Source organism: Cupressus sempervirens, chromosome 1 (assembly GCF_028749045.1).
Source record: "Cupressus sempervirens isolate cs-2001-9-10 chromosome 1, ASM2874904v1, whole genome shotgun sequence".
Taxonomy (NCBI): domain Eukaryota; kingdom Viridiplantae; phylum Streptophyta; class Pinopsida; order Cupressales; family Cupressaceae; genus Cupressus; species Cupressus sempervirens.
The window spans coordinates 656,639,154-656,711,242 of record NC_143118.1 but is presented as its reverse complement, the minus strand read 5'-3'; positions in this window follow the sequence as shown (position 1 = coordinate 656,711,242).

The following is a 72,089-nucleotide window of genomic DNA, read 5'->3' as shown; positions in this document are numbered from 1 at the left end:
TAAGGGATAGAATAGCCAAAGATTATGACTATCATGACATAGAGTACAAGAAGCACTAAAGGACAAGAACAAGAGAACTGAGAGACAAGACTAATTGAAGTGTGGATCACAAGTCATTAGCTAAGCAGGATGACATTGTTTTAGACTGTTTGCAAGCAGAAAAGAGGTAAACCATTGTAGGAAATAGACCAAACTTTAGACAGATAGTTTGACTATTTTAAAGCAAGATTTTACATGAAGATTCATAGAGGACCACGTGAGAAAGTGTAAACAAGCTAGGTGAAGATCTAAAATAGCAATTTTGGACTAGAGTTCTCACATGAAGACTTGTATAGGACTACACAAGGAAGTGCTAAACTGACAAGATAACTGGATTCTAACAAAAAAAGGACAAGTTGGCAAGTTTTGGTGTGAAAACTTGTAGAGGACCGTGTGAAGACTTGTATAGAGCTATGTGAAGAAGTGTGAAACAAAAAGGTACTCATTCAAAATTTTGAAAAATTGGGCACAAAAATAAAGACCAAATTAACAACGGAAACTAGATTTTGAAGAGACTTTGAAGGTTTTAGGCTATTCTAGATAGATTGTTCATTGATTTCGTAGATTTTAGATAGATAGAAAAGGTTGTTTTCAAATTGTTAAACAACATTTGGTTTTAGAAAAGAAAATTTGGTTTTTAGAAAGACATAGGAATCAAGTAGTATTCGAATACAATCCAACTGAGGACAAAGCAACTCAAAAGGATAGGGGAGTCTTGACTTTCAGTTTGTTTAGACAGGTTTGGACATGTTTAAAACTTGATAACAAACACACTTTCTCCCTAAAACCAAGAATGGTAGAGAAGGCAAAACCTTTGTCCAACAACTTATGCACATTCGTGCAACTCACACAGTCGTGCCACCCCTAAAGGGCGCTTGTGTTTTTGGTCTATTCAAAGGGCTCAATAACATATACGCTAGACAAAAACCCTTATGGTAGGGTCCAAGCACGTAAATCACCTTCCAACACCCAATATCATGCCTATGGTGAGTTCTACAAGAGAGATTCTTCCCCCTCCTTAGACAAAGATTATACTCCCTTTCAGAGGTAAACCGAGTAGCAACTAACTAAAGGTTTTTACTTGGCTTTTGTTCATATTAATCCCCAATGGCTTTGTAAGAGGATTTGAGACTAGAAACCCACACTAGCATCTAAGAGTACACACACTTGACTAGCAAGACTGGGGCCGACACCGACCAATGTAACAGATAAAGCCTCTGCTTGATATGCAATATTAGGAATGAAGAAGAGGAAATTAATATGACTTTGGAGTCTTTCACTCTACAAAGCTTCTTTATTATAGTGAGTTGGAATCTCTGACAAAAGGAGTGTGCTCACTTGGTTCATTCTCGAAGGTTGGATTGCTTTGGTAGGCCCTCTAAGGGTTGACTCATACTGGTGGTTTAGACCTAAGGGTCCAAGTTTCTAATTTCCCTCAAGGGGAAAGAGCATACTCCTCTACCTTATTACCTCACCCAAACACAAAAAACACATTAATCACTGAATTAGCTTAATCGATCTAGAATTATCCTTTCTCAAGATTTTGATTCCCTAAAAGGAAATAATCATCCCTTCATAGAAAATGGCTCATACTAGAGAATCACTAAATTTCTTGCCTCCCTTAGATGTTGTCTTTCAGAGGCTTTTAGGTTTCTGATTTACCCTTGGTCATGACCTTCAAGTGGTAAAGAGCATACTCCCCTATTCCCCTATCTTGCACCCTATAAAGTTCACAAGCCCTAATTGTACTATGTGTAGAAAGTAGGAAAAAGACACATTATTTTATGTGAGTTTGAAAATTGATCTTTGACATTCATATCTTTGACAGCATCGTACAAAACACACAGTTAGTTCGTGTTTGAGATATTTGTATACAAGAAGGCTTTGTTAATCATCCTGCAAACCACAATTATGCTATAGAAAAATAAAAAATTTGAAAGAAACTACTACAGAGAAAACACATTAATCAAATGAAACAATAAGCTGAATTTTGAAAATCTACATTTTTATACATGTTGTTGCAAAATTTCATGCAAAATCTTGCATAGGCCCATGCAAGAAAATGAGGTGTCATGCATGAAACCACATAATTGGGTACATTTTCACATTAGGAAGTGTGAAGAAAGGGGCAAAATCCTCAAATCTTTGTGCAAAAATGATATTTTTTGCATGAAAATCTAGAAATTTGTATGTACAAGCACGATAGAATGATTAAAAAAATAGGAAATCAAGTATATGAGGCTAGAAAAATTAATTTTCTTGGCCCCATGATGGGCGCCAAAAATGTATATGTGAAATGTGGGGGCCTCGAATCCTCACATACACTTCAACATAGTCCTTACCTGCAAGATCATCCTAGAATGAACATTGAGTTGTCCATCTAAGAGGTCTAATAGAATGACCTGTTGCCTTCTAACTAGAGTGATTTTGCCTATTTTCTCTCAGACTGAGAAGCAGCTAACTAGACTGTTTAATGCGAAGGATTTTATGTAATAATATGAAAGCGCATTTAGACTAAATGATGTGCAGTTCAATCTAATAATAGGTAAAAGAAAATTAAACTAGATGGATGCATTTTCTAATCTAATATGATAGTAATGCTGAATAGTTCAAAAGGCTATGACAAGAGTGAGTAATTGAGTATGAAATTCAGCAGTATTTCGATGTAATTCAAATTCCAACCTCTATAATAAGGAATTAGAAGTCTCTTAAATAAAATTCCTAAAATCAATAAATGGTTGAGATCAACTCAAATCGATGGTCAAGATTGAAGTAGAGATCTAGTCAGGATGTAAAATTCCCAATGCAGGAGAGGTTAACTAACTCAAATCTTGAGTGTAATGAAAATTTAACTGAAATTCACCTCAGTGTGAGAATAAGTGGATTAAGCCAATTCCAATTTGAGAGATGGACCACTTGGAATTCCCATTCTTGAACTGAAGAGATGAAATTGGAAGGTTATTTAATTTAATAAAAATGAGCCTCATAAATGCATATTTCAATTAATTGAATAATCACAATCAATAATTAAAATGACAGCATTATTAAATTAAATAGATTTAATTCCTTAGCACATTATCCTTAGGAGATAATTTAATCTAATTAAAGTATAAACACTTTAAATTAAACTAAATCTAATCAATAGGTTTAATATAGCTAATCCAAGTCAATACCTTAGGAATTAAATAAATAGCATGATTAATGTAGATTAGGGTTTTCTGCATCTGACAATTAAGTCAAGTAGCGAGAATTAGAATAATAATTGCCTAGTGAAATAGGACTTTAGGTTTGATCAAAATGGACTAGAATTGGTTAACATGGCAATGAGCCAATTTTGGGGTATTACAAGCATAACATCAAAATACAAATACTACATCACATTCATGAGAAGGTAGTTATAAAAATTATGCTCATGGGAAAGAGATCATAATGGCTACAATAAGTTTAGCTAAAATATCATAACTAACAACTAAAGACATCATCAATAAATCTAAATAGATGATTTAAGTTTTCCATATCCTAAATTCCAAAAATTAGAATTTGCCTAGGGTAGCATTTACACAACGTAGGTTAGTCCACATATACCACTTAGGGCACAAATAGTTATACCATATCACCATAATGAAAAATATTAGTTAGGGTATCAACTACCATTGTATCACAAGGACCAATATCATTTAGGACATCAAATACTACTGTAACATCATTTATTTTCATTGCCAATTATGATAATTAAGAGTAAATAAAACAAACATTTATGTTTATATTCACATGAATGGAGGATGGTTACAACAACCATCAAGTAAGTCTATCTCATTTAGGAAGTTACATTCCATGATCAATTTGTAAAATCAACTGACTTCACTAATTGCTTAATACATTTAAAAGAAAAATGATTTCTAAGCATTGTAAGGAATAACTGATTAAACAATATTAATCATCTAGCATTTCATCAACTTGAGATTTTAAATATCATAAAAGTAAATACTCATTACCAAAGGATATTGACGGTAGATCATGTCTCTATCTTGTGCAAGCCTTGATATCTGATGGAAAGGAGAAGCATTATTAGGGGCTTAACCTCCCAACCGTGGACCCTTAATTATCCCCACACAATTTCATTTGAGAAAGGCCCTCCCTTAGGTCTAACCATTGAGTATCCCAGTATTTAGAGTATCAATCCACTGCTCAACTAGTAAACAAGATCTAACATTGGACCTCCATGAGTTGACTCAATACATGTAGTTTTCATTATTCACTTACTCTCATTTACTAACATTCAATTATTCTTCAAGATCCAATAGCTTGAGGTACCATGATGTGTAATAGGTAAGAATAAAGTATCTTTACAAGGAGTTGTAGTAATGGGGTAATTCCTTGCTAGTTAAAACTCAGAGAAATCAAGTGCAAATAGAAAAGAGTGAGCACCTTTATTTGACAATAAGAAGTGTAAAATAAACCTCCTGCCTACTCCATCATTTAAAATAAAGGTGTAACATGCATGGTCATTTATCCTTCACAAGAAACTCTTTAAATATTTTTAAAACTTAAAAGGAATAATGTTGATAAGGTAGCAATCACTCATTGATACAAAGCCAAAATTAAAAACATAAAGATTATACTTACTCATGGTTTATGTGTCAAATATATTGACATCTTGTTATATTATATATATACTATGTGTGAGTGTAATTTTAATCATGAGACTCTTTTTATCAATGTATTAATTTGTGAACACACGTGTATGTATGTATGTACACTCACACACACACGCGCGTGCATGCACGAACACACACACACACACACACACAGGTGCTATTATGAGATTACAATGTACACTCTTTCCTATCTAGCCAATTTCCCTTAGCCATAGTCATTCACAACTTGTTTCTATTTGCCTAGTGATGGTGATGCCCTGCACGCCCAATTCCTTTCTAACAATGCTTCCTCCCCTTTGATGTGCTCCTACAAGGAAATGAAATTTTCCATGATTATATCATATTCCTCAATACGTTATTATTCATAAACCATCATAATGACTAAATTACATTTCACTTCCCATGATGAATAACCAACTATCAGGGATTTCAATATAATAATAACATCATAATGACTAACTAACATATCTTCTTCATATGAAATTACAATGATTAACCGTCATACATGATCATAATGGATTTACTTGTCAACTCACTTCACATGAAACCTTAATGGCTATATGAACATTTTTAAAATTGAGTAAAAAAATGAGTTGTTACACTTCTCTTTATTCCTCTCCCCCCATATTTACCTACCGCTCTCTTGCTCCCTCTCCTACTCTCCCTCTCCCTCTCCCTCCCCCTCCCTACATCTCTCCCTCTCCCTCTCCCTCCCCACCTCACCCTAAACCCCTCTCCCCCTTCCCTTTATTCCTCTCCCTTGCTTCCTCTCTACCCATCTATCCATTTTCATTCCTCTCCTCTCACTTCCTCTCCCTATCTCTCCCTCTACATTATCCCCCTCTCTCCTCTATCCCCCCCTTCCTCCCTCCCCCCTCTATATTTTTTTCCCATTATTTTAGTTATCCTATATTTTTCAAACTTATAGGATTAGGGTTGAATCAATGTGATGGTATGTTTGTGTCTAGATTGCCTTTAAGGAACTTCTCCTCTCATCTATCCCTTTGTGAATACTTGGGTGGGCATTCAAAAGAAATCTAATGCATTCATTCATATTAAGTTATTAGGAAAAGGAGGATAAGTCTATGCATTTCCTAGATGAGAGGGAAGTTGTTTTAAAATCCTAATTCTTTGATCAAGTGTTCATGGTGAAGACATGATGCATTCAAAAAGAAGATCACACTTATATATTCAGAGAAAAAGGCAATAGAGAACATTGAGATCAAGGCTAGAGGATATGATCTTGATCTTGGAAAAAGGTTAGAAGGAAGAGCATTCAAATCCAATGAAGAGGAAGAGTTAAAATATCTAGTAATGGCTGAAAAACTTGGTCAAAGGTGGCAAAAGACCATGTTGAAATGTAATTGATGGTGTAGATTAAATTTGAAAGTCCATATTTACAAGTGGAAAAGTAGAATGCTCTAGAGGACATGTCACAACCATTAGATGGGGATCAAATTGATGGATGGCATTTTAAGATCGAATTATAAGTTCCCTTAAGTATTTTAAGTTGTGAATAAGTGAGAGCTAACCACAATAGTTAAGGTCTGAGAAATTGCACCATCACAAGGAGTTAAGGTTGACTTATGGTTAAAGTGGTGAAGTAGTGAAAGTCCTACATCGCATCATCACTGGTAGCTAGGAGTAACCTTAGGTTAAGGTAGCGAAGTAGAAAAAGTTCTTCATCACATGATAATTGATAGTTAAGTGTAACGTAAGGTTAAGGTTGTGAAGGAGTGAAAGCATGTATTTGTTGCTTTGTAGGGTTAAATGATTAGTTAGATGTTTAAGTTGTGAGCTTGCAAACAAGGTAATAGTTAGACTCAAAATGGTCATTGCAACATCGTGGATGTTAAAGCTAACTTTCAAATATGGATTGTGAAGTAGAAAAAGTTAAAGATTGCATGATCACAACTTAGTTTTGGCTTAAATAAATTTAAGTTGTGATGGTGGAGATAAAGAGCCAAAACAACAAAAGTTAACAGATTGCACTGTCACACAATTAAGCCACGAACAAAGATTCTAAGTTGTGAAACTATGAAGAGTATTTGATAGTTAAATAAATAAGGTATCGCACCATTGAAAATCTATGAAATAAAATAATATTTAGTCATCAAAACATCACATAGGTTAAAATTATTGTATGATGCACTATTGTGAAGAGGCAACAAGGATTAAGATGAAGTTTTCACAAGTTTGCAAGGTTAAAGTCATGGTTAGTCTGGAGGGTTAGAATGTTGTGAAAGTAATTGATCATGAATTTGAAATAGTTTTCTCACAGTTAAGTTTTGAGGCAGAGAACTAAAGATGAAAGGGTTTCCATGTTTAAATCATGATCATTGATAGGAGATCAATGACAAAGATTTAAACTTGCTATGACTATTAGGATACAAAATACAAGTTTTGGCACCAACATAGGATCTTCACAAGAACACGAAGGGAATTGACGTTTTTCATTGATTTGTTTCAGTAACAAAAATCCAAGCATCTACCAGATGTCTACAAGATCATCATAGGACCAAGGCTTAATGTCAGGAAAGATATTAATAGATTAATCTACCTACAAATTTGGGATTTTATTCCTAAATTTCTTAAATTAAATATTTGTAATAATATGACTATTGTATTGCTACTAATGAATGTTTTTAATAACAAAACTATAAATGTAATTTCTAATGATAATGAAAGGATTGACAATTCTATCCAACTTTTCCCCTTGCATTTCCAAATGTTGAGTGAGAATCAAAGAGTTAGATGGAATGAAGGATTTGTATGATGTTTGTAGTTAGTTAATGTGATGTTCTAATTTCATTTAGGACTAGCATGCCTAGGTTCCTTTCATTGTATCCTTCAACTGAGCTAACCTTGCATCTTAGATTAGTTTCCATTGGATTGTAGGACAGATGCATTTGGAGCAGTTAATTCCTTGCTAGATTCTATTTTGATAAAGGTTTATTAGTTAAGGTGGATTCCATTTCATCTTTCATGTGCATCTCTGCTCTCTCCCTAGATTACATTTTAGTAAGGCTAATATGCATTTGGGTTGGAGTAGGAGTAGTATTAGAAGGGCTTTAAGGTAGCTTGTGATATCCATTCCACTAGGTGTTATATGTTGCCCAAATCTATTTCTGCTTGGGGTGTTTGTAGTTATGAGCATCTTGGTGTTCCTCTATTGCTCTTAGGTTAACAGCATTCCCCCTTTTTTATGTACTAAAAATACAACTCACTACATATCTTTGTAGAGGGGAGTTGCATCCTTAAAATTTAGGGATTAGTGACATGTTAGGTGCACTAATCCAATCTATTGTAGGAAGATTGTTTCCTCATATTTTGGGAATTTAGAGTCAAGGTAAAGCCAAGTTAGCTAGAGGGAAAAACTATTTACCAATAGTTTTTGGAAACTCTATTTGGGATGGTCTATAAGAGTTTTTGGTTTCCATTATAGATCAGTGTTGTTTTTTTTCCCTAGTTGTTTCAAAAAGTTATTTATTTCTTATATCAATAGGTTCCTCCCCTAGGATGAAGGATGGTGACTCTATATAAAGGACCTGCTTTTTTTGGTCTGAGAAGGTCCAGTGTAACTCATGACCATGCCTAATGGTAAGGAGATGGGTAGGTCTAGGCCTGACCCTACCCTTGAAGACCTATACAAATGGGGTGAATCTTTGCTCCATAAGCTTTATAAAAAGTATCAGCAGGGTATCTTCTACATGGACAATCAAAGGCTTTGACATTAAGTTTGTGCAAGATATCATCAACTACAAGATTGGGTTGAGCATAGGTTGGAAGAACTGACATAAGAAATGAAGGAGATAAGAAGAGAAATGGAGAAAAGAGCCCATGCTTACCAACTCGTGTTCACTTGTACTCCTAAAGAGAAGGTAAAGCCTACACCCCTTTGTGAGAAATATGACATATGCCTCAACATGTACTTTAAAGAAGAAGTCTTGACTTGTTCTTGGACAAATGGAAGAATGGCCATGCCTAATGTGAACACCAAGGAGAGGCCAAGGCCTAAGCCTACTCTTAAAGAGCTCCATAAAACTAAGGACAGGGTCTTTTAGAAGATCTTGTTGACTCTTGTAGAGAGCCTCAACAAAGGAGATAACCCCAAAGCAAGGAAGACATAGGGCCACCTCTACAACTAATTCCACAAGTTGAAGGACTAGAAAAAGGATGAGAAAGGAGATGAAGCTAAAGATAGCATCTACACCTGATCATGAAGCCCCCATGGTAATGTCACCAGATTCTAGTTCTCATATTGTTATAGCCTTTGGTAGACAAGAGGCTATTCTTGGTGCTATAGATCAAGGTGACAATACTCCATCAGAGCCCTTTGAAGAATAATATTTTGGTGATCATCTGCCTGTAGTAGAGAATTCCACTTGTGATCTACCAATAGCTACAACTCTAAATCCAGTTGAAGAAAGAACTAATGAAGTTCAACTTGAAGAACAGTCGTATAAGCATGAGGAAGAACTTTATGAATCCACTGATAAGACTCTTATCCTTGATAAAGATGTGATTGAAGAAAAGAGTCCTGAGATCAACTGTTAGTTTGTAGAAGAATCAGTTCCATTGGTAGACACAACTTTCTCTTATAGTGAGGAAGAGGAAATTTTCTCTAGGTTTCTATCATCCCTCCAAATGGATGAACCCTCTTGAGATGACCCAGCTATGGAACTAAAACTTGAAGAAAGGTCATTTTCTTGTGAGTCTCTTTTTGTGCATTCAAATTGTGTAAGTAGTAATGATACACTAAAAGATGGAAGGGATGAAACTATTATGATATGTGAGAAGTAATCTTTTCTTCAAAGCAATGAGGTGACTAACCATCAACTAGTGAATCCTATGGTGAAGGTGACACCTTCCTACTCTCAAGATCATGAGGAAAGTATAAACCACTGCAAAAATGAGCTCACTTTCTTAAATGAGGTGTATGTCTCTACCTCCCCTCCTTGGCACAATAGAAGACCATCAGAAGAATAACATGAAAGGTGCAAATGAAGAAACTGAGGTATATGCTGAAGCATGGTCGTTTGGGCTAGAGTGGGAACTCAAATGTTTCTTACATATCATGAACCTTATCAAAATTGCTTAACTCATGTTGTTGAAGGAGCCCCATCACAAAGATGCAAATAGCTATGAAGGAAGGGATCATATTTGTCCCAACCAGTGAGTGGTCTCATTTGAATATCTCTAGTTACTAGTTTTTAAGGTAGGATTCATTCTGCCTTTGTATATAGTTAGTTTTAGTTGTGTGTTTTCCTTCTTTCTAGTGTAGTTTTATTTCCTTGCTTTCTTCTTGTGCTGGCTACCTTACTTCCCCACCACCCAATTACAAATGCATCCCCCTATGATATTTAAGACTCTGCAACCCAATGGACTAGGCACTAATCTTTGGAAGGTGGTTTTCTATAATAAAGGAGTAAGATAGTTTTTCGCTGGTGTGTTTGTGTGTATTATGCTAATTCCTTTGGTGAGACTCAAAGATTTCTAGGTTATTTCCTAGGCACTAACATGCCTAGTTCCCCAGTCAAAGCCAACTATTGCCATGATTTCAATTCCCTTATATTCTTCAAACTTCTAGAAATAGGGTTGAGTCAATGTGATGTTATGTTTGTGTCTAGATTTCCCTTAAGGAACTTCTCCTCTCATCTATCCCTTCATGTGCACCTAGGTGGGTATTCAAAAGAAATCTAATGCATTCATTCATATAAGGTGATTAGGAAAGGGAGGGTAAGTCTATGAATTTCCTATATAGGAGGGAAGTTTTTCTAAAACCCTAATGCTTTGATCAAGTGTTCATGTTGAAGACAAGATGCATTCGAAAAGAAAATCACACTTATATTTAGAGAAAAAGGTAGTAGAGTACATCAAGATCAAGGCTAGAGAATATGATATAGAGCAGGGAAAAAGGTTAGAAGGAAGAGCATTTGAATTTGATGCAAAGGAAGAGCTCAAATATCTAGCAATGGTAGAAAAGCCTGGTCAAAGGTGGTGAAAGACTCTATTGAAATGTAATTGATGGTGTAGATTAAATCTGAGTGTCCACATTTACAACTTGAAAAGCCAAATGCTCTAGAGGACATGTCACTACCATTAGATGGTGATCAAATTGATGGATGGTGTTTTAAGATGGAATTATAAGTACCCTTAAGTATTTTAAGTTGCAAAGAACCAAGAGCTAACCACAATAGTTAAGGTCTGAGCAATAACACCATCGCAAGGAGTTAAGGATAACTTCTAGTTAAAGTGGCAAAGTAACAAAATTTCTTCATTGCATCATCATTGGTAGTTAAGAGTAGCCTGAGGTTAAGGTGGTGAAGAAGCAAAAGTTGATTGCATTAGCACTAGCAGTTAAGAGTTACCTGAGGTTAAGGTTGTGAAGGAGTGAAAACATGTATTCATAGCTCCACAGGGTTAAATGATGAGTTAGAGTTTTAAGTTGTGAGCTTGAAATCAAGGTAACCATAGACTCTAAATGGTCATCATAGTGTCACAGATGTTAAAGTTGACTTTCAAATATGGGTTGCAAAGCAAAGAAAGCTAAAGATTGCATGATTGCAACTTAGTTTTGGCTTAAAGAAGTTTATGTTGTAATGGTAGTGATAAAGAGCCAAAACAAAAAAAGTTAGCATATCACACCATCACACAGTTAATCCATGAGAAAATATTTTGAATTGCAAAACTATGAAGAGTATTTGACTGTTAAACAAATAAGGTATCTCACCATCACAAAGCTTAGTCGTAAGTTAAAACTTAAGATTGTGAAGGTGTGAAATAAAATAATAGTTAGTCATCACATTATCACATAGGTTAAAAGTATTGTATGATGGATAATTGTGAAGAGGCGACAAGGATTAAGATGAAGTTTTCACAATTTCACAAGGTTAAAGTCATGGTTAGTCTGGAGGGTTGTGATGTTGCAAAAATAGTTGATCGCGACTTCACAACAATTTTCTCATAGTTAAGTTTCAAGGTAGAGAAGTAAAGATGAAAGGGTTTCCATGTTTAAATCATGATTGTTGATAGGAGATTGATGGCAAAGATTCAAAATTGTTGTGACTATTAGGATATGCAATGCAAGTTTTGGCATCAACACAGGATTTAATTTTTACAAGAACACGAAGGAAATTGAGGTTTTTCATTGATTTGTTTTAGTTTCAGAAATCCAAGCATCTACCAGATGTCTATAGAGTCATCACAAGACCAAGACTTAATGTCAGGAAAGATATTAATAGATTAATCTACCTACAAATTTGGGATTTTATTCTTAAATTTCTTAAATTAAATATTTGTAATAATATGACTATTGGATTCCTAGTAACAAATGGGTTTAACAGCAAAATTATAAATATAATTTCTAATGATAATGAAAGGATCAGAAATTTTGTCCAACTTTTCCCCCTATATTTCTAGATGTTGAGTGAGAATTAAAGAGTTAGGTTGAATGAAGGATTTGTATGATGTTTGTAGTTAGGTAATGTGATGTTCTGATTCCATTTAGGACTAGTATGCCCAGGTTCCTTTCATTGTCTCCTTCAACTAAGGTAACTTTGTATCTTAGAATAATTTCTATGGGATTTTAGGATAGATGCATTTGGAGTTATTAATTCCTTGCTAGATTCCATTTTGGTAAAGGGTTATCAGTTAAGGTGGATTCTATTTCATCTTTCATGTGCATCTCTACTCTCTCCCTAGATTACATTAAAGTAGGACTAATCTACATTTGGATTGGAGTGGGAGTAGTATTAGAAGGACTTTAAGGTATCTTGTGATATCCATTCCACTGGGTGTTATAGGTTTGCCAAATCTATTTCTACCCAAGGTGTTTGCAGTTATGAGCATCCTAGTTTGCCTCTATTTCTCTCAGGTTAAGAGAATTCCCCTTTATTATCTACTAAAAGCACAATTCACTGCATATCTTTGTAGAGCGGAGTTGTACCCTTAAAATTTAGGAATTAGTGATATAGTAGGTGCAATAATCCAATCTATTATAGGTAGATTGTTTCGTCATATTTTGGGCATTTAGAGTCAAGGTAAAGCCAAGTTAGCTAGAGGAACAAACTATTTACCAACATATTTACCTTCCTTTCCCCCTCCCTCCCTCCCTTCCTCTACCTTTTCTACCACTCTATCCCTTTTACTCCCTCTCCCTCTCCTCTACTCTCCCCCTAACTCTCCCTCCATCCATATCCTCTTCCTTGACACCTCCCTCTCTCCTCCCTTTCCATCTTCTTCACTCCTTTTCATGCCTTCTCTCTCCCCCTCTCCCTCCTTCCATCTCAACATCCTTTCTCCTCCCTCCCCGCTCAACCCTCTCCATATTCTTCCCTCATATCCCTCTCCCCCTCCCCCCTCTCCATCTTCCTCTCCCATATCTTACTCTCTCACCCCTCTATCCCTTTTCCCCTCACCCTTCCTCCCTCTCCCCCTCTTCCTCCTTTCATCTCCACTTCTTTGCTCCTCCCTTCCCCCTCCACCCTCTCCCCTCCCTCCCTCCTCCTCTTTCTCTCCTCCCATCTCCACCTACCTCCCTCCCACCTTCCTCCCTCTCCCCCTCTTTATTTCCCTTGATCTCCATTCATCTCCTCATCTTTCTCCCCCTCCCTCCTCTATCCTCCTCCTTCCTCTCTCTCCCCCTTTATATTTACCTCCCTCTCCCAATCTCTCCTTCCCTTCCTCTCCCCAACTTCCTCTCCACCCATCTATCCCTTTTCCTCCCTCTCCTCTCACTTCCTCTTTCTTCTTCTTCTCCTCCCTCCTCTGTCCTCCTCATTCCTCCCTCTTCCCTTCTATATTTACCTTCCTCTCCCCCTCTTTTCCTTTTCCACCCCTCTATCCCTTTTCCTCCCTCTTCCTCCATCCATCTCCTCTTCTTTTACACCTCCATAACTCCTCCCTTTTCCTCACCTTCTCCACCCCTCCCCCTCCCTTCTCTCTTCCCCTTTTCTTTCCTCTCTTCCTCTCCCTATTATTCCCTCTCCTTTTCTCTCCCCCTAACTCTCTCTCCATACATGTTCTCTTCCTTCACACCTCCCTCACTCCTTCATTTCCATCTTCTTCTTCACCCCTTTCCCTCCCTTCTCTCTCCCCTATCTTAATCTCTCAACCCCGCTATTTGTTTTCCCCTAACCCTTCCTCTATCTTTGCCTCTTCCTCCTTCCATCTCATCTTCCTCTCCCCCTCTATCCCTCCCTTCCTCTCCCCCTATCTTACTCTCTCACCCCTTTATCCCTTTTCCCCTCACCCTTCCTCTATCTCCACCTCTTCCTCCTTCCATATCATCTTTCTCTCCCCCTCTATATTTACCTCCATCCCCCCCTCTCTCCCTCTCATCCTCTCCCAAACTTCCTCTCCACCCCTCTTTCCATTTTCCACCCCTCTATCCCTTTTCCTCCATCTTCCTTAACACCTCCATTAGTCCTCCCTTTCCCTAATCTTCTCCACCCCTCCCCCTCCCCTTCCCTTCTCTCTTCCCCTCTTCTTTCCTCTCTTCTTCTCCCTATTATTCACTCTCCTTTTCTCTACCCCTAACTCTCCCTCCATCCATCTCTTCCTTCACACCTCCCTCACTCCTCCATTTCCATATTTTTCTTCACCCCTTTCCCTCCCTTCTCTCTCCCCTATATTAATCTCTCACCCCCTCTATTTGTTTTCCCCTAACCATTCCTCTATCTTTGCCTCTTCCTCCTTCCATCATCTTCCTCTCCCCCTCTATATTCACCTTACACTCCCCCTATCTCCCTCTCTTCCTCTCCCCCTTATTATCCCCCCCACCCTCTCCCCCCTCTCCACCTTCCTCTCCCCTTATCTTACTCTCTCACCCTTTATCCCTTTTCCCCTCACCCTTCCTCTATCTCCCCCTCTTCCTCCTTCCATATCATCTTCCTCCCCCCTCTATATTTACCTCCATCTCCCCCTCTCTCCCTCCCTTCCTCTCCCCAACTTCCTCTCCACCTCTCTTTCCATTTTCCACCCCTCTATCCCATTTCCTCCCTCTTCCTTAACACCTCCATTAGTCCTCCCTTTCCCTCATCTTCTCCACCCCTCACCCTCCCCCTCCCTTCTCTCTCCTCCTCTTCTTTCCTCTCTTCCTCTCTCCCTTATTCCCTCTCCCTCTTCTCTTCTATCTCCCTAACTCTCCCTCCCTCCATCTTATCTTCCTTGAAACCTCCCTCACTCCTCCCTTTACATCTTTTTCTTTACCCCTTTCCCTCCCTTCTATTTCCCCCTCCCTCCTTCCATCTCCACATCCTTCCTCCACCCTCTCCCCTCCCTCCCTCTCTCTTGTTCTGTCTTCCCATCTCCCCCTACTTCCCTTCCCCCCTTCCTCCTTTAGAACAAGAATTTTAGTGTGCAAAGAACATTAACATTAAAGCAAACATTCACAAACTAAAACTATATTCACATATGAGATTAGACAAAAGAAACAATTAAGGAATGCAAACCCAAAAAAAGGAAATACTCCATGCTTCCTTGATTTTGTAGATGTGTCCTTTGATGTGGATGTATGCTCAAATGCTTAAAGTTGCTTCAATAGTGGAGATAGATAATAGCAAATTGGTATCTTTGTGAGCTCTCAATTTGGCATTATAAGGGTATGGGTATGGCTTTTGGCTCTCAAAAGGGCATGGTAACTTTAGCTCAAAGATTGTTGATGAAATGGCTTGGGATGGGATTCAATTTATAGGCTAAGGGGTAGAGAGATTGAGGGCTTAGATGCAAGGATGGATGAAGGCTTAAGGATGGCTAAGATGCACTCAAAGGGGAGCACATGGATTGTGCTTGTTTAGCACCAATGGGAAGGTGACACTTGTCACAAGGAGGATGAGTGTGAGAGGGTAGGGTAAAGGGTTGGTTAAAGGCATGATGAGTGGGGTTGAGTATGTAAGAGGGATGTAAGAGGAATGAGTGTGGAAGAGGGAAGAGTGTGGAAGATGGGTGTAAGAGTCATGAGTGGGCTTGTAAGAGTATTTTATGTTTTGTAAGAGCACTCATGACTTAGTGGTTGGGCTTTTTGAGGAGACTTTGGTTTGAATTAGGAAAGTCTTAAACTTGTTTAGGGAATGTGACAACATTAGGGGGTGGATTAGGCTTGGGTTTGGGATTAGATTAGGGATGTTAGAGATGTGCAAGTGGATGGCATTAATGAGGGTGGGTGAGTTAGTGGCTAAGCTTGGTTAGTATGGGTGGATGGGGTGGATTAGGCTAAATGGAGGATTAGAGATAGGTTAGGGGTTTTTGAATTTGAGGATTTCATTTATCAAATAGATTTATTTAATAAATGGGGATTTTTGGAATTAGATAGAAGAATAGGGTTTAATTGATAAATAATAGATTATTTGATTTATCAATTAGGACTATAGATGATTAATTAAATTAATCAACTAGGGATGGCAAAGGATTAATTAAATAAGAATTTAATTAATGATGCCTTTAGAGATGGCTAAATTAGATTACCAAAGCAGTGTAATCAAATTTAGGTGTCTACACCTCCATCTCCCCATCTCTATTTCCCTTCCTCTCCATTTCTCTCCCCATCTCTCTCCCTCTCCCTTCACCCATCTCCACTTCCTTGTCTCCTCCCTCCCTCCCCATCTCACTCCATATTTCCTACTTCCTCTTCAACCCTTCCCCCTCTCACTCTCTTGTCCCTCTATTCCCTTTCTCCCTCCTTCCACTCCCTCCATCCATCTCCATCTCCCTCATCTACCTCCATCTTTCTAACTTCCTCTTCAACCCTTCTTGCCTTCCTATCTCCCACTCTTCCTCCTTGTCACCCTCTTCATCTTCCCAACTCTCTTGCCCCCTCCCAACTCTCTTGTCACCCTTCCTCCCTCTTCCTCCTTCCATCTCCATCTCCCTCATCTACATCCATCTTTCTAACTTCCTCTTCAAACCTCCTCCTTCCTATCTCCCTCTCTTCCTCCTTGTCACCCTCTTCATCTTCCCAACTCTCTTGCCTCCTCCCAACTCTCTTGTCACCCTTCCTCCCTCTTCCTTCTTCCATATCCAATTCCTTGCTCCTCCCTCTCCCCTCCATCTCCCTCTATCTTTCCTACTTCCTCTTTAACCCTTCCCCCTCTCACTCTCTTGCCTCTCTATTCCTTTTCTCCCTCCCTCTTCCTCTCCCTCCATCTCTACTTCCTTGTCTCATTCCCTCCTTGCCATCCCTTCCTCTCTCCCCTTCTACTTCCCTTCTTCTCCACCTCTCTATCCCTTTTCCTCCCTCTTCTCTCTCCTCCTCTCCCTCCTTCCATCTTCATCTCCCTCCATCTTTCCTACTTCCTCTTCAACCCTCCCCCCTTTATATCTCCCTCCCTTCCTCCTTCTCACCCTCTTCATCTTCCCAACTCTCTTGTCACCCTACCTCCCTCTTCCTCCTTCCATCTCCACTTTCTTGCTCCTCCCTCCCCTCTCCCTCTCACTCCATCCCCCCCTTCTCCCCCTACTCCTCCTTCATCCCTCACCCCTCCCAACTCTCTTGTCACCCTTCCTCCCCCTTCCATCTCCACTTCCTTGCTCCTACCTCCCCACTCCATCTCCCTCTATCTTTCCTAATTCCTCTTTAACCCTTCCCCCTATCAATCTCTTGCCTCTCTATTTCTTTTCTCCCTCCCTCTTCCTCTCCCTCCATCTCCACTTCCTTGTCTCATCGCCCCCATCCCTTCCTCTCTTTCCCTCTCCCTCCCTTCTTCTCCACCTCTCTATCCCTTTTCCTCCCTCTCCTCTCTCCTCCTCTCCCTCCTTCCATCTCCATATCCCTCCATCTTTCCTACTTCCTCTTCAACCCTCCCTTCTCCATATCTTCCTTCCTTCCTCCTTTTCACCCTCTTTATCTTCCCAACTCTCTTGTCCTCTCCCAACTCTCTTGTCACCCTACCTCCCTCTTCCTCCTTTCATCTCCACTTCCTTGCTCCTCCCTACCCCCTCCCCCCTCCCTCTCACTCCCTCCCCCATCTCCCCCTACCCCTCCCTTGCCCCTCCTTTGCTTCCTACATTAATCTCTTAAGAGAAGTATGGTGCAAATCCTATTTTCATATTTTATACTTACAAATTCAATATCATGTAAACAACAATATTTAAGCCAACCAAGCATAAAGAAAATAGATAGAGAAAGAAACACATAACACAAAGATTTACCAGTAGGGAAAAACTTTTCGATAAAACAACCCCATCCCTCCAGAACTTGCACAATGTATTATCTTCAACACAAGGTTACAATACACTTGTAATGCAAGTTCAACAGTGACAATAGAAGACACCAGTAGCAACTCACAGTACCAACAATACACTTTCTCACATCTAGCTTTTTGCAACCCTAAAAATGCTTATAACATGCACTTCACTTTTAGGGCTACTCCCAAAGGTAAAAAATATTACAGTTTTACCGAACCCCACTATTGGGGTAGAGTGTACAATACTCGAATTTATCAATTGCCACATGTCTTCACCTATCATTGAATCTTCTTAACATAGCTCTTACATGTCATAGGAATCCATCATAACTGTTTTAGGTATGATCTCCTTATACACAATTCAAGTTGCTGATACATCAACATTATTTGCAAGAAATATATTTTACAAAACAAACAATAAGAATATGAATTATCCAAGGTTGAGACACCTTATTCCTAACACCCACTTCCTCTTCAACCCTCCCCCCCTTCCTATTTCCCTCTCTTCCTCCTTCTCACCCTCTTCATCTTCCTCCCTCTTCCACCTTCCATCTCCACTTCCTTGCTCCTCCCTCCACCCTCCATCTCCCTCTATCTTTCCTACTTCCTCTCGAACCCTTCCCCCTCTCACTCTCTCACCTCTCTATTCCTTTTCTCCCTCCTTCTTCCTCTCCCTCCATCTCCACTTCCTTGTATTACCCCCCCCCATCCCTTCCTCTCTCCCCCTCTCCCTCCCTTCCTCTCCACCTCTCTATCCCTTTTCCTTCCTCTCCTCTCTCCTCCTCTCCCTCCTTCCATCTCCATCTCCCTCCATCTTTCCTACTTCCTCTTCAACCCTCCCCCCCTTCATATCCCCCTCCCTTCCTCCTTCTCACCCTCTTCATCTTCCCAACTCTCTTGCCCTCTCCCAAATCTCTTGTCACCCTACCTCCCTCTTCCTCCTTCCATCTCCACTTCCTTGCTCCTCCCTCCCCCCTCCCTCCTCCCCCCATCTCCCCCTACCCCTCCCTCTCCCTCCATCCATCTCCACTTCCTTGTCTCCTTCCTCCCTCCCACCCCCCACCCCCCCCATATCCCTACATCTTTCCTACTTCCTCTTCAACCCTCCCCCCTCTCACTCTCTTTACCCTCTATCCATTTTCTCCCTCCTTCCTCTTCCTTCATCCATCTCCACTTTCTTGTCTCCTCTTCCCCCTTCTCTTCCTTTGTCCCCCCCTCCCTCCCTTCCATCTTTCCTACTTCCTCTTCAACCCTGCCCCCTCTCACTCTCTTGCTCCTCTATCCATCTCCACTTCCTTGTCTCCTCTTTCTGTTCCCTTCCTCTCTCCCCCTCTATATCCCTTTTCCTCATCTCCCTCCTTCCATCTCCATCTCCCTTCCTTCCTTCTCCTTCTCTCTCACCCCTCTCCCTTCCTCCTTACCACCCTCTTTGTCTTACCAACTATCTTGGCCCCTCCCTTTCTCCCCCTCTTCCTTCCCTTCCTCCCTCTCTATTTGTCTCCCTCTCACTTCCTCCCCCTTTCTCTTTGCATCCTCATCCTTCTCTCTCCCCATCTCTCCTTACCTTCCTCCCTCCTTTCTCTTCCTCCCTCTCAATTTCTCTCCCCACCCCCTCCCTCTCTATTTTTCTCCCTCTTTCCTACTTCCTCTTCAACCCTCTCACTTCCTCTCCCTTCCTCACCCCCTCCCTCCTCTCCCTCTATCACTCCCCTCCCTCTCCCTCTTCTCCTTCTTACTCTCCCCCATCTCTCCCTGGCTCCATCCCTCTCCCCCCTCTATCTCTCCCCTTTTCTCTTCCTTGTTGTCCCTTTCTCTCCCCCACTCCCTTCCTCTCTCCTTATTCCTCTTCAACCCTCTCATCTTGCCCCCTCTTCCTCATAAACAATGCATTCAAAGATTTATTTGTAACAAACCACTAGCAAATTGAATTTGAACTTCTTCTTTTTGAAGTCTGTATTCAACACCTATTTTAAGTATAACATTTCTCAAAATCACCAAACATCAGATGTGAAGACTTTTTTAGTTTGACTCTATAGATTTTTATTATCAATTTCAAATGCTATTTGTTATCATATTTTGATTATAGATCATTAATTTCATCTGAAACATTTATGACAAAAATCTAGATTAAAAAATTCCAAAATGCATTAACTAATATTATCATCTTTAATTATTAAATACTACCCAAAAGCTGCAAAACAAATCTAAACTCAAAAACCACCCTTCCCTACAAGAGCTGAACAACAACAAAAAAAAGACCAAATCAATCAACACCAAATACTTTTGGACCAATGAATGCAGGGATTGATAGATTACAAATGAGAAGAATATTGTGGGAAATTAATGAGACTTTTGATTAGGATTGGGAATTCATCAAAACTTAAATGCTAATGAGGTTTCAATCTAAGATTATTGTTGGAAATGTTTTTAAAAGATAGACTGACATGCAAACTATTTTTTAAGATCTTTGGTTAAAGGCACAATTAGCGTAAGTCTTTGTGCCTATTTTGATGCTGGAAAATGATAAGAAAATTGATTGTAGATAGTACATTAGGTTTTAATTTCCAAAGGTTTTGTTTTAGTATCACAAGTGTAGACCACCTATAAATTTTCTTGCAACTATCCACAAGTATTTATCACAAATAATGGGGCTGCATATAAAGTGCAAATTAATTTTGACCAAAAGCCTAAAGTTTGAAATGTATTTCCATTTCAAATCAAATATTTTCCAGGATATAACATGATTAAAATAGAGGAGCAGAATTACGTTTAGTAGGACACATAGGAGACAAAATCCAGTTAAAGTTATAGAATAAATGTTTTTGCCAAATGAAATAATTTTCAACCTAAAGACTCTTTTTATTTTTGTTTACAAAAGAAGTTGATTTAAAGTAAAAAGCAGGTTGAAGGCTTTAAGATTAAGAAATAATAGACTCAAATCATTTTCATGCAAAACTGTCATAAATTATAAGATGATCTTATAAAATATTAGAGAGGGTATCAAAAATTGACAACATTGCAGGTATAATTGAACATTTTAGTAAGGATGTGAGAGGTCTTGCAAGTGAGAGTGAAAGAAAAAACTATGAGATTGTTAATTGTAAACTTAAAGGAAAGGATAGATTCATATGTGGAAGTAAAATGCACCTATCTATTTGATCTTAGCAATGTTGAGACTATAAACTTGATAAATCCAAGAGCCACCTCTGAATAAATAAAAATTTACCAACATGGTTGAAGAAATTTTAATTCAAGGATAGAATGACTGAATATAAGTTGAAGTAAGAAAAAATTTGGCAAAAAATGATTAGGCTAATAATAATTGAAAAAACATTTGATAATAGAACAATGATTGCCCAATTGAAGATCACCTTCTAAACAGTCAATGTATCTTCCCATGGATGAACCAAGAAATCCCCGATGAAATGTTATGATTACAAAAACAATGAATAGATATTATAGTGTACCTTTAGTCCCTTCTGAATATTAAAACAAGTTTGAATGGATGTCTTGTGTGAAGATTGTTAATCCATATTATGGCTGTAGGTTTTTCAGATTAGGTCATGCAACCAATTTTTAATCTTTTGGTTCCTTATTTGTTTGGTAATTATGAAATGATCAGTTTCTTATATAAACAAAAATGAAATGGGTAGTTTCTATAATATATGATAATAAACTACCAAGTTTATGTATCCTTACCTAAAACTTTCAAAATTACTCACAAGGAAATAGAAGATTGACAAGAGTCCAAAACTACATCAGTTTATGAAATAGCAAGGTTGTCATTTATTGATATAAAGTCTATTCCTTGTGCAACATTTATATTTATGTTTAGGCATACTATCTACTTCTCCTCTTAATTGTCCTCTTAATTGCTGCTTGTTTTTTTTATTTGGTGAGATGATAATTCCTTTGATGAATTGATGGAGAGGCAGGGCTTCATTGAGGATTGTATGCCAATCATCAAATATTATTGATGAGTTCAGTATGAAGATTGATGCCATCGAAAAAAAGAATTGTAGAGTATGAGGATGAGAGTAAAAAGACATTTGGAGCTACTGGGATTTATAAGCTCCTTGATCCAGAATAGAATACAACAAGAGAATGCTAGGAGATATCTTGAGAGACATAAGTAATCAGTCTTTAAAGAGCACAAAATTGATAGATTGCAAATAAGAATAAATACTCAGTGTTTTAGTGTCCCAAATGCAGAGTACTTCCACATTTGATTACATCTACCCACAAGTACTTATCAGAAGTAATGCGGTTGCATATAATGTGTGAATTAATTTTGACCAAAAGCCTAAAGTTTGAAGTTTGTTTCCACTTCAAATGAAATATTTTTCAAGATATACAAGAAATAAAATGCAGTTATAGTGACAGACTAAATGGTTTGTCCAAATGAAATAGTATAAAAGCTAAAAATGACTCAATTCCACATGAGACAAAATTGATAATTTATTTTATTTACAAATGAAGTTGATTTCCTATAAAAGGAAGTTCCCAAGCTTTAAGATTATGGACATGGTTGAAGATATGTTTAATTCAATGTTACCAGCATGGTTGATGACATGTAAAGTGGAACTAATGTGCTTGAAAGAATGGTTGAAAATAGGCTGAAGATTGGCAAAGATAGAAATGACCTCTATAATTGGGTAACTACTTGTGAAGGCCAAAGAAATTTAATATAAAAGAAGAAGAATAACTAATTATTGAAACAAAAATTAAAGAATTACCTTCATAGTGAGTCTAGCATAGTAACTAATTGTATAAACAACAATTGAAGAATTGCCTCATTTTTCTATATGTAGCCTCTAGCTCATCAACCGCACTTGCCTTGCATTTACAAGAAAATAATTAATACCACAATCATCCACAACATAGAAGAGAAATATATGACACTATGCTATTGATTCAATTGAAGTAGATTTTGTGAAAACTCAACAATAAAAATCTACCTATACACAACACAGAGCTGATGTCAGTGGTCTATTCTAGAGAATCCAGGCCTCTAGTTAATTGTACTCATAACTAAAACTCACTAAATTTCAAAGGGATATGAGATTCTATCAACTTAAAAAATAATGAAAAGAAAAGAAAATCTCGAAGACATAGGCACCATCATGAGATCTTGAAAAACACAAGCTATAGCTCAAACACCATTAGGACTACACAAAAAAGACTTAGAAAATACCAAGCCTAGATTTGGTTATGGCACATGCATTTACACACAAAATGAGTGAACAATACAAGCTCTATGAATGAAAAAAAAGGCATGTAAGGTACAGTGTGAAAAAAATGAATTATCTCACTTCAAAAGCCCATGGTTGAGGAGTACATACCAAACTAATAGATAAAGTATGAGCATTTACATACCAAACTAATAGGCAATGTATGAGCATTTAAGATAGGATATGATAACTAACTAATCCTATTCCAAAGCCTCATGGCTAAAGAGTACATACCAAATGAATAGACATACTATGGGCATTCAAATAAGGGTATGATCATGTGGTCCAAACTAACTATAGGAATAAATAGGAAGCATGACCTAACAAGGAACCTCATGATTAAGGAGTGCATGCCAAACTAATAAAGATAGTATAAGAATTTAAGACAATGTATGAAAATTGAGTCATTTCGGTTGAAACAATTTATAGACAGGAATATAGGAAGCATGACTCTGGGTATAACATTTAAGGTAGTGTATGAGTCATCTTGGTCTAAATCAATTATAGGTAGGAAGATAGTTAGTGAGTCTAGGATTCAAATTAAAAACACCAAAATATAAGACTCCCAAAACAAAGTTAAAATGATAATTTCAAGCTGTATAATATGCATATAATTGCATGAAGAAATCAGAACACTCAATGATAATTGAACAAACATATATAGACCAAAAAAGAAATAAGCAAAGTGGGAAGTTGTGAACACCAACACACAAGTAGATTATTGAAGCTAAGTATTTCAATCTTCTAGTTTAGATGCTTAATATGAACACAAACAATACAAGGAAAGACAAAACTAATACAAGGAAAATATTAAGTCCATAAAGCAAACCTTAAAATCTTCAAAATAAAAAAATATAAGGAAGAATAAAACTATGAGAAAAGAGTACAGTATAGATGTTTAATCTTTCCAATCTTATAATTACCAATGGTTTTCATGTAGATGACAAAATGATAGTTTAACATTGCTATTGGCATGAAATTGGTATTAAGCTAAAAAAACATTGAAAAAACATATGATAACATAAAAGGAAAAGGAAAAGTGGAGAGGAGGTATGCTTACACTATATTCCTTGTTGCAACTCCAGCCACTAGAAAAATTGCCAATTTCTCCTCATTCTCACCATCCTTGTTTCCACCACAGAGAAAATAAGATGCCATGAAAAATGACAAAGAAAATAATGCAAAACCAGAGAATAGAGAAGAAATGGGGTATGGAAAATAAAAAATTTGTGTAAAGTACAGATGAAGGTATTATAGGAATTCCAATGAGTTTAGTTCCAATATGTTCCAATAAGAAGCTCCTTTTCGTGAAGCCAATACCCCATAAGGAGTTCACTTTCATGATGGTCAATACCCCAATAAGGAGCTCCTTTAGCTAAAAAAATTTGAATCGAATTGAGGAAAAAGAGACCCACAAAATGTAGCGATTAGTCAAGATAGAGGCAGAGAATTGTAAAATAGAACATTGGATATGCATGTTGTTTTCTATCTTAACAAGCATAGAAAATAAGAAGGATGTTCTCTATACGTGTTGGTTTTTCTAGATTGCTGCAAATGTAGTTGTATTACCATCTTGGTATATACTTTCCAAAGACAACAATCTTATATTTACAATAGAGAAAGGGTCAAGAGTCATCTCCATTCATTAACATAATGGTAATTGTCATTGTATTAAATTCTCTAATATAATAACAATATATAATTTCTCACCTTTTATATGTATATATATATATATATATATATATATATATATATGCACTAATAAACTCATAGCTCAAATATAACAACTTTATAAATTATATCTCATATATAATTACATGTACTCATAGGCTTATCAGACTGAAGCTACCAAACATCAACACTCTCTCTTAGCTAGGGAGGATAAACACAAGACATATATTACACCATTGGTAATATTAGATATGACAAATTTAAAAATATCTTTGATCATAAGTTATTAATTATTTTGATATCATAGTTGATATCATGAGTATTGGCCTTCCAGAATATCAATGATATTCACCATGTACTCAAAATGTTTTGATATCACATATGATATCAAGAGTATTGGCCTCCTAGAATATTGATGATATTCACCAAATACTCTATGTAATGGTCTCCTAGAATGTTGAGATGCAAGGCATTCACCATTTACTCAATTTTTTTGATCTCATTATACAAGTGATGATCATTTGGAAGTCATCACTTCCTCATGGTGTACATAGGGGGTAGGCGCATTAAAATCACATGGTCACAATGTATGAATCATAGTTCTCTTGACTATGACCATTTATTGATCACTAGAGAATCCATCTCAACATGGTTTACTCTCTCTTAATCAATAAGACCAAGTTCATTGAACAACATCCTCAGTCTTCCCCCTCTCTTTCAAGGTTGCCTCTAGTAACATTGCAGACTCCCTCTAAATCTCAATCTCCCTCTTCCTGCAATAGCATTCTCAAAGGAAAAGATCAAGGAAAATAGCTTCTATAGTATGTTTAGAAATACAATTAAGAATGTTAACATTAATTAGGATGTTAGTAATTTAACTCATGCATATTACTAACAATAACATAAATAGTTGTAACATAACTCTTTATTTTATATTTTCAATAATAGAAATAAAATAGTACTCAATTTGTACCCTTCATAATCCCATAATCAATCTCTTAATGTTCAACAAATATTATATCAATTTATTAAATATCATCTAGGATGAATGTGAATATACATATATACATGTATATAATTCATTTTCACATATATTCTCAATTATATATCCCATATAATATTTATTTAAATTAGAAAGGAATATTTATAAAATAAAATGAGACATACCTTAATACTTATTTTTATTGAGATGATGCCTTTACTCCCTTATTGTCATATCCCTTAAGGGGATCATACCCAATATCCTTAATAAATTCCAATGTTATGTCTTCCTCATTAAGTCGCTATTGTTATTATTGGTCTCGATCTTTTATGGGGGTGAAATAATTTTGGAGATCTTGAGATGTAATTTGTGGATGGTCTAATTTGAATGTGGTGCTCTTCACACATTATCTGAAACCCCAATGTTCTTTTTTCTATCGCCTGCTCATATGGATGGTTCATCGTGCCTACGTGGAATGTGACTTGACTTGGAAACATCAACCCTTCTCATATATGTCCCATGCCAAGTACTACACATTGGTACTATTCTCCATGTAGCTGACCTTTGTAATTTATCTTAGTGCCTTAACACATAGACTCCTTTTTCGCTAGAGGTAGTAATTAATGTGCTCTTCTCCTTATTCCTGTGTTAACACATAGTTTGGGTGGAAGATAGTACATATGAAAGGCGATCATGATTTTTTAAGGCTCCTTCTTGCTTCACAAGATAAGATGTATTTCTCTAGGTAGTGGCTACGATGCAACTTATATGCACCTAGACTAGTGTTAAATAGTCTCAAGTCTTTAATATACAAATGAAATACACTCAAAAGAGGTGCATATAAGTTGCACTATAGATAGTGTCATTTTTCTAGTCCTTCCTCAATGTCTATGTCTACTTTTTGGGGTGAATGATCTCCTCGACAAGTACATAGTAGAACTTGATGGTCTTTAGTACTATCTAACCACTTATCTTCCTCTTGTGATTGGTCCCTATGCAACGATGTGGATATGCTTGAGTGTACTTGGATTGGTATGCATATAACTATACCAAGTGGTTATTATCTTCCTTGATGTGTAGACTTGAGTCTCGTGCCTCACTGTATCACTCGTTCTAACATTGATGGTCCACATTAGATGTCATTGGCAATCTCAGCGACCAGGTTATTTGATTGCCTCTTTATACCTTCTCATTTTGACAACATATGATTCTAGTTGCACTCCTCTATTGACATGTGATGACTTGGATTTCCCAAAAGATGGGTAAAGAGAGGTTACGTTTTCTTTTGCCAAATCTGCAAATTATTTCCTTCTTATATTGTAACATTTGCAACCTGCTCTGATATCATGTTGGATTTTCTAGATCGCTGCAAATGTAGTTGTATTACCATCTTAGTATATAATTTCCAAAGACAATGATCTTATATTTATAATAGAGAAAGGATCAAGAGTCATGTCCATTCATTAACATTATGATAATTATCATTGTATTAAATTCTCTAATATAATAACAAAATATAATTTCTCACCTGTACCAAGAATGAAATAGGGATGTGGGGATGGATTTTGGCCATCTCATGGGTCGTCCCCATTTTGGAAAATTCAAAAATGTCCCCAAGAAACTTGGGAACAACTAGCAGTATTGGGGATGGTTTTGTCATCCCCTATCTGTCCTTGAAATTGTTGGTCATCCCGTTTTTTCCAGCCAATCTGGTAAGGGAAAAATGCCCCCAAAATTATTATTTTTCTAATTTTTGTTGTCCACGCATCCCCTAGTCATCTTAAAGACATAAAAGTATGCAACCCGTATTTGGTTCATTAAAACACTAACTTTGCTAATCATTTTTAGATTTGACATACTTGCTAAGAGAAAGAAAAAAAAAAAAAACATAAGACCAATAGCATCAGTGAGGAAAGATTGTGTTTAGTGAGGAAACATTGCATTTAGTATCTACTAACTATTTTAGTTGGACTTCTCTTTATTTCATTTTGAATTCAGCATGATACTTGGAGCCTTTAGGCATTTTTATTTTTGTTATATATATGTGTGTGATATTGTTATAAATAAAGTATTTAGTATTAACTTTTTAAAGATTGTGACAAATTGTCCGAAGTAATATTGATGATCTGGAGAACATTCAGTTTTTTGGAACAAGAGAATGAGTTTTTCACTCTGCTAGGGTTTCTTTACTTCATGCAATCTTTCAGTTTTTTGTGTACGGCTTTTCATCTGAACTTTTCCTCTGTTAGCTCCACTTGCCACACTGCATTTACTGTGGGAGTTTTTTTAGGCTAGATTATAATGGCTCCAACTAGCGGTGAACTAGTTGTTTTTGGTGTTCATATTATTGATTTGGTCTACCATGGTGCCTCCTCCGAATAAATGTCAACACAAGTTTGTCCTAAAGGTTTCTCATGAGGTAATCCTGACATTATCCTTTGCAATAATTTGATGCTACATGTGATTGGTTAGAACAACACACCTTGATAGGTTATTTTGTGGGTAGGACTCCCCCTAAAGCTATGCTCCGAGAATGGGTTAACAAGAGTTGGACTCCTCATGGAGTCTGCCTTGACACTATGCAAAACCTTACCAAAGGTTTTTTTTATTACGTTTTGCTAACCCCTCACAGGTAGACATAGTCTTTAACAATGGACCATGGTTTGTGCATTCTTCCTTGCTTGTTTTTCAAAAATGGTCATGAGACTTCACAGTCTCCGATGATAAAAAGCTTAGGGTTCTTGTATGGGTCAAGTTCCTAGGTTTACCCCTACCTTGTTGGCCTTTCATTAAGTCCATTGCCAAAGCCCTTGGCAAAGTTGTCACCAAGGAGCCTAAGAAATTCTTCAATGCCCGCCCACAATGATGCATTTGCGTAGAGGTGGATCTTTCCATGGATCTCAAGGATTCTATGGAAATTAAGATTGGGACTACAACCTTCTCTCAGAAGGTTCTTTACTTGAACCTCCCAACACCTGTTATAGGTGCCAGTATTAAGCTATCATTTTTTCAAGTTCCTAGGTCCTATTTTGTGGTCGTCATAGTTCCTCCTGTCCCTACAGGAGTGTCAATTCCAGCTAGCATAGGGACGCAAGTGGCGAACAAAGGAACAACTCTCAAAATTTTGTGGGTTTCAAATCCTATTGGCTCGTAGGGGATCAAGGAAGCTGGCAAGGTTTCTGCCTTGGCTAGGGTGCAAACTCCTCTTGCTACCTCTTCCATTGCACCAAAGTGCCCTGACATTCTTGTAGTCATCTTGGATATGTGGAGATACCAAAGGTGAAGCATTAGGCTATACAAAGGGTTTTCCATTTGACTTCAACCATGATTCTACCTTCTTGAGGAATAGCAACTCCTCTCTTGAGGATGAAGATGATATGGAAGAGTTCTCATGAACTTCCTTTCATGGAATGGTCGAGGTCTCACAAACCTCCTCAGAAAGTACTATGTTTGGGATGTCCATCATAGACTTGGTAATTTAGATTTTCTCTATCTACAAGAAGTTAACATTTATGGTTTCATGCTTGCTTTGACATGCTACGTAATTTGGCAGGATGGCCTGATGTTTCCTTCCCAGCACGAAGCTAGCCGGGGTGGTGTAGTTACTCTCCTGTCACCTTGCCTTCATTCTATTATTGTTTCACACAGTTCTGACCCCACACATAGAATTATTTGGCTTTTGCTTTCCATTAACAATTATTCTTTTGGAGTCATTAATGTTTATTCTTCTAATGATGATGTGGAAAGATCCTAGATGTGGGCCTGGCTGGATGACAACTTGCCTCCAGCTACTTGGGTTATGTGTGGGGACTTTAATATGGTTGAAGTGGCCTCTAACAAAGAAGGCATTTTGCCCTTTCATTGGAAAGTTGGGGAAAGACAAGCTTGGTATTACATGCACAATAAATTGGGCATTTTTATCCCAATACCAACTATCGCTAGGATAGTGGGGTTTGGCACACTTGGTCCAACTTTTGAGCTAGCTCTGACCACATATTAAAATGTTTTGATTGTGCTATGATCACTAAGCAATATTTTTTCTCTTTTTCTAAGGATCGAGATTTGCCTGTCATTCCCCTGCCAGATGTGACATTATCTAACCACTCCCCCAAATTTTTTGTCATTTCTAGGCAAACTGCTATCCCCAAGGTGGCCTAGTCTTAGTTCTTCCTCAACACATCTATTCTGTTGCATGCTTCCACCATCTCACACATCCAATGTGTCTAGAATTCAAAGCCATGTTCACATTCCCTAAGGGGATGGATTCAATGGTAGAATGATGCCATTACCAGAACTGCTTGGTTCCTACGCATCTATGGGTGTCAGCTGGCTATATTTAGAAAATGTTCTTATGAGGCCAACACCCTTGCCCTCAAAAAAGCCTCTAAGGCTCTCACCTTTAACCCCTTTGATGTGGATCTGCAAATTCAACTTGCCAAGCTTTGCCATGACAAGCAAATTGCTAACAACTATGCTACCTGAGAAGCCCAAATCAAGGCCTGTCTCCACTGGTTGGAGGTTAGTGATAAGGTCTTGAAGGAGTTCTTTTAGGCTCTTCGAGCCCGGCATACCAATGTTGGGATTAAAAAGATCAAATAGGGAATGGTTATTCTGTCCAGTCTCCCTGACATCCTGCAAGTCTTTGCTTCATATGGAACTTCAGTTGCTCAGGAGGAAGCTCTCAAAATGTGTATCTCTATTACTCCAAACCACCTAGTAGTTGAGAAACATGCTTTCTGTGAGCAACTTCTTTCACCTCAGTGACCTCAAAGAGGCAGTTTACTTCATGGCGAATGACAAGTTGCCTAGGTGTGATGGATTTCCTTGTGAATTTTACAAACACCTCTAGGAGCAAATAGGTCCTGATCTGCACAAAGTCTATCTCGAAGCATATCATTATAAAAGCTTAGGAGAAATTATAAATAAAGAGAATATCAAATTCATACCTAAATCTGGTGATCCTAAAGACATACACAATTGGAGGCCCATTACCCTTATGAATGTGTCTTATAAGATCATTGCCAAGGCGCTTTCTCTCAAAATCAGGCACATGTTGCCTTTAATTATGTAGCCTAAGAAAATTGGCTTCATCAAGTCCAGATATATTCTTGACAACATCATTGTTGTCTAGGAAGGTATGGAAAGGGCTCACAAGTCCAAGCAGTAGGCTATCGTTTTAAAGATAGATTTTGCTAAAGCCTATGATTGCATTGAATGGCCCTTTATCTTGGCTATGCTTTAGGCTCTAAGTTCTGGTCCCAATTTCTTTCAATCCATGGAGATGCTCTTTGGTGATGCTAATGCTTGCATTACCATCAATAATTCACAATCTAAGGATTTTGGACTTTTTTGTTCAATTAGGCAAGGTTGCCCTTTAGCTCCAGCACTTTATGTCCTTGCTACTAAAGGTTTTGGCTACTTTCTAGCTAATTTTGTGTCTTCAGAGTTGGTTTGTGGCATCTCCTTGCCTGAATCCTCCTCCCAGTTAGTTAATGGTCATTTTGCTAATGATTCATTTCTTACTCTTCTTAAGGATGAAAAAAATATCCAAAATGCTTTAAATTGTCTATACACTTTTTGTCAAGCCTCTGGCTCTACCATTCAATGGCATAGAACACTCTGCAACTATCAATCATTCTTGCCAGATCCACCTTGGCTCAGCCAGTTTCAGTGGAAATAGGTTACTCACGGGGAAATCTTCTACTTTCTTGGCATTCCCTTTGACTTCTAGGCTTCTCTTGTGGAGCTTTGGAATGTTTTGCTTACCAAGATTAGCAAAAAGCTCAAATATTGGATCACCAAGATGCTTTCTCTTGCTCATAAATTTTAGATTTGTTCGAAGATTTTGGCAGCCACTCATGTGTACTACTCTTCTTGTTGGGCTCCCTCCAAAGCTTCCTATCTTAAGATGGAACATTTTCTTTGAGATTTTCTTTGGGCTTCTAGTTTTGATCAGCATGGTTTTCATAGAGTTTCTTGGGATTTTTGTTGTCTCCCAAAAGAGTCTGGTGGTCTTGGCCTACTTTCCACTCAGAAACAGGGCCTTGCTCTCTATGCAAAACGGATTATCCAAGCTATTTTTGGAGATGAAGCCTAGAAGATTCTGGTTTGGCACTGTATTTCTTTTGACTTCCCTATTAACAGGCATGTGTGGAAGGTGATTGTTTTTCAAACCCTTCTCATCATGCATGAACCTATGGCCATACAGGGCTCCTTTGTTATTAAGAGAATCTAGAAAGCTTGGGAAGCTATTAAGCCTTAGCTTTGTTGGGTTGGAGATGAATTTTACAACAGGCTCTCCTTGAATCAACAAAACATTTGGTGGTCTCCCCTATTTTTCATTCAAAGTACTCCTCTCGCCAAGACTCAAGGTGTCAGTGCTCTGCATTTTTTCAAATGAGCCATTCGAACTCCTAAGGATCTCTTCTCAAGAGTCACCATGAGTTTCAGGTCATGGGAAGATATGCAAGTCTAGTACTTCCTTGTTAGTACAAATTAGCTGACTTTTGACGTTCTGCTATCTTCCATCCCTATTCACTTAGTTCATAAAGTGGGGATTCAGACTATTCGTCCTTGGTGGCATGATTGGAAGTGGTATCCTACCACTCCATTTTCCAATTACAAGCCCAATTTTGGGTATAGATGACTTTTGCCCCATCTTTCGATGGTGGACACACTTAACCAGTGCTAGCATTTGCAATCTTCACTTTCTCAATGGAGAAAATGTTTTGATACCATTTGGAGTGCTATTATAGCACCCAAGATTGCTCACTTTTCTTGGTGCCTTGCCTTCCAAGGTCTTCCCCTGGGGCCTCGGCTCAAGCACATTGGGGTTCCTAATCCCAGATGCCCTTTTTGTGGTCAACCAGAGTTCTTTTTGCATATATTCTGATTTTGTAAGCGTGCTCAAAATTATTGGCACTGGATTCATGATTTTTTCAAGCCTTTTAGGCCCAAACCATTTTCATGGCACATGATCCTGCTGGGTGATTCCCCCAGAATTCCTTGAAAGTTCAACTATATTTGGCATACCTTCAAGATGGAAAAAAAAATTTCTTTGTGGAAAGATAGGAATGATGTTTTGTTCACTCACATTTTTTTGGATGTTAACATTGCTATGTACACTAAGTCATGCATTTTTAACAATGTTATTATGTAGATCTAGGTGCAAGCTAATAAATTTTCTCACCTATAGGAGTTATTAAATCACTGGGGCAATGCTCCCTGCACTATTACCAGAGTGCCTCTTGATGCTTCAGCTAATGTCTCGATGCCTCGTGGTCGCCATTCTTGGCACTAGTCCTCAGGCTACCACTCGTGCACGCTGTGCTCCCAAGCTTCTTGCCACCTCTCTCCTAGTGGTGGTGATGGTAGATGGAGGTGTCACTCTGCTTCCCCACCCCATGGTGGTTCTGGCTAGTCCTCAGCTCCTCCTCCTGGTCCTCGACAAGCGCAGTCTGGAAAGTATCCTTGTCTAAGCTTGGAAAATTCTCCTTCATGGGCTGAGGTTAAAGATGTAGAGATTGCCATTGATTCTTCTACTGCTGATGACAGCTAGACTATTCCCAACCTACCCCACAATCCCATTGACGCATGGGGTTTTCTTGACAAAGATGATCCTCCTCCCTCGGTTGGCATTGATGTGGCCGCTTGAGGTTGCTTATTATTATTATTTTTTATGAATAGTTGTTGTTTCTAGCTGAGGTTGTGTTATTAAGTCCAGCTTCGGCCGTGTGAACTCTTTCATGGGGTGATCTTGTATCCCCCGGCCCCTTTTTTGTGAATTGTATTCTTAGTATATTTTTATTAATAGAAAAGGACTATTCATCAAAAAAAAAATCGGCGATCTTAAGATTCAACTCCATTTTACTATTATCCCACCAAATAGCCACTTCTCCAATAAGTTGATAGATTCCCCCAAACAATTTTTTCGGATTTTCCTTTTGATAATATTCCATGTATTGATCTTCTAAAATGTTTATGGTGAATGGTTTATCAATATTATGATATGCATATTTGAATTTTGTCTCTATATTAAAAAAAATCCCCTATGTTTTTAATCGCCATCCCTTAAGGTCTCGTCCCCTAAATTTTGACTTCAACTTGTACCCATATCGAAAACACGTCCCCATCCCCTAAAATGTCCCCTTCCCAAAAACTCCATGGAGCTATATATATATATATATATATATATATATATATATATATATATATATATATATATATATATATATATATATATATATATATATCATACTAATAAACTCATATCTCAAATAATAACAACTTTATAAATTATATCTTATATATAGTTATATATATTCATAGGCTTATTCGATTGAAACTACCAAACATCAACAATACGCATAGTTTACATTGATTATAGTGACATGTCACAGATAAACAACCTAATTCAAGAATTTATTTCTTACACATGGGGACTGAACCACTATTTGTGGCCTATGGAGATTGATAGATTGCAAATGAGGAAATTGTTGGAAATAATGAGACTTTTGATTAGGATCTGGCATTCATCAAAGCTGAAATGCTAATGGGGTTTTAATCTGAGATTATTTCTGGAAATCCTTGTAAAAAATAGACTGGACATGCCACCAAAAAAAATTTCAAGTTCTCATTCTCACCATCCTTGTTTCTACCATGAAAAATGACAAAGCTAAGAATGCAAAACTCAAGCAGAAGGAAAAAAATCCTTGTGAAGAGGAAGCCTAGATATGAAAGTACAGATGACCAGTTTGGTGGGGAACTAAGCTCTATGAATGAAAACAAGATATTTAAGGTAGAATGTGAAAAAATGAATCATCTCACTCCAAAAAAAAGTACGAGGAGTACATACCAAACTAATACACACAGTATGAGCATTTAAGTGAATATTCTTAGTCTAAAACCTCATGGCTAAAGAGTACATACCAAACCAATAGACTCAATATGGGTAAGCAAGGTATGATCATGTGGATCATCTCATTCCAAACTATCAAGAATAGGAAGTATGACCTAACAAGAAACCAAGAGTACATGCCGAACTAATAAACACAGTAAAAGCATTGAAGACAAGGCATTGATAGAAAAAAAATCGTTATATTATTAGACAAAAGGAAAAGAGCAGATATACTTACATTATCTTATTCGTTGCAATTCCAACCACTGACAAAGATGCTAGGTTCTCCTCATTCTTTCCCTCCTCCTTTCTTCTACAGAGAAAATATGATACCATGAAAAAAGGAGAAGAAAAAAATGCAAAACTTAAACAAAAAAATGAAATGGGGCATGAAAAATTAAAAATCCTTGTGAAGAGGAATCTCAGATCTAAAAGTACAGATGACCAGTTTGGTGGGGAACTAAACTTTTGAGAAATAAGTGTTGCAGGGGAATCTACTATGTATCCTATGTATCCTATTTAGCTAGTATTATAAAATAGAACATTATCAAAAGACAAAGCATTTGTAAACAAGCATTAGACCTTAGACAAAAGTGGTTCAATGGTAAATAATTTGTATCTGTAGAAATTCAAGAACAATAACTACCATAATCAGTGCCCAACTTTCCTAGCATGTATAATCCCTCATCCAATTTCTTTTTCCAGCAAGCCACAATAAAAAAGGTTATAATCAACCACAATTTTCTTAGCAATCCCCCAATTTTAGACTCATTACAGCCATTTTGTTTATCAGAAGTGATGCAACAAGCACTGTAACCACATTCACACCTGTAGAAAATGTTTTTAGCCCAAAGACATGCAAGAGAAATAAATCATAGCAGCGGCTCAACTTTCAACTCCAATTTTCTTAGCATTCCCCCAAATTTAGACTCATTGTAGCCTTTGTGTTTAATAGTAACAAAAATGATTGAATAACATTAAAAAATTTACCCAAATTGCAATTGAAAGTAGAAACTGAAATTTATCCGAGTTGCAATTGTATTCTATTCAGTGATTTTCAATAGGAGCTAGTGGAGAAGAACAGTTTACATATTTTGCAATCTTATAATTACCAATGGTTTTCATGCAGATGACAAAATGATAGCTTAATAATACTATTAACGATAAATTGGTAGCAAAGTGAAGAAAGAAGTAAGAAAAAAATTGCCAAAAAATGGTTAGGCTGATAAGCATTGCAAAAAAAATTGCTAATGGAATAATGGTTGTATAACCAAACAAAACGTAAAGTGGAGAGGATATATACTTGTTGGAAAACTTAATGTAGCATTGACGTTTGCCCCTGGAGCCAAATGCCCACCTACCACTTGACAACCAGTAGAATAGATAGAAAACATGAATGCGGTAGGTGAAATTTTTGAATTTGGAAATGAGAGGGAAAAATGTTTTAGGTCAGAAGACAAAAGGAATGTTATTTTTCCATTCTTTTAGTTGAGATCAAGCATATCAGAGAGAATTTGCAGAGCTAAGCAGAGAAGGAAGAAGGAAAGAAGTTTGTGCTTGCAGTTGCACGAGCTTCCCTGTTCACTCTGTAAGTTTGTCATTGTTAGATTTGTCCTATTGAAGCAGTGATTGCTCTAGGCACCATTGTATGCAACTATTAGAGTTGCAAGTTTAAAGTTTATTGAAGCTTGAAGTTTTACCAGTTTAGGGTTGTTTTAGAGTTTTCTGGTTGAAGCCAAATGCTCCCATATTTTGTAATAGTTTAAATCAAAGATTGAATAGAAGGTAAGTAGGCATACTTGAATCCATTGCTCTTCCCTTGTATGTTGCATTTGAGTAATTTGTTTGAAAGCTTAAAACTTTGGGCTTCTAGTTTTAATGGTGAAAGAATTCACGTTGAAATATTTCCTAAGTTATAATTTTTAAGTTTGAAACAGAACACTTGGCATCCTCTTTTTCAGTTGGAGCCGAGCTCACTCGGCATCCATTGGTGCCGAGCATTTCCTGTGTGTGTGCTGAGCTCTTCTTGTGCTGAGCATTTTTCTTCAAGTGCTGAGCTCCTCTTTGTGCCGAGCTCACTTGGCACCTACTGCCTATCACTCAGAATCTTTTGGTGTCGAGAAAATTGCCACTTGGCACATTCATGTGCCGAAAAAAATTGGCACTCGACAATTGTGAGTGCCAAGTAAAATTTTTAGGTTTAGGGTTGAGTTGTGAGTTAAATTTAATTTGTATTTCTCACATGGTATCAGAGCTTTGAGACCCCACATCCAAAGTGAGTTAGGGCATTTATTTTCTTGGGATATTTATCATGGCAGGAGATGCAGGAAAGATATGGCAGCAGCCACCATCATTTAATGGACAAAATTATAATACATTTGCAAAGAAGATGAAGACCATTATGGTTGCAAATGATTTGTGGAAGTTCGTAGTTAATGGGTTCAATGATGTAACAGACCCAACTCAGTATGCTACTCTCACAAATGCACAAAAGACTCATTTGAAAGAGTCAAGGAGGAAAGATGCAAAAGCGCTAAGTTTGATTGAAGTAGCAATGACAAAGTCTATATTCTCTAAGATGGCAGCAGCAAATTATAAAAAGGAAGCATGAGATATCTTTGAGACAAACTTCAAGGGAACTGATAAAGTTCGTACTGTAAAGCTACAGAACATAAGGAGGGAATTTGAGAACCTTCAAATGAAGGAGAATGAATTAGTTGCAGACTTCAGTTCAAGGACCTCAAATGTCATTAACCAATTGAAGTTAAATTGAGAAGACTATCAAGAGTAGAGGATAGTGAAAAAGATATTGAGGAGTTTACCTCATAAATATGACCATTTGGTCATGACAATAGAAGAGGCAAAAGACCTCACTGTTTTGACAATGGATGAGTTGATGGGTTTTCTTCAAACCCATGAGCATAAGATCAATAGATCTACATCTTCTACTTCTCAAAAGAAAGCATTCAAGGCTCAATCAAATCCAAGAGGAAGGGGGAGAGGAAGAAATGGCTCAAGCAGGAACTCCAGAGGCAGAGGCCGAGGTAATGGAGGACAAAGGAATGCTACAGCAGAAAGCTCAAGAAGAGCAAATGGAGCAAGTAGCTCACAAAATACTTCAAGAGGAGGTAAGAAAAACTACAACTCAAATAAGAGTAATGTAGAATGTAACTACTATCATAAATATGGGCATTATGCAAATGAATGCTAGAAGAAGCAGAATGATTAATCAGGACAAGCAAATGTGGCTGATGTGAACATGGGAAGTGGACCCAATGCTACTGCCTTCATCATGTGTAATGTTGGTGAAGAAGGAAGACCTGAGGTTTGGTACCTCAACAGTGGATGTAGCAACCACATGAGTGGCAATGAAACCTTGTTTTCATTCATTGACAAGAGTTTCAAATCAGAAATTAAGATGGATAACAATGGAACCCTACCAGTTGTGGGCAAAGGATCTATTATGATCCGCACCAAGAAAGGTGAGAAAAGGGAAATACAAAATGTGTATTTCGCCCCTAGTATGAAGCACAATTTGACAAGCATTGGTCAGCTCATTCAAAATGGATATAAAGTGCTGATGAAGAATGACATGTGTGTCATTCATGAAAAGGATGGGAGCAAGAATTTACTTGTAGCAGTACAAATGATAGAGAACAGAATGTTTCCCTTGAAGATAGAGACATGTTTTTCATCTCAAATTTGTACTGCACCTCACACACAATCAGCTCTAAGGAGTGTGATTGAAGATGCCTCACGGCTATGGCACCTCAGGTATGGTCATCTTGGCTATGCTGGTTTAAATTTATTGTCAAATAAAAGAATGGTAGATGGTTTGCCACATGTAGAAAATTCTTGTGACAAGTGTGAGGCTTGTATTTTGGGTAAGCAACATAGGCTTCCCTTTAATTCTAGAAATTATAGAAGGGCTAGATATCCACTAGAATTAGTGCATACTAACCTAGTCGGTCCTATGCAAGTTACTTCCATTGGGAGGAGTATTTATTTCATAACATTTATTGATGATTTCAGTCATAGGACATGGGTGTATTCCTTAAAGAATAAATCTGAAGCATTTGATAAATTTGTAGAATTTAAAGCCTAGGCTGAAAGAGAATGTGGACATTATATCAAGGTCCTCAGATCAGATAGAGGAGGGGAGTATACCTCCAATTCTTTTGTAATTTTTTTTAAGAAACATGGCATAAAGAAAGAGCTCACAGCCAGCTATACACCATAGCAGAATGGAGTGGTTGAAAGAAAGAACAGGACCATTGTTGAAATGGAAAGGAGCATGATGAAAGAGAAAGGTCTCCCAACTAATTTTTGGGGAGAGGTTGTGGAAACAGTAGTTTACCTAATTAATAGGGGTCCTAAAAAAGTAGTTCATGACAGAATTCCAATGGAAGCTCGGTCATGAATAAGATGGACAGTTGAACACCTAAGGGTGTTTGGATGTGTTGCATATGCACATGTGCCTAAAGAGCAAAGGAAAAAATTGGATGACAAAGGTGTGAAATGCATTTTCATAGGGTACAACCCAGAATCAAAGGCATACAGATTGTATGACCCATTGAACAATAAGATGATGCTTTCACGAGATGTGAAATTTCTTGAAAATTAGTCTTGGTATGGTTCAATTGATGAGTCACCGAGAACTTCAAGTAAAGTGCCAATTATGAATGAAGAAGATGTTTATGAACAACAAGAAGGAGTAAGTAGAAGAAAAGGCAAGCAGATTCAAACATTGTCGAGCTCCTCTAGGCATGATCGAGTGTTAGTGCCGAGTACTAGTGAAGACCGAGCTAGTCGACAATGTAGCAGCAATGAAGATTCTAATCCCACACTCTCCTCCCTGTTACCAAGAAAGGCCAAGAGTCTTAGGGAGTTATACCAAGATGAAAGGTATGAAGATTATGATGAGAGTGTTAATTTTGCATTATTTTCTCATAGTGATCCAGTATATTTTGAGGAAGCTATTAAGGAGAAGAAATAGTGTAAGGCCATAGATGAGGAAATAGATGCTTTAGAAAGGAATGAGACATGGGAGCTAACTGAATTGCCTCCCAAGAAGCATGTGATTGGAGTGAACTGGGTCTATAAGACCAAATGCAATGCTGAAGGCAAGATTGATAGGCATAAGGCAAGGCTGGTAGTTAAGGGCTACAAATAATAGTATGGAAGAGACTATGATGAGACCTATGCCCCAGTTGCAAGAATGGAAACCATGCATGCTGTCATAGCAATTGCAACTCAGCACAAGTGGAAGGTATTTCAAATGGATGTGAAGTCCACCTTCCTTAATGGTGTATTGAAAGAAGAAGTGTATGTGGAGCAACCACCTAGTTATGAAGTTGCAAGTGAAGAGAACAAAGTATATAGATTGAAGAGAGCTCTTTATGGGCTCAAGCAAGCTCCAAGGGCATGGTACAGTAGAATTGACTCATATTTGATGAGCAATGGCTTTAGCAAAAGCAATGGTGAGCCCACTCTTTACATCAAGGCAGCAGATGGTAATGTATTATTTGTTGTCTTGTATATAGATGATTTAGTTTTTACTGGTAATGATAAGGCTCTAATCAATGAGTTTAAAGAGGCCATAAAAAGTGAATTTGAAATGACAAACTTAGGTCTCTTGAAGTACTTTCTAGGCATAGAAGTAAAAAAAATGCATGATGGCATATTCATCTCTCGAGAAAAATATGTAGGGCAGATCTTGGAGAGATTTAAAATGTAGAATAGTAAGGCAGTCCCCACACCAATAGCAATAGGTCTAAAGTTGAGCAAGGAAGACTCTAACAAAAGAGTGGATCCAACATTATACAAGAGTATGGTTGGAAGTTTAATATATTTGACTGCAACTCGGCCAGACCTAATGCATGTAGTAAGTCTGATTTCTAGATTTATGGAAACACCAAAGGTTTCCCATTGGCAAGCGGGAAGAGAATCCTAAGGTATGTGAAAGGTACCAAGGGATTTTATATACTGCAAATGATGATTTAAAGTTGGTTGGTTACACGGATAGTGATTGGGCTAGAAGTTTAGATGATAGGAAGAGCACTTCCAGATACATGTTTCATAGGGGATCGGGTGCAGTTTCATGGGCATCCAAGAAGCAACCTATTGTTGCTCAATCTATAGTAGAGGCTGAATACATAACAGCAAATGTAGCAGCATGTCAAGCAATTTGGCTAAGGAGGATCTTGACAGATTTGAATGAAAGGCAAGAGGATGGAATCACAATTTATTGTGACAACATCTCATCAATTGCATTGTCCAAGAATCCAGTCTTCCATGGGAGAAGCAAGCATATTGAGATCAAATATCACTTTATTAGAGAGTTGGTGGAGAATGGGGATATCAAGATGAAATTTTGCAAGTCTGAGCAGTAGCTAGAAAATATTTTCACCAAGCCATTAGGCATTGGATCTTTTGTACACCTAAGAGAGTGTCTTGGTGTAGTTGATGTAGATCAGCTGTGATCCTTGTTTTGTTTGGCTCGGGACAAAGGGGGAGTGTTGAAAAACTTAATGCAGTGTTGACGTTTGCCCTTGGAGCCAAACGCTGACCTACCACCTGACAACTAGCAGAACAAATAGAAAACATGAATGTGGTAGGTGAGATTTTTGAATTTGGAAATGAGAGGGAAAAATGTTTTAAGTCAGAAGACAAAAGGAATGTTATTTTTTCATTCTTTCAGTTGAGATCAAGCGGATCAAAGAGAAGTTGTAGAGCTGAGCAGAGAAGGAAGAAGGAAACAAGTTTGTGCCTGCAGTTGCACGTGCTTCCCTATTCACTCTGTAAGTTTTTCATTGTTAGATTTGTCCTGTTGAAGTAGTGATTGCTCCAGGCACCATTGTATGCAGCCATTAGAGTTGCAGGTTTAAAGTTTATTGAAGCTTGAAGTTTTACTAGTTTAGGGTTGTTTTAGGGTTTTCTGGTTGAAGCCAAATGCTCCCAAATTTTGTAATAGTTTAAATCAAAGATTGAATAGAAGGCAAGCAGGTATACTTGAATCCATTGCTCTTCCCTTGTATGTTGCATTTGAGTAATTTGTTTGAAAGCTTAAATATTTGGCCTTCTAGTTTTAATGGTGAAAGCATTCATGTTGAAATATTTCCTAAGTTATAATTTTTAAGTTTGAAACAGAACACTCGACATCCTCTTTCTCAGTTGGAGTCGAGCTCACTCGGCATCCATTGGTGTCGAGCATTTCCTATGTGTGTGTCGAGGTCTTCTTGTGCCGAGCATTTTTCAAGTGTCGAGCTCCTCTTTGTGCCGAGATCACTCGGCACCTGCTACCTATCACTCGGCATCTGTTGGTACCGAGCAAATTGCCACTTGGCACATTCATGTGCCGAGCAAAACTGGCACTCGGGAATTGTGAGTGCCGAGTAAAATTTTTAGGTTTAAGGTTGAGTTGTGAGTTAAATTTAATTTGTATTTCTCACAATACTTACACTATCTTCCTCATTGCAACTCCAGCAACTAGAAAAGCTGCTAAATTCTCCTCATTCTTGCTAACTTCTCCCACTGAGAAAATAAGAAACCGTGAAAAATGATAGCGAAAAATGCAGAACTCAAGAAGAAAGAAGAAAAATCCTTGTAAAGAGGAAGCCTAGATCAGAATCCAATGAATATGCTTGAGTTTGATTCCAATAAGGAGCTCGGGTGATATTTATTCATGATGATCAAAACCCCTACATTGCGCTAAAAGAAATTGAATCGAATTGAGGAAAAAGAGACCCATAAGATGTAGCAATTGTTCATGCTAGAGATAGAATATTGTAAATCAGAACAATAATAAGAGGTAGAGCATTTGTACGTTACCTCCTAGTATAATCTCCAGCGCCCAAATTGCATAATCATAAGTGCCCAAAGACATACAAGAGATGCTCAATTTTCAAAAAAGTTATATTCAACCCCAACTTTCTCAACAATCCCTCAATTTTAGACTTATTGTAGCCATTTTAGGATCAAAAGTGATGCAACAACTACCATTACTCAAATCAGTTCCAAATAAAACCTAAGAAACAGAAATGGGTGAAAAATCAATTAGAAATTTGCATGATATGATCTTTACCCAAATTGCAATTGAAAGCAGATAGTAAGACTAATTTATAACACTTCTTGGTGTGATTGGCTACATAAATTTTAACATGAACTTGAAGTGAGAAAGAAAGAAAGAAACTATTGTAAGTACCGTGTCCAGTGGATTATGTAAAGATGGATTCTGTAAGTAAATGATTTTATGCTCTTCCCATAATTAGATAGAGCATTTGTAATTATCTGAACAAAAGGGTTTCAATGGTTAATTATCTCCTAATATCCTCATTGCCCAAAGACATACAAGAGAGACAACTGATAGCAGCGGCCCAACCCCAATTTTCTCAGTAATCCCCCGATTTTAGACTCATTTTGTTGATCAGAAGTGACGCAACACTAACAGCCACCATTACCCAAATCAATTCGAAATGAAACCTGAGAAACAGAAATGGATGACAAATCAATTAGAAATTTACGCAAATTGCAAATGAAAGCAGAAATTCTAACATGAAATGAGGAAGAAAGAAATTCTTGTAAATGGGATTCGAAGAAATGATTTTAGGATTTTATGAATCTATTTCTATTTTATTAGCAAATCGTGATTAAAAAAATATATCCAACCCGAATTTTCTTAGCAGTCCCCCAAATCTAGACTCATTCATGCCATTGTGTTCAACAGAAACAAAAATGATGACAATTCAATTAGGAATTTACCCAAATTGCAATTAAAAGCAGATATTGAAATTTAACCGAATTGCAATTGAAAGCATAAATTTACTCAAATTGCTTCATTAGCTGCAAAAATTCTAACATGCAATGAGTGAGTACCGTAGGAAGACAGTGAGATTGAAGGAAATGAATTTATTGTGAGTTCACAACGGTAATATTTAAAAAAAACACAGATGAGTTCACAGCCCTAATATTGAGAGGCCATTACATAAAGAAAGAGAAATCATTACATAAAATCCTTTCAATTCTATTTTTCAAAAAAGGAGACCGTTGCAAAAAATCTGAGTTCCAGTTTGGTTTCTTGGACCTTAAAAAAAATTAAAAACCTCACATAGGAGGCCCTTTTGTTTCGTTAAAAACTAAAAAGATCATTATATAATAATAATAATAATAATAACCAAAAGATTTTGAATTTTATTACTTAAAAAAACAATTTGGTTAATAAAAGACTTCTAATTATAGTGTAAACTGTATTTTCAAATGATCCTTTAAATTTTGTTTAAAATAACAATATAAATAAATTTTATTTATTTAATAATATATGTTTCTATTTAATTTATTATATTTTATTAATTCAAAATCTTGTTAGTACAGGCAAGGTAAATTGTGAATCTCTTATGTGGGAAGTCTTGGGTTCGAATCTACTTAAGATTAAAACATAATAATACTAATTAATCACAATGGCTTTGGCCTCTTACTAATAAATAAAATAAAATCTTGATCTATGGTATGATCAAATCTTCTAGTTATAACATCAAGCCCATTTTCCCATCAAAGCCTATGTCCATCTTCTCTAATTGGATTATATGGGTTACTAGGGAGCTCTACCCATGGTAGACAAGGAATTATAACATCAGACCATAAATATATCAAAATTATACCAAATGAGGAGCAACCGAGTGTAGATAAATATTCCTTGAACCATGTTGTCTAAGGTAAAGGCCCATTTTCCCATCGAAGCCTATGTCCATCTTCTCTGATTAGATTATATGGGTTACAAAGGAGCTCTACCCATGACAGATGAGGAGGGTAGGTAATAATGCTAAGATATAGGGGGGGCGTTCGAGCTATGATTTTAGCCACATTCTATTAAACCGCAATAAAATTAGCAGAGCCATTGTTTGGGATCAGTCTATTCAACACTTCACCAACTCTAGGCCTCTTATTACTAGCAAGGATTGCTCCATCCTCTGCTTGTTGAACTTGCTATGCTCAATTATTCAAATATGTAACTATGTTCCTTCAGATAATTTTTCCTTCAGATAATTTGATCTATCACCCCCTTCAATGTACAATCAACATTAAATTCCTTAGCCTCTTTAGATTTAATCTCATATGGAATGTCACCCTCTTTGAGAACATCAGTACAATCTTGGATCACTTTGAGAAATTGCTTCTCTTTGACTTTGATGCTTATACTGACCTACAAGAAAACATGATGTTTTATGAGTCTCTGCACCGACTCAGTAAGAACCTATGCCTACCTTTGAAAATGTCATCATCCCTAAGAATCCATAAGACCAAACAAAATGAGAAGAGAAAGTGACCCAAAAGAGATTTAAAAACTTGGGTAGATCGGGTATGAAAGTAGTAACAACATGGAAAATAGAAATGACATGGCGTATAGAGATTCGAAAAGAGTTCCAGACCTCCTTGGAAAGTTGCAACTAGAAAAGATATGTGTAATTGACTCAAGTTATTGACATATAGAGGAGGGATAAGGATCACCATTAGGCTTGGCAATAGGTAGTATGTGGAGAAGGTTCTACTAGAGAAAACATTGGATCTTGGGCTCAATAGGTCTGTGCTAGAGTGAATGGATGTAGTTGGACCAAAATTTGGGTCATGAAAATTATTAAATTTAATGTTCAAGTGATTAGTAATATCTGTAGAATCAGAGAGAAGATTAAATAAATTTGGCTTTGGTAATAGACAAGGGGGAGGGGGAGTCATCCGACCATTTTAGTAGGTGGGCCATATCAATGTTCTCACCACATTCTTCTGGTAGTTTATTTAGTTCCCATGCCTCTTAAACATATAAAAGGTTCTTTTTTGGGTAGGGGGTCTTATATTTGGTAGCTAACACTTCCCAATCAATCAACTTGCAATTAACGTTCTAGATCACTAAACTTAGTGATTCCTAGCCTGAACCAAGATCTAGCAGAGCCTCCTTAAAGAAATGCCAAAGGCTTTCTATTCCTTTGTAGGTTCTGCCAAGGGGACTTCTGACCACAAATTTTGGACTTAATATCAATAATACTAGCTCTAGATATCCAATGTCTAAATGTTCCCTTCCTTTCCAAATAACTTTAAACACTTCATATCCTTCTACTATATTCATTGCAAATTTGAAACCATAGGAGATTCAAACATTATCAATGAATTGACAATGTTTATAAGGAAGATAAAAGACATTTAAGGAAGGTTTTGAGCACCTAGGGAAAATCAATGTTGCACACTTAATTTTCTATTTCCACAATTGAAGATGATGGATGTGTAGATTTTTCCATGTTTTGCCTAATTGAGGCACACCACTAGCAATATTATTTTTTATTAGAACTTTCCAAGGCTCTTTACCTTGTGTGGACTTGACCACCCATTTAACTATTAATGCTACCCCTTACCACCTTAGGTCTTTCAATCCCAAACCTCTAATCTCCTTCCTCCCAACACACCATTCCCACTTAATTGCATGCCTCTTTTTCTTGCCTTTCCTACTTGACCACAAAAAAAATATTATTATCCTTTGCACATAGTTGATCTGAGATTGATTAAAGAGCCATACATAGGAGTAATAAATTATATATGTTGACACATGTTTTTCTCATACTTGGAATCTACTAGCCAACAAGAGGTAATTGTTATGCCACTTCAAAAGTTTCTTCCCAATATTTCCTTAAACCCAGTTTCACATATTGTTAGTGTTAGGGGATATGGAGAAGAGTATACCTAAGTACCTAACAAGGTGGTTAGGTCTACCCTAGGAGATACCAAATCAGTTATACAATCCTAGCAACTGATCATCCTAGCCAAGCATTATGGATTTCGTAATAGATATCTTGCTATCATATGCTTCACAAAACATATCTAGTTTGGTGATAAGATTCTCAATGTTGGTTTCCAATAGTTCAATTAACAAAGAGGTGTCACTTACAAATTGAACATTGGATATTGCATCTTGATTTGAAAGGGTGATCCCTTTGACTCTAGGGGATAGGGATTCATCTCTCAGAATGTAATGAAGTTAATCTAGAGCTATAACAAATAATGATAGGGCTAATGGGAAACCTTGTCTAATAGATCTTGAAAGTAGAAACACACTAGATCTCACTCCACTGATATTTACTATTGTTAAGGCATCTACCATGAGTGTAATCACCATCTTGGTGAAGAACTCAGGGAACCCAAGGCATTCTAGCAACACACCAATGAACTTTCATTCTACCCTATGATTAGCCTTCTTGTAGTCAATAAAAAACATAGAAACATGATGTCTTGAGTGTTTGGCCCACTCCATTTCTTCCCAACAAGTAATAGGGTTTTCTAGGATGTATCTCCCTTTTACAGACCTTGTCTGAGTGTGACAAATAACTTGGGGTAGGACATCTTTGAGCCTGAGGGCTAGGATTTTTGCCAATATTTTGTATGAGACATTAAGGAGAGTAATGGGTCTCCAATTTTCTATTAAATTTTTATCACCCACTTTAGGGATAAGCTTAATCATCCCTATATTGATTTTTGATCCTAAGGTTCCATTCTACACTACCTCTTCGTATATCCATAGAAGATGCTTCATTATCCACTCCACATGCTTCTTGTAACTCATTTGGGAAATTGACATGACTATCTCTTCTTTTAAAATTGGTAATTCCATCCTTGCCTTATCCCCTGTTGATACTTTATCAAGTATAATCCTTCTCATTCTCCTTCTCTCATCTTCCATTATAGGTCATTCTCCTCATAAGAAAAGAAGTTAGCATAGAATTTGGAAAAGATATTGAGGATATTCTCTTGATCATAATTTGTTCTTCCTTCCTTCATTATCAGCTCAATCTTGTCTCTTACTTCTTTACTTTTTAGAAGTTGAAATAAATATTTAGAGACTTTGTCTCAATATTCTAACCAATTAGTTCTGGATTTAGTTTTGCACCTTTAATCTTATTATTCTGGAACCTTTCCAAAGAGTCTCTAGTAGTTATAAGGGTGGATTGAGAATTCTCATGAGAAGGGTACAAATACATAAAAATTTCATCCTCTACAAGGGCATTATGTAATGTGACTTCCTCTCTCCTAGCATCCTTATCTCTTTTCCTTCCTACTATTTGAAACATCTTTCTCTAGATGCTTATCATTCCTTCCCATCTACTCATGACATTAGGGTATTTTGCAATATTATAGATGAACCATGCGATCATGATGGTGGCAGCATTGACATCACCATCCTATAGTAATAAAGTGTTGAGAGCGGACTTGATTCTTATCTAGTTAATTTGATTCAATAAGAAGATAGTGTCCACAATTGGGTGGTTCTCTAAAATAGTAAATGGGTATACTTGCACACTATCCCCCTCACAAGATTTCTTGAATCTACATGTGTCTTTATTTGCATATAACTTGTGCAATCTGTTGTATATTCTTTTGGAACCTTTTTGAAAGTTGATCCAAGTAAACCATATGCCCTTATGGTCATCCTTATTTCCAGCTAGAGGATCATATAGTTTAAATTTTTTGATTAGTTTAGACCAAAATAATTTATCTTCACCTTTCCAATCAAATATATAACCCCCTAATTTGTCTTGTTGCCTTTCTATTATGTTGAAGTTACCTACCATAATCTATGGTATATTCTTTAGTTGACAGATTGATAAGGAGATCTAAGTACTTCTCAAGAACTACTCTAGTTCTTCCTAAGATATATTATTTGGTATTACTAGGGCCCTCTCCTTACCCTACTCAAAGATCTCTTCTTGGATCCCAATCCCTTTTAGAACTCTCCACCAACTTCAAACTTCAACCATACCTCAACTCTCACATGTGTTTCCTTGTGCTCAATTGGCCACTTTTCTTCTCAAATTGTTCTTGGGTCTAGGAATAGGTTTCCCCTCTATTCCTTTTTGGTTTCTAATCCATCTTAATCCATTTTGATGGTTTCTTCCTTGGGTTTCCTATCGATTTCTTGTTTTGCTAGTTTTAGGTCTTGTAGCCTTTTTGCCCCCATTAGGCCTCCTAGAAACTAGGTTTCTTGAATTTTGTGCAAAATCCATTAACAAACCCCTAAATCAATTATAGATCCTTCCTACCATTAGTCAAGACTCAAGGATTTATTAGGTCTTAGGCCTTGACTCTGTCTATACACTGGATTTCTACCAAACCCATATTTTCAAGGGTTTCTAGGGAATTTGAACTAGTCTAGTTCCTTTTCTTTCAACAAGTGCATCAAATGTCGTCCCTCCACTCCTCCTTGCTTGTACATGTCCAATAAACATGATTTCCCTTGAATAGTATTCCATTCTACAATGTGTAGTCAACATATTCACTATGGAAATGGTTATCAAATTTAGTGCATACCTTGTGGATCTCTGAGAAATTTGCATCTCCCTTGTAGAGATCTTTGAATTCTTCAACTCCAATGCTTTGTAACTAGATCTCTTGAATAGTGAGCAACCTCTTGCTAAGTGCATCTGAAACCTTATTATTTACTTTCTTCTTGTGTTTGATAGTGAAGCTATAGGATTGTATTAGTTCTATCCACTTGATATGCCTCAAACTTAGTTTGTCTTGGGTATTGATGTAACTTAGGGCCTGGTTATCAATTTAAACCACAAACTCCTTAGGCAATAGATAATATCTCCACTTTTTAAGGGATTGTACTAAGGCATATAGTTCTAAGTCATAAGATGAATACCTAGACTTTTCCTCATTCAATCTTTCACTAAAGAATTCTATTGGCCTGCCCTCCTAGCTTAGGATTGCACTCGTTGCAATGTTGCTTGCATCACATTCTACTATGAATGGTTTATCAAAACTTGGCAACACCAATATAGGTTGGGTAGCCACTTCCTTCTTTAATCTCTCAAAACCTTCACTGGCTTCCTTGGTCCACACAAACTTTGTCTTGAGACCTCCTTTTATGGTGTTGAGGACTAGTGCACAAATTTCACTGAATCTCCTTATGAACTTCCTATATAACTGAGCCAAAACATGAAAAATTCTGACTTTAGTCCCTATCTTATGGCTAGACCAACTCAAAATGGCTTCAACCTTGCTCTTGTCCATCTTTAAATTACCTTGTGATACTACAAATCCTAGGAAAGCTAGTTCTTGTTTCATTAACTCACTCTTTTCAAGGTTTATGGTGAGCTTTTCCTCTTGGAGTTTCCTCAACACAAGTTCTAGGTGTTTTATATATTCTTCTTTGGTTCTACTAAAAATGAGGATATCATCTAAGTAGACTACCACAAAGACTCTTATATAGTCCTTTAGAACCTCATTCATTACCCTCATAAAAGTACTAGGTGCATTTATAAGCCCAAAGGGCATTACTAGCCACTCATATAGCCCCTATGTAGTCTTAAATGTTGGCTTCCACCCATCACCTTCTTTCATTCTAATCTGATAGTAACCACTTTTTAAATCAATCTTGGAGAAGTATTTAGCACTCCCTAAGCAATCCATTAGATCTTCTATTCTAGGAATAAGAAACCTATATCTAATAATTATCCTATTTATTGCCCTAGAATGAATACACATTCTCCACTTACCTCCCTTTTTAGGAACCAAGACCACTGGAACAACATATGGACTTATACTCTTCCTAATTAGACCCCAATCCAAAAGCCCTTGGACTTGCCTTGTTATCTCCTTATTCTGTTTTGGTTTCATTTTGTATGTAGCTTTGTTACGCAATGATGCCCTTGGCACAAAATCAATTTGATGGCTAATTTCCCTCTTTGGTGGCAATGTAGCAGGTGTACCTTCACAAATGATGTCCTTGAACTGATCTAGTAGTTGCTTCACCTCTTTTGGCATGGGTGATTGTTTAGGTATCTCCTCCTCCCTTGGTTTCACTAGTATGACATAGCCAACTCCTTCTTCTTTCTTGATATCCTTTAGGAATTATTTTCCACTCATCATTAAGGCATTGGATTTTTACTTCTCCATTGCATCTTCTTCTAACAAAGATTGAATCTTGTAAGTTACTCCATTCTTCTTGAATGCATACTTATTCTCCTTACCATGGTGTACTACCTCCTTGTCATACTGCACAATCTATCAAGCAATAGATGACATGCATCCATTGGTAACACATCACAAAGTATCCTATCTTGATACTTAACTATGTTGAACTCAACCCACACTTGCTCATTAACCAATATGTTTTTCCCTTTATTCAACTAGGTGATTTTGTATGAATATTCATGGAGTATCTTGGTGAGTTTCAACTTATGGACTGCCTCTTTTGATATAACATTGTCGGTAGATCTTGAATCAATAATGACTTTGCACACTTTCCCCGATATCTTGCACTTGACTCTAAAAAGAGCCCTTCTTTGTTTATGTTCATCTTTAGTGCGTGTCTTGATCAAGATTCTCCTTAATATGAGATTCTCTCCTTTCTTTGTCTCACTTCTATTTGTTTTGAACAATCCTATTCTTGGACATAGGCAATCTTTTTGTCACTCTGTGAAGATGAGGGTTTGTTAGGGCATCTATATGTAGGGTGCCCCAACTACCCACAATTATAGCATTTCAGGGATGAAAAGAGGGAACTCCTTCCAAAACCCCCTAATCTGCCTCTACCATATCCTCCTCTGTTATTTGGCTCATGTCCTTGCTTTGCAAACTTGGAATCACCTCAAGGCCCTTATTGTCATTGCCTCTTCTACTTGAACCACCTCTATCACCACCTCTAGTGTCTCTCCCTCTTCCTCTACCCCTAGTATTGGATTCTTTCTTTTTCTTGAGTTTTTCTTCCACTTTAATAGCCATCTGATAATAGCTATGAAGGTTAGTAAGTGTAAAGAGACTCAAATCTTCTTGAATGTTCCATATAAATCCATTTAGGTACCTTGCCACTTTAATGCTTTCAAGTTCTTGTACTCTAAACCTTGGGCTTATTTTTTTGAACTCTTCTATGTAAGCAGCTACATCTAGGTCTCTTTGTCTGAGATTTTGTCTCTTCTTTTGTACTTGGATGCCATAATCCTTAGGTAGATAGTTCTCTTTCACTTTAGCCAGCATTGTTTTCCAATTTTTTATTAGCCTCTTGCCTTCCTTCTCTGTTTCTTCTTACAAGAATTTCCACTAGGTTAGTGCTTTCCCTCTTAGCCTTGATTTAGCTATCCTCACCTTTTGAGAATCTATGATTCCATCACATTAAAAGTGATTTTCCATACCTTCAATCCACTCCATAACTAAGTCTACATCCATTCTTCCAGTAAAGATATTAATGCCTTCTATTACTTTTCTACTTAGTACCTTCAATGCCTTTAGGAAAGGTTCCTCTGCTAATGGAGGGTCTGGTTCTAGCTCTGTTTCCACTTCTACTTGATTCTTTCATTTTCCTTATCCACTTCAAACTATTCTTTCATCTTGCATATTGTTTCAGTAACTTCTTCTAGTTTTTTCTTCATCTCTTCCGCAATTTCCTCTAAAAGCCTATTCTTCTTTTTTTGTTCTATCAAATCCCTTGCTAACTCTGCATTGGTCACCATGGTGCTTTCTCCTATGGATTCACTTACCTTTGACATGCTTTAATGGCTTTGATACCTCTTTGATGGGGAGATCTAACTACTTCTAAAGAACTCTTCTTGTTCTTCCTAAGACCCACTCTTTGGTCTTACTAGGACCCTCTCCTTATCCTACTCAGAAACCTCTTCTTGGATCCCAATCCTTTTAGAACTCTCCACCAACTTCAAACTTCAACCATACCTCAACTCTCACTTATGTTCCCTTGGGCTCAATTGGACACTATTCTTCCCAAATTGTTCTTGGGTCTAGGAATAGGTTTCCCCTCTGTTCCTTATTTGTTTCCAATCCATCTTGATCCATTGTGCTGGTTTCTTGCTTGGTTTTTCTATGAATTTCTTGTTTTGCTAGTTTTAGGCCTTGTAGCATTTTTGCCCCAATTAGGCCCCCTAGAAACTAGGTTTCTTGAATTCTGTGAAAACTACCTTAACAACCCCCTAAATAAATTATGGATTCTTCCTACCATTAGTCAAGAATCAAGGATTTCTTAGGTCTTAGGTCCTAATTCTATCTGTACATTGGATTTCTACCAAACCCCTATTTTCAAGGATTTTTAGGGCATGTGAGCTAGTCTAGTACCTTTTCTTTCAAAAAGCTATTCAAATGCCTTCCTTACACTCCACCTTTCTTTTAAATGTCCAATAAAAATGCCCCTTCACTTCCCCACTATTGGATTGGCCTATCCAATATATTCAACAAGTCCTCTTGCTACTATTATGAACAAGCACCTAGCCAAAATGCCCTTGCACTCGCCTAGGGCTTGTTAGTAAAAATAGATCCTCTAGAACCCATGACTCGAAAACTTATATTTACACTATGTATAAGGTCTCCTACTTGATTCCAAGAGGTCATGAAATTTTAACAACTAGAACTCAAGTAGGAGTCATTTTTTGCATAGTTGGCTCTAAACTAGGTAGTGAATCAACAAGACACAAGAATTTAACTTGGTAAAATGATCACTAACCTACCAAATAAACAAAACCAATGCTATAGAAAGTAAAACACAATAAATAATAAAGTCTTAATGCATTAATTTAGTCTTTTCAATCCATTAATCACTAGATGAAGGCTCTGTCACGCAATTTTAGACTTTTCTTTCTCTTTCCAATCCCACAATCCGTACAATCCATTCACCAACAGTTAGATTAGGGTTATAGTGGTCTTATATATCTTACCCCCACATGTATAGGCCTTTAGGTTGGTTTTTGGTCACATTAAATCCCTTTCCTAGTTTTTAGGAAAGTTGTCATGAGCAACTTTTACATCTTTTGCAACTTTGCCAAACCATTCACCTCATTGGGTCAACTTGACTCGAAACCATCACATAAAACCTTAAAACAACTTAAAAATCAAAACCTCAAAAATCATTCCACTTTGGGATCTTGGTTAAATTTTGACCCTATGTTGACTTTCTAGGATTTAACCACCTAGATCCTAAAAGACCACTCAAAACCCTTGACTCCACTCATCCCTAAACTATCCACACACACACACACACACACACAAATCAACTTGGGACTTCATATCCTAGTCCTTATTAACTAGTGGTTGGATAAGCTAAGCTATAAGCCAAAATGTTCTCAAACCTTAAGGTGCTCCTGCACCACACATCCATTTCCATAAGGAGTTTCTGCTGTTATGTAATCATTGGGCACATAAATGGAACAAATTCCAATTTCTTTGCTTTGGAAATTGAGGATTATCCAAACAATCATGTTTCAAAGAAAAGTGCCCCAATTCACAATTGATTTCTTCCATTTAGATTTGACTAATATGGCTTCTACACCCTTACCTCTTGTTTGGTTTGTATAGAATGATTTAGCATCTTTCTATATGCATTTAAGAGCCACATCTAGTTAAAACCCATAAGCTTTGATCTCTTGTAGTAAAAGAAAATAAGTGTTAGAATAGTTTCTTAGGAGTCTCTTGATGAAATATTTCCTATTTGGTGTCTCTAAACCTCTTACATCCCAAGAAATATATTTTTCCATCATATTTAACTTGGACTCATTTCAATCTCTATTAGTGTTTTAAAACTCTTATGTATTTTGGTAGGTTTATATTCTGCATCTTGCTTGGTTTTTTCAAAGAAATAGAGTTGGGTGGTACACTACTCTTTCTTGTAGTTATCTGATCCTTATCTAGCTTGGCATCTTCTTTTATTGTAAGAACCTCCTTACTTTCCATAGAACCTTTCTTAGGCTTCTTAGTTACCTTTTTTTCATTAAAGGCAAAAGTCACCTCTTCATCTTCTCTACTATATGAGAGGCCTGGGAGAAAACCCTCCTCTTTACTAAGGGTCCGTACACACCCCTCATCACATTCTTGAAGTATACAGATATTGATAATATATGATATCCTCTTGGGGGAAGGTGTAGCATTAGGAATGGAAGACAATGGCAAGGGAGATGAGGATGTGATAACCACTAGCTCAAAATTATTCAAATTTCCCTCAACATCATAAGAACTCTTTGTAGCATCAAGTCCTTCACTATTTTGATCTTGATTGGGATTTGAGTTGACAAAAGGAGAGGAAGGGACAATGTTAGTTCGTAGTTCCATCACCTTTGAAACACTATTGTCCAACAGACACTTAATAGTACCTTGCAAAATGGATTCAATCTCCTTATAAGGCGGGAGAACGATGGGCAATTGGTTTTGAATCCTAAACTTATTTCCAAATATCTTCCTAATTTTCTCCAAAACAATTTTTCATGCATTCATCTTTAGATGCTTAGGCTTGGATGATTACAACCTAAGGAATTTAGAGTTTGGGTTAGGAAATTCAATTTCAAGTTGAACATCTTTAGAATAAGACTTGTTGTTTATGACTGGAGTCTTGAGAGTTATTTATAGAGAATCTAATTTTTCACAAAGATCTATAGAGATGGGGGATGCTCCAAATTAAGGGAGGGGATGTTAAACCATAGGAGGCTATTACCAATTTCTCCTGATTGACCTAGTTAGTTAGGATTCTTAGGGTGGGTTTGATATTTCTTTGGGAGTTATGAGATATGATTTTGAACTAGTGGAAAGTTCTTTCTAATATGGCCTTACTTCCTACATAGGAAGCATTCATTAAGCTCACCCATGATGGACACAGGTAAAATATGGTTATGACCATAAATAAGGAATGCCACTTCATTAGGGATGTCTTTACCTAAGTCAATTGCAATGAGAATTCTCACATCAGTGTGAGGGAGTAGAGTAGACAACTTGTATTTCTTATAAATTTTCCAAGGGACTCAAACACTCATGGAATGAGATTCCAAAGGAAAGGAGGGAAATTGTTGATGGTGATCCATTGTATAGAAGATGGGGCCAAAATTTCTATGTTTATGACTTTTGGGGACTAAGTTACCAATTTTCCAAAATTGCTTCTCCGCAACATGCTTCTAGTCATTGGGGTCTTCAAAAAAGAGAAGAATTAATCCTTTCTTGACCATTCTAAGGTATGAAAAGTGGTACCCTAGTTTCTTTCTCTAGTTATTATGGAGTCGTTCATTTAGAAAAGATCTAGTGGGGACTTTTTGATGTCTAGAATAACAAGAAAAATGGTTGTGTTCTTAAGCCTACCAATATCATTCTCAATGGCTTTTTTCATTTGTGAATTAGGTACAAGAACATAGGTAGAGGAAGACAAATGCTTTCCCGAATCTTGCCCATTTCATTCTCCATTGCCCTTTTTTTCCCATGCTGACTTGAACCTAGCTCCATCTAGAAGTTTGGGGTTGTTTCTAAGGGCTTGAATGAAAGTTTTGGTTGTCACACTAGATTGATTAATGATATTCAAAGGATGAACTGCATATATTTTCTTCAAAATACCTCCTACAGAATTATTATTGATTGAAAGAAAAACATGATTCCTACCCCATTTTAATCTTTGTAGGACATTTGTCTACTAAGTGTTGTATACAATTGATTAATTATGTGTTGTCTTTGATGTTACACAAATGTCATATTAGTTTCAATCAGTGCTTGTCGAGCTCACTCAAGTAGTGAGCACATTTTTTTGTGTTTACCAAGCGTTCCTATGTTTTCTAAATTCAAAAGTTAGTGTCTACCAAGTAGTGTCAGCGTCTACCAAGTTCACTCAGGAGACAAAGGAAAGTGTGTTGAAGATAACTGTTAACCAAGCTCACTCGGTTAATAAAGGAAATTTGGATGGAACTAGTGTTGATCGAGTTCACTCAGCTACCAAAGGATTTTTGTATGCTTGATGTGGTAACCAAGCTTCTATTGGTTAACACAGGAGATCATTTTTGAGTTAGTGTCTACCGAGCTAGGTCGGCTAATGAAGGATTTTATTGTTTTGGCATATTAAGCTTAATTGTTTTATCTGTTGGTTCTAGCCAACCAAGATGATGAATATTGTTTATTCTAAGCTATATTTGAGCCAACTTGACAATGTGGATGATATAAGTAAGAGGTCAAGTTGTGAATATAAAGAGTAGAGTGATATTATGTGAGTGAATTGAAGATCTAATAATGAGCAGAGGAAGTGAAGGATAAGCAGAATATCCTTGAGGAGTAGAAAAGATTTATTTGATCAAGAAGGATCAAGTACATGCCAAAAAAAAAATATAACTAGTAATTCAGTTGCATTCAATTCAGGTCATTTCATTGTTTCTTTCTAACCATTGTAGCAGTGATCAAAATCTCTTAACAGAGTTGGCTTAACAACTATTTATAAAATCCTCTAACAAGGTGATAGTTCTATTGAATTGTTTCAAGACCTCTAACAAGGCCACTCCTAATAGGGTGATTAAATCCTCTACCAAGGTCACACCTAATAGTGCATTTTGTAACCTTTAACAGAGTTGGATCCTAATAGAGCTCACTTTAGAAGAGTAAAAATGAGTAACTAGTTACAATCGGTGATTTTCCCAAATTAGGTTTCCATGTTAAATCTTGGTGTCAAATGTGTTCATTTAATTTTACGTATTCTGCAACTAAGCTAAAGTAATAATAATCATAGATAATATCTAAAGATTTGCATGTTAATTTTTAACGAGCAATCTTAGTTCTTATTGAGTTACAACATTTTCTTTTTTTACCAAGTATCAATAGTATTTAGTTATTAGAGTTGGTTTTTGTACTGACATCTAAGAGATCTGGGATTTATTTTAGTGGTAATCGATTTAGCCCTCCCCTCTTAGTTACTCCTCTTATATTTCCAATAATTGGTATTAGAGCTTTTGGTGCTTGTAGAAAAGGTTTCAAGGACCTAATCTAAAGATCAGGATGTCTTATAGAAGAGAGATTACCAAGCTAAATAGAGACAATTTTATAGCATGGCAAGGACTCATAAGACTCATCTGTGTTAGATTGTGGTGACTGATCAGGAAAGTACTGTACATACTTCATAAATAGTGGGGTTCCCCAAAAACAATTTTTGGGCCGTGGCCGACATGGTAGCCGACATATTATGGCCGACATATGGCTGACATGTTATAACCCTAAAGCGGTTTAATACTTGTATAAAAGGGCTTAGGGTTGGGTATTTTTTCATTATGTTGTGATGCGAAATTGGTTTTTGCGACGGTATTGAGCTGTAAGGGATTACGGATTATAATCAGGTTGTAATCACTGGATTGTAATAAGATCAGACTTGCTATTTGGTGGACGTAGCCCAAGGATTGGATGAACCACGTTAAATCTTGGTGCCTTGTGTTCATTTCTGTGTGTTCTATTATTTTTTGTTATTGGTTATATTTGCATGTAGTTTTTATTTCTGTCCATGGTTTATCCTAACAAGTGGTATCAGAGCGCGGTTGTCTTTTAGTTATCCTCTGCAGGAAAGTCTCAGGGTTAAGTGGGAGTGTCACGATTGAGTGGGAGCGATGGCAGATGAGGGTAAGCTGAGGGTTGATAGGTTTAATGGGCAGAACTTCCAATTATGGAAGATGAAAATGGAAGACTATCTATATCAGAAGGATTTATGGAAGTCGTTGGAAGGCAAAGCCAAGAATCAGGGAACTATGTCAGAGGCTGAATGGGATCTCTTGGATAGAAAGGCACTCGAAAGCATTCAATTATGCTTGGCACCATCGGTGGCATTTAATATTACAAAAGAAAATACGATAGAAGATTTGATGAAAACCCTAGCGACACTGTATGAAAAGCCCTCCACTTCAAACAAGGTATTTCTCATGAAGCATTTATTTAATATGAAAATGGCAGAAGGTGGATCTGTTGCAGATCATTTAAATGAGTTTAATACTATTACTAGTCAATTATCTTCTAGGGGTATCAATTTTGATAAAGAAATTAGGGCTCTCTTGATTTTGTGTTCTTTACCTGAAAGCTAGAATGGCTTGGTAATGGCTGTGAGTAATTCTGTTCCTGGATCTAGTACCCTAAAATATGATGATGTGATTGGTGTTATTTTAAGTGAGGAAACTCATAGGAAATCCTCAGGTGGATCTACATCAGGAAGTGCTTTAAATGCACAAAGAAGGGGCAGAATGACTGAAAGAGGAAGTAACTCTGGAAATCGTGGGAAATCAAGAGGAAAGTCAAAGGGGAAGAGGTCTCAATCGAGAGGACCAAATGATTGTTGGTACTATGGGAAACCAGGGCACAAAAAGAAAGATTGCTGGAATTGAAAGAAAAATGAAGGAGATAAATCAGATGGAGCCAAGGAGGCAAATGTGGTAAGTAACAAATCCAAAGAGGATACTTTGCTTCTATCTTTAGAGAGTGTTGATGATTCATGGGTTTTAGATTCTGGTGCTTCATTTCATGCTACACCTCATAGAGGTTATTTCATTGATTATGTCCAAGGGGATTTTGGGCTTGTTTATTTGGGAGATAATGAACCCTGTTAGATTGTTGGAAAGGGAAAAATTAATATTAAGTTGCAGAATGGAAATCATTGGCTACTACATGAGGTAAGACATGTTCCAAAACTAAGTAGGAATTTAATTTCAGCAGGGCAACTCGGTGATGAGGGTTGTGTAGTTACTTTTAATGATAAAAATTGGACGGTTTAAAAAGGTTCCCTTGTAGTAGAAAAAGGTGTGAAAGTAGGCACCTTATATCTTTGTACAGGTCATATTGTTCCTTCTACTTTGATTGTTTCAGAGAAAAATGAATGTTCAGGAACAATTGTTGCAGTTGAGCAGGGAGAACAAATAGCTGCTGTAGATTTTGATACAGTGTTGTGGCACAATAGACTTGGGCACATGAGTGAGAAAGGTATGAAAGTACCTCATTCAAAGAAAGTTTTACCAGGTCTGAAATGTGTGAATATGGATTTCTGTGAAAGTTGTGTGTATGGAAAACAAAAGAGAGTGAGTTTTGTAAAGACAGGGAAGGAAAACAAAAAGGAGAAATTAGAGCTTGTGCATACAGATGTATGGGGACCGGCTCAGGTATCTTCCCTTGATGGCTCTCATTATTATGTTACATTTATTGATGATGCAACTAGAAAAGTATGGGATTATTTCCTTAGACAGAAATTTGATGTATTTCAAACTTTTAAGAAATGGAAATGCTTGGTTGAAAATGAGACTGGTAAGAAATTAAAATGTCTCAGATTTGATAATGGTGGTGAGTATTGCAGTCATGAATTTGAAGATTATTAATCCACTAATGGTATTCATAGATAGAAAACTATTCCAAGGACTCCACAAGAAAATGGAGTGGCTGAACGCATGAATAGGACTATAATGGAGCGCGCAAGGAGCATGAGGTTGCATTCTGGGTTGCCCTTACACATGTGGGCGGAGGCTATCAATACTGCAGTATATTTGATTAATAGAGGTCCCTCTACTCCTTTGGGCTATGGTATTCCAGAGGAAGCATGGACTAGTAAGAAGGTGAGTTATTCTTTTCTCAAGACCTTCGGTTGTGAAGCTTTTGCTCATATAGACTCTGAAAATAGAACCAAGCTAGAAGCTAAATCAAAGAAATGTGTCTTTGTTGGATATGGCATTAATGAATTTGGTTATAGGTTTTGGGATTTTGAAAATCTTAAAATTGTTAGAAGTCGGGATGTCATATTCAATGAGAAAGTGATGTACAAAGATCTATTGCAGCAACATGAGAAGAAAGAAGATGATTATGTAGTGCTGGATGATACTCCAAAAGCTGATGTTCCCCCCATTCCTCATGATGTGCAATAACTGCAACAATAAATACCACACACACCAATAAATGTTAGACTGTCAACAAGGAAAATTAGACCTCCACAAAGGTTTTCTCCCTCTTTGTATTCTATTTTACTTACTGATGCTGGTGAACCTGAAAGTTATGATGAAGCTGTGTAGGTGGATACTAAGATTCAGTGGGAGTCTACAATGAAAGATGAAATGGACTCTTTGCTGAAAAATAAGACATGGGATTTGTGCAAGTTGCCTGCAGGTAAAAAGGCTTTACAGAATAAGTGGGTTTACAGGTTGAAAGAAGAGGAAGGAGGTAAGAAAAGATTTAAGGCCAGGTTAGTTGTAAAAGGATTTGCACAGAAAAAGGGAATTGATTTTGATGAGATATTTTCTCCTATTGTTAAAATGACTTCTATTCATACTGTTTTAAGTCTTGTGGCTACTGAAGACTTGCATTTAGAGTAGATGGATGTTAAAACAACCTTTCTTCATGGTGATTTGGATGAAGAAATATATATGGCTCAGCCATAGGGTTTTGAGGTCAAAGGTAAGGAGAACTTAGTGTGCAAATTGAAGAAAAGTTTATATGGCTTGGAGCAAGCATCTTGGAAATGGTATTTGAAATTTGACAGTTTTATGCATGAGCATGGATATAACAGGTGTCATTCAGATTATTGTGTTTATTTTAAGAGGTTGGATGATGATAGCTACATTATTTTATGTCTATATGTTGATGATATGCTTATAGCTGGGTCTAACATGGATCATATTAAGGGGCTAAAATGCTAGTTAACACATGCATTTGCTATGAAGGATTTGGGGGCAGCAAAACAAATCCTTGGTATGAAGATTTGCAGAGATAGGAAGAATAGAACCTTGACGCTATCTCAGGCTGATTATGTTGTGAAGGTGTTGCAACGTTTTTGTATGGAGAATGCTAAATCTGTCAGCACACCTTTACCTGGTCATTTGAAATTGACTAAGGAGATGTGTCCCAAGACATAGGAAGAGGAGGATAAGATGTCCAAGGTACCCTATGCTTCAGTTGTAGGAAGGTTGATGTATGCTATGGTATGCACTAGGCCAGATATTGCACATGCAGTGGGAGTCGTTAGTAGGTATATGAGTCATCCAGGATTTGAGCATTGGAATGCTATCAAGTGGATTCTCAGATATTTGAGAGGGACATCCAATAAGTGTTTACACTTTGGGGGCTCTACTACTGATTTATAGGGCTATGTTGACTCAGATTTGGCAGGGGATATTGATACCAGGTGGAGTACTACAGGTTATGTCTTTACTGTTAGTGGGGCAGCCGTGAGCCGGGTTTCTAGGTTACAGAAGATTAATGCTTTATCCACTACAGAGGCAGAGTATGTTGCTGCTACAAAGGCAGCCAAGGAGATGATATGGCTTCAGTTCTTCTTGGAAGAATTAGGACATCGTCAGAAGGATAATTATTTGTTTACAGATAGTCGGAGTGCCATTCATCTTGCTAAGAATTCAGCTCTGCATTCTAAGACCAAACACATACAGTTGCGGTACCATTTCATTCGATCAGTTTTGGAGGATGGACAGTTAAAGTTAGAGAAGATACATACCAATGACAATCCAACAGATATGTTGACAAAGGTTGTAACAAGGGAGAAGTTGAACTCCTCTTTAGCTTCGATTGGTCTTTTAGACTGAACATGAATAAAAGAACAGCAGAGTCCAGGGTGGTTTGATCCAGTGGGAGCCCCATGTGGTAGTTGTATTGCTACAAGATCAGTCTCCAAGTGGGAGATTGTTGTTTAGTGTGGAGCCTGATCAGTCCCCAAGTGGGAGATTGTTAGATTGTGGTGACTAATCAGGAAAGTACTGTACATACTTCATAAATAGTGGGGTTCAAAAAAAATTTGGGTTGTGGACAACATGGTAGCTGACATATTATGGCTGACATATGGCCAACATGTTATAACCCTAAAGCGGTTTAATACTTGTATAAAAGGGCTTAGGGTTGGGTATTTTTTCATTATGTTGTGATGCAAAATTGGTTCTTGTGGTGGTATTGAGCTGTAAGGGATTACGGATTGCAATCAGGTTGTAATCACTGGATTGTAATAAGATCAGACTTGCTGTTTGGTGGACGTAGCCCAGGGATTGGGTGAGCCATGTTAAATCTTGGTGCCTTGTGTTCATTTTTGTGTGTTCTATTATTTTCTATTATTGGTTATATTTGCATGTAGTTTTTATTTCTGTTCGTGGTTTATCCTAACAATCTGGGTAGTATTAGTGATTTAGGTTGCACATAACTTGATACTAAATACAAGACTCCCACTGGAACATTTTTAGTTGAAGATATTTCTAAAAAGAAGAATCATAATATCATGATGATTGACATTGCATCTACTCTTAGTTATGCTAAATTTAATGAGGTAAAGGATTGCAAAAATAATTTTGAAATGTGGAACAAATTGAAAGATATCTATGGAAGAGATGACAATGTAAAAAGAGCCAAAGCAGAAAGCCTTAGAGGACAGTTTGATCAGATGAGAATGAGAGAAGATGAAAACATTGCTAAATATGTGTAAAGAATCAATGCCAGTGTAGGTGCAAGCAAAGCATCTGGAGGAGACATCAAAGAGGAAACTATTGTAGGTAAAGTGCTTGAAACTCTTCTTCCTATTTATGCAATTAAAGTATCTTCTATTTAAGAGATGAGATGTGATCCAAAAATTTGGGTGAACCCACAATAGTGGGTTACACTTTTTTGCCTAAACTGACACTGAACTCTGAATTTTTAAGAAAACTTTCACTTTCAAATGCAAATTCATGTTTAACAGTTAGGAATTTGAAGATGAAGTAAAATAGAGTCTTTTAGGATTTTGTGTCTAGATTCTAAATCTTTTTTTTTTTTTTGAAAAAAAATTTATTTTATTGAATTATTTTTTCTCCTACGAAAATTGGTATGATATCAAAAACCTGATTTTTAAAGAGTGACACTGTTTTTGACACACATAACTTTTTTTCTACAATAGATATCAATGTGATTCTTTTGAACTTAGTTTTTTAACATCCATACCTAAATCATAGAGTTGGTCTTATATCTTTATCATTAGTATTTCATATTTTATTGTAGTTTAAAGTTGGCATAACACTAATTTAGACATACATGGCTTTTGACACATGTAACTTATTATATATTTACCCAATTTTTAAAAAGTAAAATTTAATTGAAAGGTGACTCAAATACGAAGACCGTACTTTTTTTAAAAAAAAATTATTTTTATATTTACTATTTTTCCATGAGCGTTGAATATCGTAGTTTATTTTTTACAATAAACCTATATTTAATTCATGTTAAAAAATATATACCTAAAAAATTTGAAAAGCACCAAATTCATAGTCATTAGAAAGCTAGTTCAGAGTACTTCAATCATGTACAATTTTAGGTCTTTAGTGCTCCATTTGAACCTGGTAATTCAGCTCTGAAGAAAGAAAATCATTGAAAAAACTTCAAACTATTCATGGGGGCTTCTAACTAGCTAGTTTTGATAGAAACTTAGTTTCTATCGAAATTATTTTACAAAATTTTGATAGAAACAAAATTTCTTAGTTTCTATCAAAACTATTGGGAGCTTGACCATGCGGTTAGCAAACCACTTTCCTAGTTTCGATCAAAACTATCCACCTAGTTTCGATCGAAACTAGGAAAGCCGATTAACCCCTTAGAAGCAGACCATAGGGGTGTTTTTCTAGTCGGCTCCTTAGGATTTTTGTCTAGTTGGCTAATAAAGAGGTTTTTTTAAAAAAAAAATTGTATATAAATATGAGTTTCATTTTTTACAATTTGCATTTATGTGAAATCAAGTTATTGGCTTTTGAATTGGGTAGAAAGAAATATTTGACAAACTTCAACCTATTTTCAAATTTTGGAGGAAGAATTTATGACATGGGCAATAAAGATAAAAGAGCAAGTAAATATGCATGAAGAAGAACTAAGGAACAAGAAGATGAAAATCGTCAAAAAATGCTAGCAAGATACTATCTTAGATCAGGTACACATGCACAATCTTTTTTCCAATGTATTTAATTAGTTTATTTAGTTAGTATTAGGGTTTAAATCCAATTAGGAATATCATATTTATCTTAAATTAGCATTACTAGATTAACTTAATATTAAGAGTTTATTTGAAATTATGTTCATATTTAGGCCATTAGGGTTTATCCAATTATGTCCATATTAGTCCTTAGGGTGAATATTACATTATGAATAAATTTAAATTATGAATTTATTTAGCATGGGAATTACCTTGTTTATTAAATTATGTTAATAATTTATAGTCCATTAAGGTTTATTAGATTATGATTAAAATTAAATAAATGAATTTATTTAGGACGTAGTCAACTAGGACAACCTATCGACATTGGAGAAGGTTCATCCCAAGTTCAAACAGGTACATGTGCATCTCTTATAAGTATATAATATAGATCTTTCTAGAATTCTAGGTCTCTATCAAACTTTATATCTTTAATTTTTAAATTTAGTGAGCTATATTTCCCCTTATAAACTTACTTGATTTTATTTGTTATATCGTGCACATGCAATTCTAGTAGATGATGAAAATGTTGGACATGAGGAAATTGAAGATGAAGCAATGGATATTGCAGAAGGACCATCTGAAGGTTAGATAATTTAATCAAGTAGATAATATTTCACTTTTGAGTTAAACATGTATATATGTATACATATATGTCCCCTAAATCTAGATTGTATCTTAAGACTTTGTTTCATTTTTTCTTGTGCAGCCCGAGATCAAACAACAAATGAGAATGTTAATTTAGCTCAAAGATTGAAGAGAAAAATTAATCATAGAAACATAGATCATTTAATTAAAATGGATGTGGAAACATTGAGAGAATATGCTAATCAACCTACACATACTATGAAGAGGAAATTGAATAAAAAGTCTAAAGACATAATTGCACAATTTGAGAATCTATCAACAGTGAAGAAAACTCAACTATTATCAATTTCACTTCTCAAAGATGAATTAAAAGAGCCACTGAGACTATTGGGTATAGATACAAGTATAAAAAAGATGAGGACTTCTAAACTAGAAAAAGATATTGTTGAAAGTGTTAAGGAAGGGTTACATTCCATTGGGAAAAAACTAGATCTGCAGATAAATCCATTGCACGAAGAGTGATACTAACATCTATTTTAAATAAGAAAACATCCCAAAAAAGACAGATCTCTTCATTATCATCTCATTTCGGGTATAGTCGGAAGATAGTACTACATTATCTAAAAAGGAGAAACAATTTGAATGATAGTACATTAGAAGGCAATTGGGCACTAATGTGTAGAGCTCCTCGATCTGACATGATTGGGGAAACAGTTAAGAACTTAGTTATTCAATTTTGGATTGATAATACTCGTCCTTCACCAAATAGAAGAGATATCATCAAGCAGAGGATTGGGCCCAAGGAGTATATTCAACACACAAAACATTGGTTGGATGTCACTCAACATGAATTGTATCTCTCATTTTGTAATTTAAATCCTAACATAAAGATTGGACAAACAATGTTTGAAAGATTGAAGCCCTATTTTGTGAAGATAAATAAATCTTTTGAAACATGTTGTTTTTGATATCATGTTGAATTTGATCTGTACTATGAAGGGTTTCGAAAGATGATAGAATAAAGTGGCGAAACTTCTCAAAATACTTTTCCTAAACAATCGAGTCAATTCATAACATCAATCTTATGTGACAAACCAAATGATTGTTTCGTGAAATAGATTGCATAAGAGGAACTTGTGAAACATGTGGTAACTTGACTAAATTTCCTTTGAGAGAAGAAGATACTAATACGACAAGGATGGTAAAATGTAAGAGATATAAGTACATAAAGTCAGGAACAAAGGCTGGAAAAGAATCAACAAGGTTAGAATATGTAGAGGATGAGATATCGGCTGGAGAATTTATGTCAAATTTTCGTAAATTGATTCAACCATATATACGCCATGCATTTTTTTCTAAGTGACAAGCAAAACAATTTCAAACACTAAGAGAAACTTTCCCACTTGGAACAATTCTATCTGTTGTTGACTTTGCAGAGAATTACTCTTTCGTATCTCAAAAACAACTTCAAGCATAATACTACTATACAGAGCAGGTTACTATTATGGTTCAAGTGTCTTATCGACATGCAAAAATTGATCTGGATGGTGTGGAAAGTACCAATCAAGCACGAGTCATTAAAAAAGAGTATCAATTTTATATTAGTGATGAAAAAGAACATGACACACATTTTGTGGAACATTGTTTTAAGACATTTTTTGAATATTTGAAAAAAAAAAACATTAAAATAGAAAAACATTTTGTATGGTCAGATGGATGTGCAACACAATTTAAATCAGCTAGACCATTTTATGCATTATGTAGATATCATCGATACCTTAATATACCACACATTTGGAGTTTTTTTGAGAGTGGACATGGAAAGGGTGAGCATGATGGTGTAGGAGCTTGTATCAAATGTGCTTTAAGAAAGTATCAAATGGACTATAAAGGATATCACATTAATAATTCTCATGATGTGGTTGAGTGGTGCAAAACACATTTTTCGGTGCCAACAAATATAGATAACACATCATCAGAAGTGAATCGAGTCATACCATTTAGAGTGTTTTGGCAGGTATCAGGTATATATAAATTAATTTGTTCATATTTTTAAATTGAATCTTAAATTTATATTTAATATGTTACCTTAGATGATCTCTAACTAAATTATGGACCTTGTGTACACATTCAGGTGTTGATAGAAGATCAATGCATGCATGCAAGAGGGTAGAGAAGACACGATCTTTGCATTCATTCATGAGTACAAATAGTAATGTGTGGTCATTGTATACAAGAGAATACTCATGTTTTTGTCCTAATTGTATTGATGAAGACTATGGTGGTTGCATTAATCAAGAACGTGGATATGTGGGTGAATGGACTTTGGTGCCACTAGATTTTATTAATACGAATGAGTTTGAGGACGAAAACTATGATGATATTCCATTGATTCCTAGTGATTATAACCATATTTTAGGATTGATTAGAGTTGGTATGTATGAACTATATATATACTTGGATCATGTACATGTATACATTTTTCATAATTTTGGTTAATTTTTATTATATATATGTACTTATGTAAATGACGTGTATCCAGAATTTTGACATATATAAGTTTGTGTAGGAAATGTTTTTGCAATCATAGCAGAATTGAAAAATGTAGAAGGTGCTAGCTATTATTTATTACGGTTCACCATGGAAAGAGAGAATCTAACAAAGACTAAAATAAGTGATGAAATTTTTTTTCCCATAGGTTAGTATATAGTTGAATTATGTATATATGTATGTCAAGTATCTATATTTTTAATGAATTCAAATTCTTTGACTTAAATTCAAGATTGATGTATTTTTTAAATGTGTACATGTCTAGGTTCTGTTGTTGTACAAGGAACATATTTGAAGCAAATAAAAGTACTTAAAAGTGGGATTCATTTCACCGATTATCAACCTAACAATAAGGTATATCTATCTAGTAACCATGTTATTGCCACTGGTCTAACTCTTCATCCAGTCAAAGGACCTAGAATACGTAAGTGGAGGCTCCATATTGATGATCATGAGAAAATATTAAATGTTATCCAAGAACGAGTTGATCCACTTGATATGAGATAGAAACAACTCCTAATTTGAAATGTAACTCAAGAACAATTTGAAATTTAGTTCAAACTATTTGAAATTTGGTTGAACAATCATTTGATCAATTTGAAATTTCGTGGAATAACTAATTTTCTAAATTGAACTTTTACTCTTTCATTTTGAATTTTCTAAAGTAACTAATTATAGAAATTATGAACTTATATGTACATGTGTGTACACTAATTACCTGACATGTGCACCTTGAGGGAAAGAAATTCGAACACCACTTGTCTTAAGAGGATGAAATTAGGAGTTTGTAAAATTAATTATATTGAACTTTCTATTTCACTTAACTTGTCAATTTTTGGACACATGTACGCTTTCAATTTAACTAATTAGGACATGTGCTTTCAATTTCAGGACATGTGAGCTTTCAATTTTAGGACATGTGAGCTTTCAAGTTCAAATTGCGATTTGTTTAACTAAATTTTGAACATGTACATGTTTTAAGTTGGACTTGAATTAGAACATTGGGCTTAAGGGGATAAAATCCTAGGATACATGTGTGCACTTGAATTAAAATTTCACTATGATTAAAATTTGAAATGTAACTCAAGAACAATTTGAAATTTGGTTCAAACTATTTCAAATTGTGTTGAACAATTTAAAATTTGGTGTCCAATAACTAATTTTCTAAATTGAACATTTACTCTTTCATTTTTAACTCAATGCAAGAATTCATTTAACGTTCTAAATTATATTGAACTTTCTATTTCATTTAACTTGTCAATTTTAGAACACATGTACACTTTCAATTTAACTAATTAGGACATGTGCTTTCAATTTTAGGACATGTGAGCTTTCGATTTAACTAATTACCTGACATGTGAGCTTTCAAGTTCAAATTGCAATTTGTTTAAACTAAATTTTGAACATGTACATGTTTTAAGTTGGACTTGAATTTTACAACATTGGGCTTAAGGGGATAAAATTCTAGGATATGTGTACAAATAAAAGGGATGAGTTCTATAGATTTACTTGAGTTAGGAATTATGTACAACTAATTACCTGATACTTTAACATTTAATACATGTTCAATATATTACCAAACATTTAAATTACATGAACTATTTATATATATATATGTCTAAATTTAATCAATATATTAAACATGCACGTACATATCTAAATAAATTACTTACATATCTTAGATAGAAACAATTTATAATATACTAGATCTATATCTAGTATGTACATTAGATTTCACAACATAATGCAACATGTATCATTCATCTCGAGAACAAATAACAAAAACATGTATCTATCTAGAGATCTATCAGAAGATAATATCAAATATAAATATAGTGTGCACACATGTAGACATGTAAATCCAGGTACATCTATATCAAATCAAATATAAATATAACATGCATCATGTGTGTATATAAAGTGTCTATCTAACATATATGAATGTCTCTCTGGATGAAAGTCTACAACAAATCATCTAGATAAAAAAAACTATAGATCATCACGTGCAGGACTATCATCGCCATGCCTCCTCACAATGCGCTCTGAAGACTAACTAGTATCAAGGTGCTCACTAGGATGTGCTGACCCCTATATATAAATTCAAGAGAAAGTGATATCAATACATACATACATTTAATCAAGAGAAAGTGATATTGAAATACATGTACATGTATTTAATCAAAACATAAATAAACATTACCTGTCCACTATTGACATCATCCAATGAGTCTCGACGACGTACACGATCTAGCATCAAAGCTAGAGTAAAAATAGGCACGTCCCCCTACATTGTACATGTGCACGGGCAACACATCAAATTAAAATTTCTCTACATGATTACATTTGAATCTACGTGCATGATGTACATGTACATGTGCACACATGCACATGTCTAAATTAAATTAGTTTGAAATGATTAAAATTTTAACATGAACTTGAATTTTTTTTTACCTATGTAGATGGTGGCATCTGATAATACTCGGACTGCCTAGCATCGATCGTGTCCACTAATGCATCCAGATTTCATTGCGTCGCATCAAGCTCAATCTCTGCATCTACGTAGGCCCCATGGATGGTGACTGGCACATGTCCTAATAATGATGAGCCAAGTGGACTATGTATATGAGATGGCATAGAAGTAGAATCATCACGTGTCAACAAGTCCATCCACCCTGTGGTCGACAAGCTCAAATCAACATCATCAAGGCCCACATCTGAACTCTGAGCCTGCACTGTAACACTGGCTAAAAGGTCTATGGTATGTATATGTCTCTGTGGAGCAAAAGAGTGGTTAGTAGATGGATCATCATGTGCACTACCACCATGACCACTACCTGATCGATGAGAGGAATATGGTTGAGGATGTGTCCTAGTACTACCATGGACACGACCTCGAACATCTGATATGGGTATGCCAAGATGCTCTGATACAAATCTATATGTATCTAATAAATCCTTAGCCAAACCAATCATAGTATCTCATGCCAACACTCCAGTGAGACCCTCTAAGCTAGCCACTGAAGGGATGCCTGCTGCACTGTACAAGTCTCCTGAAGATGAAGCATAGGATGATGATCTGGAACGCCGACGAGACATCAAATACTAACCAACCTCATCACTCGAAATAGATCTGACAGCTGCTACAATCTCTCCAACTCCCTGAAGGACCCCACGTAACTAAGTGGTATGCATGGCCTCATCAGCTGATGGACCTAACACAGGGGAAATAGCAGGTGCCCTCTCTCCGACAATCGATCTATGTGCTAGTGGGGGACGACCTGGCTGCCTATCAGCCAATCTACCATGGCCCTGTCCTAAATGTCCTAGTAAATCTGTGTAGTTCACCGCCCTGCGTAAGCAAACCTCTGCATAAAGCTGTCGGGCAAAATAGAGTGGAATTTGGTCATTATTTGGATAACGACCATGGGAAACAAGGAAGCATGGGTATATCAATGTAGCCATCTGTGGATCTGTACACTTAAGGGGAGAATACCCCTTCACATACTTTTGTGAAAGATAATGAGGGAAACATTCCCTCTTTAGGACATCTTTGGGCACCAAGCCCTACACCTCCTGGAGTGAAAGACCAAAGGAGACCTCTCGTCTCTTACTGTCAAGGACAACCTGTATAGTATGTGCAGAATATGGGGCAGTGCCATGAATCTCATCTCGAATAAATGTCAGGCTGCGTAAGATAGTCTGGCATGTACCACTATAAACACTAGAGCATGTGCCACTAGTCAGGGATTCCTAGAGTCTATGAATCTCCTGGTTAGTGCGATCATAGAGCTCCTGAGGTGGGATAGGTAGCTGATCACAGGGGACATGATGCTGCTCATGGGGGACAGGTTGTTGCTCAAGGCCTGGGATAGGCTGCTCGAGCTCGGGTATAGGCTATTGCTTAGGGCCCAGGATAGGCTTCTCGAGCCCGGGTATAGGATGCTCGAGGGGGACAGGCTGCTCGAGGGGGACAGGTTTCTCAGGGGGGATAGAAGGTTGTTGATCAGCCATGTCAATGTATGTAGGTGCATGTATAATGTGTAAACCTAAAAATTAAAATTAAAATGTATGACATTTAATAAACTTGAAATTTATATTAACATATATGTATGTACAATTTGACAAAATTAAAAAACTTGTATCTAAATTGTTTTAATAAAATTAAACATGCACGTACATGTCTACATATATATAAAAGTCCTAAAACTTAAATGAACATATACCTTAAAAGAAAACTAAATTTTAAAACACATATGTTGTTATATATATAATGTTTGTAACTCAGGGACCTTTTAAGAACTACATGTCTGCAAGTTATATATCTATCTAAGTTAGATTGAATGTTCAAAGGTTTTAGACATATGTGTGCACATAAACTTGTCAGATCTATTTGCATATATAGATCTATTTGTGTACATATATATAACATTGATGTATCATTTTGAGACCTTGATATCAATGTTTAATTAGTTTTAGGATTAGGGTTCAATTTGGTTTGTACTATTTGATTAGGTTTACATGCTTAGGTTTCAATTAGGACAAGAGTTAATAAATTGAATTAATGTTTCAATTCAATC